We start from the raw sequence: 72089 nt of genomic DNA, 5'->3' as shown, positions 1-72089 counted from the left end.
TCTTTTATCAAGTCAGTTGAGTGTAGCAGATTTTAAAGCCATATTTAGCAGTCTATATAACAAAACTATTCAAATAAATAGGTTTACCTATGACAGAAAAACATTCTCTAACAGTTTTCATTAGATTAGGGTCAAGAGGAACATCCCACAAATAGTTTATAAGGATAACTCTGGACTCTCTATGTAAAAAAATTATAACGAGAATTTGGTATTATGCAAGTTTTCCATTCTCATGAGAAACTACTCCTTGATGTCTTTGCACACACATTATTTACTTTGCATTTCAAAGGACCTCAACCAAGCCCCACTGTTTCAAGACCACAACAAGTTCATCATAAGACATTGTCTCAGAGAATTTACAGTAACCTGATCTGCAGTATCCTACTGCAAACCCAAAACTGCTATTCTGAGATATAACCATAACAATGTATGAAAAGGGGGCTGCTCCAGACTCCCAACTTACATGGACCAGAAGTTTTAACCATAATTCCTGCAGCTGTGAGAATATGTAAATGGCATAGGGGGACATGAGGAAATTTTCCTTTTGTAGAATTCATTTTCTGATTAAGAATGGTGCTGCTGCATAGGTAAAGATGTAAGCACAAATGTCAGCACTGAGCAGCCAATGACTAACCTGTTGTTGCCAAGGAAGATGTACTTTCAGCTTGTACTGTTTTATTCTTGTAATGACCTATTCTAATTAGTTTTTAGCTCAATGCACTAGGAGCCATTTACTAACTGGAATTTTAAATATTAATGCAGGAGTGTTTAAGATGTGTCCATTAAGGCTGGTAAAGTTGTGTTTGATTAACGGGCTTTTCATAAATGCACTGACACAAACTCTGTTTTTTTTTTAATTAATTCAGCCTGTAAATGAACATCATCCATTTTGCTATCATATTTTATCAGTCTGTAAAGTGCATTCTCACTTCAATTTTCAGCCCTGAATGCAAAACACTTTGTGAAAAATGACAGAATTTTAATGAGAAAGTGAACAACATGCCATCAACACCCTTTCGCCAGTAAAAATGGAAAAACATCAAGCTTTAAATCATGTTCCCTCCACACCTTTGGACATCTGCGATTCTGTCTGAGTCCTCAAAATCTGCTATATCTATCACCAGGTGCAGCCTTTAAACGCTGAGGAGCTTTCTGCTTCATTGGTTGGCATGGCAACAGTTGTCAAATCATCCCTTGATAATGCTCTTTAATTGATTGTATAAATTATTTCTGAGATACGTGATTGCAGAGCGATATACTGGAGCTCTTAAGTACGCGGATCAGAGTCCGTGAGTTTAAAAACACGCTGCATTTGCTGACCCTCGCTGAGAACCTGACCCTCTCACCAGCCTGGAGTTCTTTAGATAAGGCATAAACATCAAGCATTGAGGAAAAAGTTCAAAGTGATGGCAAAGGTGTAATGTACTCCAAATGCATGTTAACAATTATACCAGGAAAGGTGACTTACAAAAACATCAGCAGCAATAAAGCTGTTGTTACTAGTTTGCTTCTGCACAGAGAGCTAAATGCTCAGGGACCAGAGAGATGCTTTCTTATCCATTACACTCTGAACCATTTTAGATCACTAACTACTAGTGTAAACTCCAAGGGCAATACTTCTCTGGCCAAAAGGAGACATTTACAGTGGAAATGCCAAGATTTGAGCTGATTGTCTAGACTTTTATGGCCTGCAGAGAGAAAGATACATTTCTAAGACATATTAGTAAATACCTAAAGAAAATCAGAGCAATTGCTGAATTCAAAAGGCCAACCTTCCCTCTATTAGCTATAAAAGGCTCTCTCTTGGTGTGACTAGTTCAGATGAAGGTGCCTGCGTTCCAGATATCAGAAGTTAACTGATGCAATTAATTTTTTTTCCTTCTTTTACATTTTTTTTCCAAATAAGACTATAACTTGTTCCATGATTTGTGATAACTGATAAAATCTTAAGTTCATGCTTAAAGTTATCTATTTTCTGCAACTCTGTTTCCATTATTGTAAAACTTCTGAATATTGAGACAAATATCCCATCTGAATAAAATAGTGATGCCTAGATCAATAAGTATTTACTAAGATGAATACTGAGTTTCCCTTTGTGCTTGCAAAGGATTGTGGAGTTATTTATTTTGTCTGTAAATCCCAATGTCATAAATACTAATAATTAATAGATTTTCATATTGGGGAACTGCAATTGGCCCTTAACATGTTGAACAAGCTTTAAATCCCAACTAGCTTTTCAACACATGGATGAACATAGATAATGGTTTATAAAGATATGCAGGAGAAGGGCTTATCTCAGCTGTAAAGCAAATTTCACTGACCCTCACACAGAAATTTAGCCTCTTTGTGAGGGACACCCTCTATCTTCATGAAACAGGGAAGGAGGTGTCTTTTGGTAAGAAAAGGGTAATTGAAAAAACCTAAAACATTACTAACAGAATTTAAGTATCTTAGGTTTAGATAGAAAGACGGGGTTTTCTTAGGCAATGCAAAATCCCACATCTACTGATACAGAAAAGACCTTGCAGAAAAGAGGTATTTGTGAAGATAAATAGCCACATATCTGTTGCATATTTATTTTTCCAAAATGTAGGTCATAAGACAAGCAGTGTCCCACAGCATCATATGGAGCTGGGTTTTCCTTATACCAATAGTTCTCTCATAGTCTATGCTTATTAACTCTGTCTAAGTCCAGCATAAAGAGATTAAATATGTCCACAGACACATATATTTCTCTTATGTTGGTAATTGGAAAATGGCAGAGAAATGGTTCAGTCATCTGCTATCTAAAAACATACAAAAGGTATTCTGTATTAAATGGGTAAAGCTCCTGGAATGGGTTCAGAGGAGGGTAACCAAGGTGTTTAAGGGATTGGAGCATCTCTCCTACAGGGACAGGCTGAGGGATTTTGGCCTGTTCAGCCTTGAGAAGACATGACTGAGAGGGGATCCCATCAATGTCTATCAACATCTGAAGAGGATGACAAATACTGATATCTGACATCAGATATCTGACATCAAGAGGATGGAGCCAGGCCTCTCTCAGTGGTGCCCACAAGAGGACAAGAGGAAAGGAGAGACACAGATGCACAGGAAGTTCCACCTGAACATGAAGAAGAACTTCCTTACTGTGCAAGTGATGGAGCACAGGAACAGGCTGCCCAGAGAGGTTGTGTAGTCTCTGTCTCTGGAGATATTCAAGAACAGTGTGCGTGCAATTCTGTGCCATGTGCCCTGTGAGGATGAGCAGAGGGGTTGGACCAGGTGACCCACTGTGGTCCCTTCCAACCTGACCCATTCTGTGATTCCATGATTCTGTGAATTTGCATTTATCTCCCCATGTTGCAGTCCATTTGGTGCTTGCAGTGTAGGCACTCTCTGAGAGGTAAAGAGGAATGGAGGATTTTCCCCTCTGTTAAATTATCTATGCAGTAATTATATATTGCTCTCTTTTCTAAAAGTTATAGGTTCTTCTAGCACACAAAAAAGTAAAGAATTAAAGTATAAAATAATCATAAAGTGAAAAAATGAAAGACAAAGAAGCAGCATCTATTTTATGTATCTAGAAGATATAATCTACCCAGATTATAATCTAATGGAGAGAAATACTAATTTATCTGTATTCTGAGATAAATAATATTTATCTGAGATAAATATGGCCAGTAATTTATATATATATATATATATAAAAATATATATATATATATATAACTGGCTTGACTTGCATTTATCCTCTTCAACCTCAGATTGAAAGTCTTCAGGAACTGAACTGTTTCTTGATTTTACTGTCTTTGTAAATTCAGTTTTCATTTCCTAGCTATTTATCAGAAATATTGTAAATTTGTCAAAACTCACACATTGTTCGCCATCTAACCAGAGAACAGATAAATATATTTGTCAGACCTGGTTAGTGAGCTGTCACTGACAGATGCCTGTTTTCCCTCCCTTACATGCTACCAATACCTTATGCAGCTGATGATCAACAACTGCTGCTGCCTAATGAGCCTGAAATATTCAGCACTGCCCCTTCAGATATGCCTGCTGTTGCAACAACTTTGAAAACTTAAAACCCAAACAAACTGGCTGCTTCATACCCAAAGAAAATTATTTTCTGGAAGGAAGGGTCTGTGCTGGAGGAAGGACCTTCTCAGCCTGAGTGCTTCTGCTGAACTCAGCACAGGAATATTTCATGGCTGAGAGAGAAAGGCATTGCAAAGGTGGGAAGTCCCCACTGGGGCTTGCAGCTGAGAGCCAAACATCCTAAACTCCATCTGGCAGGGGCTGGCAGGCTGGGAAGATGCTGTGAGCCCAGGTAGCACGTGCCTGCAACAAGTGACCCACTTAGTCTGCAGCCTGCTGTGCTGGTGCTGTCACGGTGCTGCAGGATGGGGGATGGATGGATGGATGGATGGATGGATGGATGGATGGATGGATGGATGGATGGATGGATGGATGGATGGATGGATGGATGGATGGATGGATGGCCTTACCTAGGCTGCTTGGGCACCTGCTTGTGTCCCTGCAGCAGCTGAGACTGGCTGTCCAGGCAACCCTGTCCTCCTATCCTCAGAATCAGCTGTCCTTCCTCATCAACAACAGCAAGAAATGAGATTGAATTAAATTCAATTATGATAGGAACTAGAACAATTTTTTTAACCCTCTCTGATCTGTTATGTCTAGGGTTGAGTGATGAAGATAGTATTACACTGGAAATCTCCCAAAATGTGTTTGAAAAGGTGGGCACCACTTCAGTATTACCGCTCTTTACCTTTTCAGGTCTCCTTGGCCCCTGATTATAGCAAGTATGGGCCCTTTCCAGTTTTAGACAGGGTCTGTGCAGATTCTTGAAGCATGTATATGCACGTACATGCATATATACACACACTCTTCAGCTGAAAAACTGTAGGTCTCGTCATATAAGGAGGGATTTAACTCAGAAAAAAAACCCCAACTGTGAAGACTGAAACAAGCTGGAAGCAATGTTGTAAGGGAGGCTCTCCCTCCTTCATGTGAGTCCCTTAAAGATTTCTGGTTATTCTGACACTGTATTTCCACTTAAGCATTTTGCCTTGCTTGGAGGCAGCTGTGAAATAGCAGCAGCTGATTAATGCCAGGTGTACATTCAAATCCACACATCTGTATTTGTTGCTGCAAACTTAAGTAAACAATGACCAAATGTGGCTTTTCTAAGCGCAGTTTGAACTGTGTGTGCATACAGAAACTTAATCACTGTCAGCTGCTACGTTGCAGGCTCAGAGGGCCCTAACCACAGAGGAAAGCTCAAAGGAAAGTTCAAAAGGTATTAACTACTTGACATGTCTTGTGTTTTGAGAGATATTTTTGGAAAACTGGAGAGAAATACCAATTTTTAGTCTCAAGTCTGCTTTTCCTTTCTGTGGAAGAAGATAGAAAAGAGGATTTTCTCCTAAAATTATCTCAGTTCATTGATTTTATGGCCTGTATCACCAGTCAAAGTACAGGGAGGGCTGATTCACCTAAGGCTTGTCCTAAGGTTTGTTAATGGGCAACATCAGGGAAATTCCTCTTACCACTTAAGATAGATTCACCTTTTATTGTCCCTCTGACTGGAGGCTCCCTGGTGAATTGTTTTAATACTCTGCTTTGATTAAGAGAACACAAAGAAATAAAAAAAGTTACTTTCAGAAAACCAGGATTCAATGTCGTCCAGCCCGTGACAAAGATGGTGAGGAAAGCCTGTCCTAACCTAAGTCAGTGCTGAAAACTCCAGTGATTTCAATGGGAGCAGAATTTTATCCAGTATTTTCTGTGAATGCAACATCCATCTTATCTTCAGGTCTTAAGACAGCAGTAATAATAATAAATGAAAAGCATCATTTATCTCAAAACTGCTGGCCTTGATATAAAATTTGTTATCAAGCTATAAAAGCTATTTTTGGTGCCTGAACAAGAAAAAGATTAGGGAAAGGACTGAATATGTTGTGAACAAACACATGTGAGAAGGAGAGAGGAGGGAGGGAGTGGAAGTTACTTCTGAAGCTGTGCTGTTGCAGTATGCAGACTTGGCAAAACAAGTCACATATGTATGTCATCAGAAGTCTCTGAGTAACATGAAGTTGGAGCAGATGCTGACTTGAAATCTCATTTGTAGTAGGGTTAAATCATGTGTGGGTAATTATTAAATATTAAAAGCACAAGTCAAAAAGATTACCCAAAGAAGGAAAAAATGGAATATTTCATAAAACTTCTTGATGAGGAGGTGCTGATGAATGAAGACAGGCATAGGGATGGATTTAAGCGCCAGACTGAAACATTATCAATTTTGCATGCCAGGTGTTTTATAAAGGCTACAGAATTCCCACTGTATAACCCTTGTCTCAGGTACAGTCCATTCCCATCCTTGGACTCCATCTTTCCAATCCCTTGTGGGGTAGGAAGAATATGAAAGTAGCACTTGGACTGACAGAGTCTTGCTCCCTTTTAACTGCATTTGTCTGTAATTTGTGGACGGGAAGTAAAAATCTCTTAAGGCTTCTGGTGCTTTGAAAACCCATAAAACTGGGTTCTTAAGGGACAAGCCAGCTCTTAGACTATGATTACAGGAGGACAGTGGCACTGGAAAAATTGTGGGGTTTCTAGAGACTTTGGCAAAGGCCTTGGTGGAGCAGGGTGTGAGACTATCCAGCCCTGCACTGTAGCTGCTTAAATTTGAGCAAAGGCCACTTGCTTCCCCCAGGATGATTTCTGTCTTTCAGGAGTGAGTCTTTATGTGAAGTTAAGAAAAATAGATGATATTTTACTATAAAACTTAGCAAACAAACACCCAAATACCTGAATTTTCACAATTGTACATCCAACCATAAAGACTTCTAGTATTTTTGAAGTATGAAATTAGTCTGTGAAGAGCTAGAGCAGAACTAAATATTATTTCAAGACTTGATATTTATTTTCTTAATCGGCCTTACTTTTATTCCTCATGGACTAGGTGTGAGTAGCAGCGCAAAGAAAGAGAAAAAAATCCAGCTTTAAACCCCTGAACATTCTTCATTTATCAGGCCCATGCCTATAATTCTTATGGTAGTCCCAACATTCCTATTAAAAAGTCTCAATACACCTATAACTTCCAATAACCCTTTTGCTCAGTCTTGGCTTTTCGATTACATCTTCTTGAACTCCAAAGAAAAAACTCAACATGGTTCATAAGTTCACAGGGAAGTTCATATATTATGGATATGCTATTTTTTAAGAGAAGGATTTTGGGATTTAATTTCATTTGTTGAATTACAAGGGGGCTCAAAACTTCAGAGTATTATCCAAGTATCGTACACTTGAGTAATTTTCTGCTTGCAGAAGAACAAATACAGTAGTACCAGCTAGCCAATGATAAATTACATTGTTTATCAAATGTTGGAATTTTATTGTGGCAGCTACCATGCTTCACAATTTACAGACTAGGATTCTCCTAATAGTACAGTAAAGCTGGATTTGAGAACAACAGGAGCTTATAACATCAAAGCTACTGGAGAATATTCTTCAACAAGTGCTCTAATCTAGCTCTTCATGTTTTAACTCTCCACATAGAAATCACTGAAGGTAATACACAAAATGAAAGAGAAGGCAATTCTAGAAGAAAACATACCTTGAGAGTGCTGAGCACAGAGGTGGCAGGAGGGTGCAGGTTGGGGCAATGTTTGTTTGCTCTGCCTGAGAGCTCAGGTGAGCAGGTGTGAAGGCTGCCACTTCCACTGATGTCCGAGCCACTCTTGGCTGTGGGTCTCAGCACCTGGATCCGTGTGCAGCTGCACAACCTTCTTGGCCAAATTCTTGAAAAGACAAAGGTCACATTGTACTCTCTGCTGTAAATACACAGAGGCTGCTGCAGCCACAGGAATGGAAATGAGCGCAGAAGCCAGCCAAAGTTGTGGATATAAAATTGCAAATGGGCATTTGGAAAATAAATTCCCATCAGAAGTTTTTGTGAAGACTTTACTTTGGCTGATAGGTTGCCCAATCTGAGTGTATAACCCCAGGCTTATGTGTTTTCTTGCTACTAGCTGTATATTAGTGTAACTCTGTTAACTTGACTGCACTATTTCCAGATGCCCTTGGAGGAGAGAGAAATCTTTGTTTATCTGATTTATCTGAGAGTAGCAATCTTTCAGCTCAGCCTGACTGAGCAATGCTGGAGGAGGAGACCGGACCTCCCCCTAAGCAGGGCAAACCATCCCTCTGCCTGAGCCACAGTTCACTGCCAAGCTATGCTGAAGAAATGCAGAAAAAAAAAGAACATAAAAACGGGTACATGAGATTCACTAGCAAAAAATGTAATTACTCTTCTCTCTTAAAATGTCTCTAAAGAAATTTGCTAGATAGTATAATCTTTTGACTGAACCAGAAAAACTGTATTAAGAATACATAAATATTTGTAGATATTCAACATAGAGAGAAAATGTCACCCTGGAAGCTCATCTACTCTATTAATCATGAGAAAAATTCTTTCAGAAGCCAACAGGTGCAGTGCTATATCTGAGAGTGGAGGAGTGTTTACTTGCTTTTCTTCTGAACTTTGATTAGAATAGGATCATCCCTCTCACCCCCCTCAGAATCTGGCATAGTGAGCTATTGGAAAATTTTTCAGGTCTTTGTTTCCCCAAACCTTTCTTGCTAGGACTGCTCCTTTAGCAGGCTTATTGCTTGCTTAGTTTCAGGAACTGGGGTGGGACCTAGAAGCAGGTTGCATAATTTTCATTTACAATTGTTCCATTCAGTGCCACGGGTTGTCATTAGTGTTTTATTATCTAGGGAGACCAATGTAGGAGACCACCCTTAAGTCACTTCACATCTTACAAGACCACCCTAAGGCTGCCCAATACATGTGATTCTGGTTTGCCTTTATGAGAAATATACTTTCATTATGATTTTTCTCAGACCCTTGAATAATTCCTCAAGACTGGTTTCATTGTAAAGAGGCTGCTGAAGTATGGGGGGGAAAAAAAGAGACTTCATAGCTGCACTCCCTTTTAGTATATTATTACAGCAATGTCTACAGATGGAGCAAAATTACAAATTTGTTCCTGATGAAAGACCCTAATGTCAGTTTTCATCATTCTTCGTGTTTTCCATTTCACAGACATACATAAAATTATATTTGTTTCCATACATTTCACTATTCCAATTGGAAATTATTGATAGTTGATTTTATTCATGATATTGTTTTAAGTATAGCTTTCTATTTTCTTTATTTGTTGGATATGGGTTTAATAACAGGGTGGGAGCATAAGGAAACTCCTTATGTGCAAACAAGTAATGTTATTCAGCTGGCCTACTGGTTATCAAATGTGAAACTTCCATGTTAAAATGGTAATGTTTGGTGTCTATGTAGATTCAAAAACTACAGCTGGGTATGAAACGTTCACCATTCCCTGTTTATTATGAATCATTCTTTGTTTCCACACAGTCCTTTTTAAAATGTTCCTCATACATGCAAATGCATAATACATTTTTCCTTATTCAGCTGAGCACAGATTCTGTGATCCCCTGTGTACAATCAGCCTGGGAGAGGCTTTGCTGCCTGAACTCATTGCATGCACTGCAGCTCTGTGCTGTTGTGCTCACTGTCCACACCCAGAGGAGAGCTGAAACTTAGCATTTTCTAGTCCTCGTTTCTGATGCACCAAATCCAAATGTTTCCCTTTGGTAATCAAAAAAACTTCAGACCACCCCTCCCCCCCAGCATGTGAATAGCCTAGCAATCTCTAAATAACATTTGGTTTGCCTATAAGAAATGCAGTAACAGCTATTGTGAAATGGAGCAAGAGCGTATTGAGTAGGTGCATCCTCCAGCTTCTTTTGCACAGTGTCATTTTTAAGGATGCATAATTGGTATTCACCATTGTACTTTAAACTTGCAAGTTTTCTGTCATTCAATTAAGTGTAATCACAGTGTTCTGCCCATGTGTCCCCTTTTGTGACAGTGTGACAACATGATTACAAATGGGTGAGGAAAAGAATGGTAATGTGGCCTTTACATGACTATGAAATGAACTGCTGTAACGTAGAGTGTGTAGGTTCATTTATGATAGTCTGGGCAGATTTGCACCTAGGAGACTGTTAAGGAGAAAGTTTGGCACCAGGCCTGAGCATGCCACGGCACAGCCCTTTACTATCAGATAAAAAATCTAACCTCATTCACCAGTGATGGTGATATAAACACCCAGCTCATCTGTGGGGTCCTGGACACCAAGGCTCAGAACAAACTGCAGGTCACTGACAATGCTCATGCCAGCCAATTATGATTCCTCTGCCTCTTTAATTACTTTTCAATTGAGGTGGGACCCATGATACTATCACTCTCTGCTCCTCTGATTCAAGCAGCCAACATAGGGAGCATACATCAGGATCTCAAAAACGTTCAGAAAGGTGACTGAAGAATGCTGCATGAAAGTACAATTTTTGAAAATTTGATATGGTCTTTGTTGGACATTTCCTCTCCTTATCTGCTTGTATTTTCACTTTCAAGTTGATAACACCCAGGCTGAGTTGAAACACAGTGATATTTCTGCCATTCTCTTCTGAGTTCATTGTGACTTTTTATCATCAGCAGAAATAGAGGGAGACTGAATTAAACAGAAGCTGCAGAACTTGGAGCTTGTGATAACAATACAAATGGATTTTCTCTAACAGAGAAAAACAGCTGTCTCCATTATTTGAATGCTTCACCTTTCTCCATTCCATTAATTGGGTCTTTGATCACAAGCTGAGGTGGAGAGGCCCTGATAAGGAATAAGTTATTAGTAAAGTAGCCTAAAGGAATGAATTGGGCCTAGTACTTGCTGCAGAAGATGAGATAAACCCATAATGCCTGTGTATGTGAGTGGTAGAGAGTGATAGGGCCCTCAGACTGCCCTGAACTGCTTGCAAGAAGACTAATACTCTAGTGCTATGATAGCTAATGCAGGATATAAATTTAGCTCCTGGGAATGGAATAGGATAAAAATTCCATAAAGAGTTTTCTGTAAATGGCTTACACTTTTATATCAAACTGTGTCAGAGTATTCACAAAAAAAAAAAAAACCCACACATTTTCTTGATCTTACTGTATGTTGAACACAACTGGAGGCTTTCAGTATAAGAAGAGGGAAAAATTACTGTTACATTTTTTCTCCAAGACATTAATAAGAGCACCCTTTGAAGTGCGGTAAAGCTAAATTGGAGGAATTAAATTTGATTGAATCTAAGCCTGTTTATTTTTTATTTCTGCAGAACAGACGTTGAGTGATTTGTAATACTTCATTGGAAATCTTCAGGAACTTGCTATCATGTAATCCATTTTTTTGCTGAAGAATACGACCGCAGGGGACAAGGCCATATTGGTTTGTTGTTAATGTACTGGAAAGAGGTACTATGGAGAAAACAGTTAATATTAAATTACGAACACAAGGTTATCTTTCTGCTGCACATGCTCCACTGCCCTAGGCAGGGGTAATCTGTTAATAGCATTCAGTCAAAATGACACCATTAAGGAACTGAAGCTACACATCTTTTGCAAGCTGAATGATGTATAAAGCTGGTTTTCTATCATCCTAGATGCAATAAATTATCCATGCTGCTAAAAATTGATACAAGTCAGAAGTTTGATAAAACCGGCACCCCAACACAAATGGAAGTGCTGCTTGTCAGGAAAGGACACAGAGATGCGAGTGCTGCAGGCCTACCTTTTATTTGTGCCTCTCTTTCCTCTTTTCTGATTTTTCACGTTTTAAGTGGCAATCTGGCACATTGCCTACAGTGGCATGTAAATGGTGGGAGATCAAATGTGGAAAGAGAAAGGCAGAAAATGTACAGCCCATAAAGCAGTGTAGATGAGGAAACACTAAAGATGTACATCCCTGGTCTAGCTTGAATGAATCACTGCTTTTTACTATCTGTTCCTCATTGCAGTTGTCTCTATGAATAAAACAGGTTCAAGAGCTTCTGCTTAAGTGCAGCTATCTAAGAGCACTGGTCTAGATTAGTTCAGCACCATCCTGTGATACATGAGCTCTCAATTCCTCACACTGAAACTGTTCCACATTATTATGGCATAATGAAAGCTTTTTATTATGACAGAAAAGCCAAAACAGAGTGTTGAGAGTCCTTTTAACTGTAGGAATACACACGATAGTTTTCCTTTCCAAAAATTAATTTCTTTTAGTGCATGGGTTTACTGTTGGTTTAGACTCTGTCCAGAAGGACCTGGAGCTGGATCCATGAAGGTCACAGTACCACATCATATTTAAACCCCTAAATAGGGTAAAAATGTGGTCCTCAAACTCTTTGTCCAGCTTCTTCTAATTCCTGGGAAGACTAAAGCCTCCATGAAGTCTGTGGTTTGTCAGTGAATTTGTCTGAACTTGTCCCAAAAGAAGTTGCAGCCCTTGACCCTCAGTAGTATTGAGTAGCCACACACCTCACACACCTTCCTCCCTGTTCTGCTTCCACTGGAAGTAGAAATGGGTCATCCTCAAGGGGTTCTCAGCAGATATGGCTCTCAACCACCTCGGTGGAAAGGCTATCCCTTTTCTTCCCATTTGTTCAAGGCTTCAGCTGAGAGCACAGAGGAGAGACTTCAGCCTCAACATGAGCATCACTGATGATGTGCGGTGGTGGATGCCAACACACACCACGTCTCCTAGTTTTCAGGAAGTACAGAAAAGGTCAGTGGCCTGGCAAAAAAAGCAAAAGAAAGAGGTGGGATATTTTTGAGTCTGCTGGATAGGCACTCCCATGAAAGGGAAAAGGACAGAGAAATCAGGGTTTCACTCACTGTGCCAAAAACTAGTGTTTCAGCTTTTTTGTCCTTTGTCCTCTGTCCTCAGTAATGACACCCGGCTTCCTCTAACATAGCACAGCCTGTTTGAAACTCTTCTGTCTGTCCTACAGCAGTTTCTGCTGAAGCAGGAGGTAGTGGTTAGATAACGTGATGGACTGCTCTGATGAGCTGTCTTCATTCTGCTCTCTGAAGGTATGGACCAACCCTGGGGACCCACCCTTTGTAACAGGATCCAGTTGTTATATATAAGTATTTTTTCACTTTTACTAGAGCTTTTTAAGTAGAGGGCTTTTGGAAGCAGAATCTCCATGAGAGCCAAGAAAAAGCAACAATGCTAAGCTTTTGTCACTCCAATTTTTGCATGGTTCAAGGGCACTTGCATCCCAGTACAACACGAAAAAAGGCCCTAAATAGACTTAAATGAGATATATTTGGTTTCAGAGCAGTGCAATATGACTGCACAAAAAAATTCATCCTGTTGAGTTCCACTTATTCTGTGTTTACTGCCTTGTGGCAAGACCCTTTATGGTACCACAGCAACCTACCTCAGCCTAGATATCTCCTCACACAGGAGATATATATGTATATACAAGTTTTCTATTGTTTCATTGCTTGTAAGAGAAGTGCAAGAGAAGTAACAGGAGTAATTATATCAATCCCAACTCATCATCAGAATTACCCCATCCCAACCATATCCCTGTACCATGAAACACACTGGCAAGGATTGCAATAGCCACAACAGGGAAAAGTGTGATTAAAGCACTTAGTAACAGATGGAAAGGATGAGTATTTTTAAAGGCAGCATGAAGGCTCTCAGAAAGTTATTTGATACATACTGATACTTGAAAGACTGAGAGCGGAATTATTCTGGTATATTAAATTGAGATAAAACAGAAAAAAGTGAAGGCCAGATGACTTTGAAAGAGAAAAAAAGATTTGTAAGAGAACAGTCTCTAAAAACTCATTAAGAAGGCCTAGATTCTGAATGATGAGATAAATTGACCTCCTGAGTATACCTATACATACACAAATACATATACATACACATATACATATACAGGCTCATTCAGAGTATACAAGCTTAGTTACATATTTATTGAAATTGTATAGGAGATTTATTTTAATCCCACAAAGCCAAATTTGAAACCAAATATTTTCTTGCTTTGTTTTTCTTTTTGCCTGAGTTTAAAACTGTCTCTTGCTCCAAATCAAGGGAAGATAATTTGATTTGGTTAAATGACATGATTACTGATGTATTTTCTGAATCTCTAGCTAAACTGAAGAGATGATATATGATATATGAATGTAATTTAAGTCAGATCCCTTGAGAGGAACATGCTGTAGTCTCACTGTCATTTACAGCTACAGAAAGTAATTGAAAAAGTGCTATTAGATTAAAATCATGTTCTTTTAATCTGCCTTGGTACAGGTGTACGTAGCTGATGGTCCCTCTAATGAGTTGGTAAGGAAGGACCAATTCTGATTAAAAATAGAACATTTCCCCACAAGAATTTCCATTGCATTTCAGGAAAAGCAATTTTCCCTGTGAAAATCCCTGAGCAGGAGGACAGGCAGAGACACAGAGCACCCTCCCGCAGCGCGGCACAGCAGGCGGCATTTCGGAGCTGGGGCCGCCGCTCCAGCCCAGCCTCAGCCTTCAGCTCCCCTGGGACAAGGACTCACACCTTGGGACATCCAACCACCAATGCAGCACCAGGTCCCTGTGCATCTGGTGCTGCAGAAAGGATGGGGACATTGGACAAGGGTCTTTCCTGAACCACCAGAGCCCGGATGAGTCTCTGCAAACTTCACTGCTAGAGTTTGCTCTCTATTCCTTCAGAAAGAGCAGAGCTATAGGCAAATTTTGCAGCACTTGGCAAATTTAGTGATATGCAAAGGGTTTTTCCCAAAACTAAATGCCTGTTTTGTGACTTTGTGAATTTACAGGCGGAATATATCTGAGTGATCTATTTTATCCATAAATCATCCCACAGCAACAAAGAGAAATGCACATATCAGCAAAAGTCCGTTCCCTCTCTTAGGGCAGGGCTGGTCTTTGAGTGTGCTCCTCAGCCCAGCAGAGCAATCAGGGCTTCTCTGGGTTTAAACAAAGGAGCCCACCCTACAACCCAGTGATTTCTTTTCCACATGAGACTTCTGATCGTGAAAAGAAATTCGCCTCATTTTACAGCTGTAATGAAATGTTCTTTTATCGAATTACTCATTCAAGTTACTACTGATATTATTGAACTATGGGTAAAAGACAGAGTAGTCAGAACTAACAAAAAAGACAACTGGGCCTTAATAAAAGAATATACATTTTGCGCTTTATTGAGCTGCACAGCAAATATTACACTAACTGGTTTCTCTTAAGAAACCTTCTGTGTGCTAAAAATACTGTTAGTGGGATAAACATTACAGGTTATATGTGTTTTCCTGTCATTGATAAAATTTGACATAAGCTCGAGTGTCTGATTTTTCAGTGAAATCAAAATTATAGGATCTAAGGGATTCAGAACTGTCAATGGAAACACTCTTTTTGACCACAGATCTCTAGAAAGGAGAAGGTAGCAGGAACAAGGGCCTGAACAATCATGTCAGTGAAAGGGAAATACTTGGGCAGGAATGAAAGGAACCTATGGATCAGTACCTGGCTGCACTATGGGTGTCACAGCAGGACTTTACCTTGTCTTTCCAACAGACTCTCTTCAAGGGATAAAGATTGAGGGGGAGATATGTGAAAAAGTCAGTCAAGAATTTTTTTGCCAATTATTTTTTTGGAGCCTGACATGCAAACATTTGCAGCAGAATTTGATGCAGGCACTAACATTGTTTCAACACCTTTTCCAGTGCTTTTTAAGATATCAGTCAAGTTTGTGGATGACCTCAAACAGGGCAAGAATTAAAAATACACTGAGGCAGTGGGTGATGGGGAATCCAACTTCAACAAAGCCAAAGGCAAAGCCATCCTCCGAGGATGGAGTATCCCCATGCAGCACTCCACTTTGGCTGATGCAAGGTTAAGCATCGGCTCTGCAGAGAAATATCTGCTGGTCTTGTGGGGCAGCAGGCTGAGTATTAAGCCAGCAATGAGGCCTTGAGACAGGGGCATCCAGGGCTGCATTGGTAGTCCTTTCTGGTGCCAGGGGAATGACCATTCTCCTCTGCTCAACGCTTGCAAGAAGCACTGTGTCAGTTTTGAACTTCCTAATGCAGGAATCATCAGTAAGCTGGAGTGAGTCAAGCAGAGTGTCACTAAGATGTCAGGGGCTGGAGTACATAGTGTATGAAGAGAGAATGAGGATTTGTTTGGTCTAGGGAGGATGAGGAGGAGGATGGATCCAATTATCGTCTTCCACCACCTAATGGGTGTTTACAGAGAAGATGAAGTCCAGTTTTTCTCAGGGGTGCTCAGTGAAACGCAGGAAGCAACAGATGCATTTTTTGGCAAAGAAATTACATTTCAAAAAAAAGTTTTCCATTATAACAGTGGTTAAGCAAAGTAACAGGCTGTCTGGAGAGGTGGTGGAGATGTCCTTGGAGATTTTCAAATTGACTGGAAATTATCCCAAGCAACCTGACCCAACTTTGATGTCAGCCCTGCTTTGAGGAGATGGGACAAAGTGACCTTCAGGGGCCTCTTCCAATCTGAATTGAACTGTGATTCACTACCAATTTTTTAAATGCTTCTCTTTGAAGTCTACAGAAATATCTTCTATGGAGAACAAGCTTTTTCTCTCTAATTTTAACCATCTGAAAAATAGATTGGGGAATTTGAAGAATGTGAAGTTAAATCACAATGCGATCTACAGAGTATGGTGTTTGCTTCTGGTTAAGTCGGTGATAGCCAGAAATCATTAGACAGGTTGGTGTTGCTGTCATTTTGACAGGTGATCAAAGAAGGAAAAGAACAAACTATTACCTTGCTCCCAGTTTGTTTAAAGACACAAAGGAAGGGTGGAGTGACCAGACTGGAATGTATTAAATTTGTTTTCAAAACCACTGGATTTTGGTTATAGGCATTTCAGGACAAAAATTTCAAAACAAGTAATTCCCATTTTAATGAGGAAAATCTGTGTACAAAACCAGCTTTTGGACACAAATCACAGTGCTTGTGCCTCTAAGTAACCAGTTGCTAATGTAAATCAGGTGCTCAGAGGAAGAAGAGTTTTGAGTCATTTATTATGGAGGGCAAATTTTGTGGATTCAAAATGTCTCCCCACAAATCTCTTTGGAAAATGAGTCCTGGCATTCAATGTGACTTCTTATGCTTTGTGGCCTGTGCAATTATATGTCTCCTACTGTGTCAGTAAAGTGACTTTTTTAATTACCCTTATACCACTCCCACTTCCCAAAATGACATTCAAAAATACAGGTCTGCAAAAATCTTTAAGAGGAATAATGTTTGTATTACCCTCAAAATGGCTGCTTTAAGTTTTATTCTCAGTACTTCAATCCACATGAGAATTTTGCAGATGTTAAAAACACATACACTCTATAAATTAATCTATGCCACTTGAGGGAATTGAAGGAAAGAAAGGAAATACATATAATTCAGTGTAATGAATTCAGATATGTGGCTTTACCACCAGCTTCATTTTCGTTTTAAGTGTAGAAACTGGCAATCAAAGTTAGCACAAAAGTGATAGTCTTTTTATAAATGCACATGCTTCACTGTTGGGTGCTTCTTGGCTGATAAGCCTGGCTTCTCAAGAGTATTTTCAGCGAGAAGCAAAAGCAATGCTGAATAGTTCAGATGCAAAAACTGAATAGGAAATGATGCTTCAGGCAAACAAAAGCCTCAGTAATGCTTATTAATTGATTATAAATAATTTTATCTTAGAATAAAAGAAATGATTCTACCAGCAGTTTTAGAAAAGGGAGCCTCAGAGCAAGGGAAGGGGTGGATGAGAATGGAAGGATACATTGAATATAAGCACCTTTATGCCATCTGTGGAAACACAAATCGCAGTAGGTAAGCTGTGCAAAGGAAGATCTTCACAACATAGCATGAGGGGTTTTTTTAAGTGACAAAAGTTATCAAATGCAATTATTCTTGTAGTGATCCCCACAAATCTCTCTTCATCCATGCATGGATTACTGAGGGAGCCTACCAGAAAGGAGACATCTAATAACCTTTAATCTCTACTTGTTCTGGAAGTCTTTAGGTCTCTTCAGCCCTGCAGACAGGGACTGAAACCAGATGTTTAGCTGGGCCCCAAATCATTCCAGCTCAGTCTGAGTTCCCATCATGAGCAAATTCATTAGAACAGCTCAGATTTGCTTCCAGTGGGAGACAAAAACAGTGATTCAGAGCTGTTTTCTGTTCTGGCACTGGATTTCTGCACAACTTCACACTTCTTGGGTTGTGTGGATGGGTCAGTGACTGATCTCTGCAAGAAGACAGGGTGGGGCTCTGCTAATGTGGCACATAGCAGTGCCCCAGCATTGGTAGGATGGTCACAGCTGATCATGGAGGCAGCACTGGGAGCAGCTGTTTACCAGTATTCAAAAGAACAGAAAATCTGTGGCCACCTCTGGAGGTTTCCATGTCCTACTTCCTGCTCACAGTAGTGCTGGCATCATGGCTGCATCTGATTGCCCAGGCCCAGTCATAGCTTAACTTCTTCACTAACAGGGATTTCCCAGACTTCCTGGGCAGCCAGTCCATATTCACCTTCTCTCTAGCCCTGTCTAATTGAAGAATTTCCCAATTCAGAGATGGTAAATGGAGCCTCAGTACCATACAGTCCTGTGGACATAAGGATCTCCTACCTGGACTGAGACACACCAATTCATCCAGGAGTTCAAAAGGTTTTGTTTCAAGGGATGTTTACACCAAGTGCTAGAAACTATTGACGATCCTCTGATTAAGTCATCCCATTTATTCAGCATTATGATGGCTAAATATCTGGATGGCTGGGTCAGGGGTTCAGGACTCTTTTTTCGTAGGCCTTCCAAATTTGAAGTAATGTGTGAAGATTATGTGTGAATGCTGTGGAGTCAGGATAATACAGCATTCTATATGTTCTAATTTTTTCTTCATATTCTATCTGGAAATGTGCCTCAGAAATTGCAGACTGGAGTCTGAAGACTAATTTTGAGCTCCTGGCATGTGTCTGGACATCTGTGGACGCTGTATGTGCACTCATATGTTGACATAGAGATCAGAATTGACCTCAAAATGAAAAGGAACAATCCATGAGAGAAGATGCTTGGAACTGTGAGCACGGTGTCCATAGGCAGGCACACACCTCTATGAAGTTCACAGTTAAGGAAAGTGATCTGAAAAGGGTAATCAAGTGCCTATTATGGACCTGGAGATGTCTGCCCAAAAGCCTCCATAAAAATTTTGAACCCTTGGGTAGAAAAAGAAATTTAGAAGGGTGGTAGATTAAACTGAAGAAACAGAATTTTTTTTCTTTTCTTTTCTGATGGATAGACAGAGTGAAAAGCTGGGCTGAGGCTGGTACTGGAGAGCTCCCAAGCCTCTATCAGTTGAAATGGCAGAAGAGATTAGGAAAAAGAGTATTGCCACTTTGTAAATTTTGGCCTTCATGGCAGCTAACTACTGATCCCCTTCAGGTCATCATCACAAGGAAATTAAAAAAAAATCATGAGAGAAATTAAAAGAAGAGACTCCAATAAACACACTTTGGAGAATTGCTCCCATGACAGTGATTTGTGTTTGCACATCCAGCCTTAGTCCCACATATCATCGAAATCACTTCTAAAGCTCATGAAAATGGGTACTGCCTTGTACAGTAACAAGGAATGCACTGTCCATTATTCACCAGAAAAATGTGTTACCAGACTCTCTCTTGAGAATGAATTTTTCTTGAGGGAACATACCTATTATGAATGTTTGAAAAATCCAAGTGTCTATTTTAGTTAAGTCCAAATAGGTTTTGATTAAAGGAATGCCCCAATTATTAGTACTGGCATCTTAGAACTAACATGGTCACAGGGGTTGCCTCTGGGATATTTCATCTTCATTCTCCTCCTTAGTTCCATCTTTGCTGCATATATGATGCCTTTTCTTTGTATAATAACTTGAGGTACCAGACAGACAACAGAAAAATTGCCTACAGCTTCAGCAGAGAAGGAGAGTGATAAATCCTTCAGGTTATTATAGATGAGCCCAAAGTTGTCATTTTCCTATCCTGCAAGATTTATCAATTTCCATGCTGTTACTTATTCTTCATTAATAGCATAATGTAGACTGGTTTATCTTTGGTCCCACATCCTTTTTTATTTTGTTTCATACTTTGTATCACAGAACTGTGATAAAGAGTCATCAAAATCATTGTTGCACCATATTTATATGCACTATAGTGAGTCAGTCTTCTGTTAACTCATAAATGATGTTTTTCTGTAACTACTTGTATTTTTCCTCATTTTTCATCATGGTTCTGCCATTTGTACTACCTTTTCATTGTCTTCTTGACTTTTTTTTTTCCCCAGAGAATGATATTTCTTGTATCCCATAAATATTTTAAAAAACACTTTCAAAACACTGATAAAAAAATAAAAACATTAGCAAAGTGCTATTTTTGACTTGATGTCTATTTATCACCTCTTGCTTAAATATATACTGTATCATGGTGTTATAACTTTCACTTGAATATTACAAATCACTTCAAAAGCACAATTTGATTCAATCTCAAAATGATTTTGAAGGAAGAAAATAAAAAATATCCCTACTTTTTAAGAAGAGCAAATTGTAAAAGTCACCTTGAAGTGACCTAGCCAGCAACTGTGTGCAGGGAAAGGACCCACAAACCTGGGCTCCCCATTCCCTGCGCTGCAGATAAACAGCAGTAGCTGCTGTTCCTATTTCTGTTCATTGATGTTGTCTCCCTAGGAACACAGTTGTATGTGTCCACAATAAACCATGGGAGCCAGGAGGTACTGGACCCTCCTACTCTGGTTATTGTCTTGTCTTTGAAAGCTCTCTCAAAACCACGCAGAACATCAGAGATCCAAGGCAGAAGCTGCTTTTTATCACAGGGGACCAATCCAATTTTGCTAATGATGGAAAAGTATCTGTTTTCTGGGTGATCTATGGCACCTAGATGGCAGCTATTTGTTCTATCTCCTAGACTCAGTCTGCATCAGTATATTCAATTCTTCACACTCATAAATCAATTTTCTTAGTATTAACTTTGAATTTTACTTTTAATTGGTAATTTAATGAGAGACCAGTACTACTCACAGACCTGTGAGGCTTTCCAACAAGACTCTATGATTGTGAACAAGTTTTTCTTAGCTAAGAAGGCCTGATCACTGTGAGTAAGACCCCAAATCATTACAGTCAAACACTTTATTTTGGGGATAGCCTTAACAAAGATACCTCAAAGAAACTATAAAAAACCACAATACTGATATTAACTCTGGCAAGCAAGGTGTAGTATCTACTCCAAGATGTAAGACTTCTGTTCCAGAGCAACTACATTTTTAGAATAAAACTTCCTTTTGGCAAAACTTTGGCAACAGTTCCTTGAAGCCAAATATACACAAGATAGAAAAATGTTAGCTTTTATTGATTTTGAATTTCATACCTTTAAATATCACTGAGATACCTTTAAATCTCATTGGTCTTGTGCAGAACTCAGGGGAGAGATATGGAAATGTAAAATGAAAGGGAATGTACAGAGTTAACACATGATATTTTTCATAAAATTATCAAAGTTCATAATAAACCTTGTTAGGTTATTTCCCTTTTTCTCCTTCTTCCCTACCCCAGCTAATCCTATCTGAAGATGGATCCAGGATCTCAGGGAACTGAAAACCTGTCCTTGAAATTTCCATATCAGGCCACATATTCAATCTTCTCTATATTTTTAATTAAATCCTATTTTTAATTAATCATAGCTTATCTGTCTTTTATGAACCTCCAGATAGTTCCAGTATCACCACCAGACTATGACAGGGAGTGATATGTCACAGATAAACCGATTCCAAAGTGTAAACAAGTATAGAAGTCACCCATAACCACAGATAAACCGATTCCAAAGTGTAAACAAGTATAGAAGTCACCCATAACCTAACTTTAGGGGGATTTGATAGATATTATTTCCAAACACGTGCACACACACAGAGACACAGACACACACAGGCATTTTTACCTGGATACAAGCTTCTTCTGTATTGGAATATGGGCAATTAAAATGCTTTGTTAAGATGCATGATATCTCAGTTGGCATTTTACCCCAGGGGAGAATTTTTGCCTTTTGTATCATATGTCTTCAGATTCTAGGCTTATGGAACTCAAGTCCACTGAGAATAGTATAGATTTTAAGTGTCAAACCCTGAGTCAGGTTGTGTCATTGATTTTTAAGTAGGGACTCCACATTAAAATCAATTTTTCAGTGGGGAAAAAAAAAAAGAAAACATCAATAATAACATCTCAATTCGCTTCTTAAAGAAGCAAGTCATAAAATTAGCAGGAAGGCCATTAAAGTGTGTTGTAAATGCAGATACATTTCAATACAAGGAGGGGGCTTAACTTTGTCTTTACCTTGAAAATATGCAAAAGTCATTGGAATGAGACTAGATGAAACAGGTAATGTTTTGATATTAAAGCAAAAACTATCAGAAGACTGGAAGACTAAATGTCATAAATCAGGCATAATTTAGATCTGGTTTTTAGCAATTAAGTTGCCATAACCTGTAAAAAGGCTATAGAATAAAACAAAACATTTCTAAGATATTTCTCAGAAATACAGATGTCAGCCATACCAGCACAGAAGGGTATGGCATAACATTAAAAAATGTAAAAAGATATCAGACATTTCAGAATCCCTCTTTCAAAGTTAAAAAAAAAAAAAAGGAAAAAAAAGGGTGCTTAAGACTTATGTAAATTTAACATCTTTATGAAAGAAACTTGCACTGTCATTTTAACAGATTATTTCAGTAAAATGTAGAGTGTTCTAAATATGATGTCATGCACAACCCTGATAAAAAGTTGCTGGAGCCTTGGAGCGATCTAGTGTAGCTCCCATGAATTTAGCAGAATTTGTTAACTGAAGCATTAAGAAATAATTTCAGACACCCAAACCACTAAACACTGCCCCCCTCAAAACATATTAGGAAAGACTTCCATAGAACACCCATGGACATTCTTCAGTGACAGTCCAGAATTAAGGAAATATCATTCTTTCCCATCAAGAAAGCAAAGTTAATAAAAATTATTATGATGCCCCATCTGCTAAGTCATGGGTGGTGTCCATGCTCTCTCTTTGGAGAAAAGTAAAGTTCTATCCATCTTTAGATGGATTTTTGCATTTTAAATTTGTATTTGTGGACAGTAACTCACTCTCTGCTATCTTCACCAAAACAATTGAATCATTTATGTAGCTTTGTTAGATGTGCTAGAATGAGTCTAAGACTTTTTTTCCTGAAAGATCCATTTCATAAAGACATGTCTGAAATAAGAATTTTTAACACACTTACCTGTAATAATAACATGCTTCTCATGTTATCTCACAATTATTAGACCTTTGAAGAGTAATTTGAAAAGTGTAAGCAAATCTTACATGACATCTTAAACATCTATTTCATATCTGAAATTAGAATATATTTTTACTCTGTGAAGAGAAAAGCAATAGTCTCAAGAAAAGTAAAGAAAAACAACAGATATTGATAAACTGGTAAAAAAATAACAAAAATGCAATATTAAACTAGGAGTTTAATAATAGAAATGTAGTAATGTAATAGCAATTCTTCAAAAAATTTTCACAATACAAAGATATTTTAATAATGGTAAAATTGGACATACTTGCATTATTTTAACTTTTTAACTAATGAATGAATGAATGAATGAATGAATGAATGAATGAATGAATGAAATCTTTCTTAAGAACTGATTTTACAAAAAAGTAGCATGTGTTTCAGTATATAAGCACTTGCATGCCTTTCTATATTACATCTCAGAGGAGTAATATTAGATATAGAAGCAATGAATTTGATCTCATATAAATTTTAGTCATTTCATAGCGAGTACAGGGCCTGAATCATAAATTTTAAAGGTTTGTATCTCTCTCAGGGTTGGTTGCATTGAATAAGACTATTTCACTTTCATCTGCAATTGCCTTCAAATGCACATGTAGTTGTAAAATTATAATTACAAATTATTTACCTAATTATTTATGTACTTATATTCTGAAGCTACAACAAATTTATATTTGAAAGGCAGTATCTTTTTCTTCCAGCTCTTCTTTGACCCAAAGCCTTTTTCTTTTTTTAATTTTTTTTCTTCTGTCCTGCTGACAGTAGACAGAATAAAGAGAATTAATCTGTATAACTTCGCACTTGAGAAGCCCATTCTATATTGTATCATCATCCTCCTGAGTCCAAGGATGATCTGAACAAATACATAGCTTCAAGTTGTTCAAAGCCCATTTGGCAATTCCTTGCTTTTGAGATTAAATTTAAACTTGTGCAATTCTAACTGCAGACAGGTTTTGTCTTTTGGTGCTAAATCTGCTCAATCAGATTTTCAAGTATGAATTTAAGGACTTTGCATAGGGAGTTGTTCTCAGTATGTTTCTCTACAAGACTTAAGAAGTAAGAATAACTGCACAGAAAAACAGTATTAGCTGAAATTTAGATGAAAGCCTAAGCCAGGTTAATATTAAGCCCTTCAGTAAACAAGGTGCATTTGACTGAACCATACTGGTGGGCAGAGCCAGGGCCAGCCCTGGCAGCTGTGATTTCCAGTATCCCAGCCCTAAAGGTCATGGGAAAATTAATCATTTCCTATGCCATCAGGCTCAATAAGGAAAATTCAATGCTTGTTCTCAGCCCCTAACAGTTTCCACAAGGTCTTCCAATGCAGTAATCAGATGTACAGGCTGGCCCAGGGCAGTTGGTGAGCTGGGTTGCTCTGGACAATGTGGATTTTCACACAGACTAATGCATCTAGGGCTGCAAAATGAAGCAAAGTGGTTGTGTGTGTCCTGCTGCTGTTAAGCAAAGCTGAATTATGCTCTTCCACTTCTAAGGCATTCTTTGTGATGTGTTTGTCAATTATGCTAGGGGCATTTAGGTCACAGACTTGCTACAACAGAAAGATATAACAGGGATACGAGCTGAACATCTCTATTAAAGGCATGGTTTCTAGTCTGCAGTACACTACAAGAGGTAATAATTACTAGAGAATGCACAACAATAAAAGGCACTATCTTTTTAAGCTGTGAACCAAGGAGAAAAAGTTATAGTTTAATTAATTTTGTTTTCTTTTAACAAACCAAATAAGAGCTCATCCCGCACTCCAGAGCTCTTCACAATAGTTCAGTTTTCATAAAACAATGGAGAGCTCATCATTCTCCAAAAATAAATGCACAAACAAACAACGTAATGAAATAAAGCCCTTTCACAGCAGGAAATAATCTTGAAGTTGGGCTTTCAGCTTAACTCTGTATCTCCTGTTTTCTGAGTGCTGGAGTTCTCTGCTTCCCAATGAATGCATGCAAACTGCTGTGTTAGACAAACAAGAGTGGGGGAGAGTCAACAGCCACCACAACTCCTCCTCTCTGAGAGTTTTGAGAGGGAATGACTCAGGACTGCAGAATCTGCATGAAGGAAATATAATCTTATGGGGGGGGATGAGTCAAACCACCAGAACTTTCTGGAAAATATCTGGTAGTTTTTATGCATTATTAGTGGGTTTCAAGATTTTTCAAAAGAAAAATTTAAGGAAGAAAGTTAGCATTGCAAATTGCCAAAAGGAAGCTCTATTTGATTAATTGCAGCTGTGGGAGGAAGATCCCAATTTTTTCTTCATGGACCATATTGAGAAAGCTAGAGAAATTCTGGTCACATTGATCTCACAGGGGCAAAACTCCATTGTAGTTTTCCACATGTTCAAGTGAAGGAAGAGGGGAAATGCACCTTAATCAATGTAAAGGTGAAACAAAGATGGTAATTATTTCAGGAAAGAAAGTCTTTTCAAAGGGTGGGAAACTTAGAGAGTACTAACTATAACTGAGTTTCCAGAATACAATAGAAATCCATGCTAATATAAAACAAAATTTTAGAGAAAGAGAAAATAGAGCTGAAGATAAAGAGGAAAAAGCAAAGACTAAAAGTATAAATATCACGGAGAATAATTCTGAGATTTGGTCACTTGTGAAAAATACAGACCAAAGAAAAGGCTAAAGATCAGGTGTTGATGTTTCACATGAAAATTTGCCCAAGAAAAACCCTGGCAAGAAGCCATTTATGTGAAGTAGAAAACTTCACAAAAGTCATGTTGTTTCCATACTTTCTTCCATTCCCCAAAAACCTCACTGCTATAGTATATGAGTACCAAATACATGGTTTTCCATACAACTACTTCTGACAGGACAGATATATAAGATAGGCAGGATGAATCACCCTTGGACATGCTTTGTTGTTTTCTCTCATTATAACATGGGGCTAGATAAGTGTGTCAGACTAGATGTTAAAGATAGCTAAGACTGACATATATCCAGACCAGTTGGAAGAGAACAAAAATAATGTTGTCTTATAAGCAACCCTAATATATGTTAAGCAAATTTGTTATGGGGCACATGGTGTCATGTAATGGTAGAATATCTCACATTTGTTGGAATGTAAAACACAAATGAAGTCCATGGTCTGCAACCACACATCTCCTACAGAAATATTTAACAGGGCAACACAAAATCCTGAGGCATATCCTCCTTCCTTCTTCCCACTTCCAAAGCCCTCACCTCTAGTATTTGCTAGTTCTCTTAATGTTATTTTCCAGACTCATCATAGCAATAGACTGACTCAGAATTAGCATTAATCACTATTTAAGAGCAGTACAGTGGGTTTTAACCTGGAGTAAATGGGAAGGTTATGAAGAAGAGTACACACGATCATTTCTTTCTTTTCTTTTCTGCCTTGCTATTAGAAATATGTTTCTTCTCCTCTCCACAAGGTGAAAAGCTGACAAGAGGGTTGCCTCCAGAGAGAAAAGAAAGATATGTGTCAGTGACACAGTCTTCTCAAGTGCAGCTACTGTGGCTTGAGAAGGCAGGAAGAATTTGACCTGAAGCTAGCTATACATCACCTTCTGGTCCAACTGCATCTTTCCATTCCCTGAAGTGAGTTACTAATCAGAGAACTAGATACTCTGAATAAGTTGCAAGTATTACTTTGTAATTCCTTTTCTTCATGCTCTTTACTTGCAAGGAAATAGGGAGTTGCTACCTAGAGCTTCCTCAGGTCACAGATATATAGCATCTTCATCTTTTATCTCTGTTTATCACCAAAGCAGTAGGTGAACATTCACGAGATGTCTGTTTGACATTATTCATTTGGGGGAATCTCCTGTTGAATGTTTTTTAATCCTTACCATTTACTCTTCAGAGAAGATCCTTTCTTTTTCCCTGTTGTTGACAGATACAGTACTTGCATTAATGACCATGCTCTTTCTCCTGTGACTGTAATATTCCTTTGCTGAAATTACTTCAGAAGCTCCTTAGGTTATATAGAGGAGGTGTTTATTTTTCTACTTATGCCTCTGATTTATTTCTTTTTCTTCACAGCTCTGTTCCTTCCTGTTCTTATTTGTTAAGTTGCAAACCCTTCATTCTCTCTTGAGTCCCAGCTGTCTCTAAAAGTCTAATTCATACTTCACAGAATGAAACTCATCCTTACCCCCACTCATGTTCAGGCTCTTCAGAAGAAAGTGAACTTCCTGTGGTATAAGCCACATGGAAAGGGTTAGAGCCAAACAATATTTATGTAAGCATGTTGCTGCTTTGACAGAACCATGGGGTGCAAACTGTTAGGGGCCTTTCTGTTTAAAGACTCACAGGACTTTGTGAAGGGGAACACAGGAATCTGTGGACTCACAATGCTGTGATGCATTCAGAGCCAAAGCTCAAGGGTGGTCTTTGGAAACCTCACAAAAAAAAGAAGATTTTCTCTTTCCCCTCATTCTTTGCCCCATCTGCAGTAAGTTCCTGAGTAGCATGTTTTGATCAAATGGACAACAGCAGGGATAAGATCAGGAGTTCAGGCAGGCACGGGGCTGAGGAGGGCGGATGTGTGCTCACAACACGGGGAGAAAAGGCTGACAGAAAGTTTGGCCAAGAACAAACCTCATCAGAAAGCTAAAGCTGTGAGAACTGTAGACAAAAAAAGAATTTGGAAGGAAGTCAAGAGAAACAAAGTTTAGAAAGTGAATTGGGACTTCAACACCAAAACTCTGACATCTTTGCTGAAAAAGGGAGTTAAAATTATGAAAAAGATAAGGAGGCAGGATGAGATGGGGAAGTCTGCCTTTATGTCTCTAATTTCTGTTGGCTGCTCCACTTATGTCTTCCATATCCAGCTCACTATCCCAGAAGATATTTGCATCAGAGACACTGAAATACTTCTCAGGGAGAAGAATTAAAATTATACTTTTTTGAGAATTGTGGATCACTGTCCCACTTACAAAAGGGTCAGAGTGGTATCTAGACAAGCTTTCATTCTAATATTTATATGGTTAATTTTTTTAAGAGTCATTAAAATTTCCCTTAATTTTCTTCTCGTTTTTTCCAATCAACTCAACAGTTTTTGATCCCCAGTTTATCCCATTATCACTACCCGGCTCTAATTATCTTCCTTACTGCCTAAATTAACATACATGCATTCTTTTCCCCTCCAGGACTTAGCTTCTCATACTTTGATCTGCTAATTGGCTTTTTAATCATCTCACTTTGTTTTCTTTTCTTTTTGATACTTGAAAAGGAATTATTGGCTGTAATGACCTGGAAGGTACCAGTTTGATAACACTGGCTCCTGAGACCTTTGGAGTCAGCCCCAGATATGCTGATTCCAAGGCAGCCAAAAGACAGAGCATCTCTACATCTGGAAGTGTGATTTAGGCTCCATCTCCAAGGTGTTTCTTGTTTTACCCTGGAACCCTTGTAATTCAAATGCCTGTCTGCAGACATTTGGACTGAGACTGTCAGCTCACCAAACCTCTGCATACTTTTTGGTATCTTCTGCCTGGACACACTGACCCAAATAAAACAAGCTGTGGAATCACATATCAATCAAAGAATGCAGTGAAGAAAAAGTCTTTTCTTTCCAAATGTGATTCAGATTCTTTATTCATCTTCAGACCTTTCATTGTGGTCGTGTTTCTCTCCTTTCCTCACTCCTTTCAATTTGGTTTCTTTTCCGTGCCAATGCTTCCTTTCTTGTAATATTTCATGTTAAATTCCACAAAGCTCCAGTTTTCTTGTTTTACTGACCCTTTTCACAGACGCCTGCTTTTCCTTTTTACAGTTATGTCTACACATTGTCAAAGCATGTAGGGCCATACTAGAAGGGATTGTGGGCTAAAGATCAAACAGGTCATTGAGCAGAGAAGTTCATGACTTTTTGGGTAACATACATCCACACATGCCATTCTGCTGTATGGGTATTCCAGACTCTAATAATCTTCACTTGACATTCCTGGATTTGTCTAGTGATGACATTCTCTGTATATTAAGGCTAGTAAATGTCTCTATTGCAAATCACATTTATGATTTTTTTAATGTCTTGAAGACTGTCAGAGGCAGACATCTGAAGGGTGTGATTTCTTGACAGACTGTTTATGTACTAATGTGTAAAATTTCCCTAAAATCTGCTGTGCCATTTCTGTTGCCCGTAGGGTTGAGAAATTCAGTAGTGCCTTATGTTAGTGGTTGTCTAATCATCTTGAATACAAGTTCTTCCCATCACACTAACATCATGCCATAAAATGCTTCATTGAAGTTTCCTAGAAATAGAAAAGGAGTTTAAAAAGTAAAAATCACTGTTGGGTTTCCCTCTGCAAAATAAAGATTAAATTTAACAAATTTCAGTGCTTATGTGTAAAATCAGATCTGCATTTCAGGGATTGTTCTTAAATGGCAGAAAACTTTAAATCAAAGTCTTACAAAAAAATGAAGTCTAAAGTACCATTTTGTGAATATAAAGGTAAAATGCTGCCTTTCCTGCACAGAAGATGGGCTGCTTGGGGAAAGAGAGGAGCAAAGCTTATCTTTGCACTAGGTCAGAGCTTTTTGATAAGGATGGTAGCACAGGGGTGGGTAGATAAACTCATAATGGAACACACACTATTGTTTTGTTTACTATCTCTCTAGCCAAGGGTGCTGGTGCCCTGACCTCTGTGAATCCTGCCAAGCCATCTCTGAGAAGCTAATCAAACAGGGAGGAAGGATGGGGTGAGCAGTTTTAGTTGTACTTTAAATTCCTTGGAATAAATCTGCTCAATATTTCATTGTGTCTAAATGCTGTAGAATTTTGACCAAATCGTGTTTTTGCAGAGAAGCCTTTATTTCTGGCAGGGTTGTCAGGTATCCAGATACTAAGGTATCTGGAGCTACCAGATTTCCCATAACACATTTTTCCCTAATGTGATCTCTCAGGGTCTACAGGTCTAAATAGTCCTACCAAGGGGGTGAAGACTTTCAAACAGGGAAAGGTTCATCTCATGAACTATGATTAGTGAAACAGGATGTCAAAATCTTTCATTAAATGGAATGACCATGCAACTTCCTCTTATTCCTCTCTGCAATATGGAAAACAACTCCTCTTCCCACCACCACACTTCACCTGGAGGACATAAATTGCTATTTAAGCACATTCACAGTACTTCACTTTGGGATTATCCTAACCTTAACAAACCTCTACATTGAAATAGTGGTACAAGAGAGAGGATTCATACACAGAACAAAGATTCACATGAAAACGAATGAACAAACAAAAACCAAAAAAAAATGTGTATAAGGAACAGAGTGGTCACAGAGAGAGTTAGAGGTGAGCTGTCCTGAGAAATGGCTCAATAATTCTGACATATGACACAGCGAGGTCATATGTGCAGTTGTATCTGTCCAAAAGTATATCAAGTCACAGATAAGAAAGGGATAGCATTTGTATGTAAAGGTAATTAAAAAGAAATAATGAAACAAGTAATGAGATACATTGAAGCAGATAAAGTAGCAATCCAAATCTGTAATTGGCACATTAAAAAGGAATTTCAATATTCACAAAGAACTGAATGTTTATTAGATACCGGATATTTTATCACGTTAACAACACAATGATAGAAGCTCAATGCATCTCCATGACAGCAAAGGAATTACAGAAGAAATACATGTTTACTTAGTGTCTCAATGACTTAATATTTTATTAATGCAAATATTTCAATTTCATTGAATATAATGTAATAAGTTCTCTTTTAAGTTAATTTTGGCATCTAAGGTTAGAAAAATCTTTATTTTGAAATACATATTTTCTACCACAAAAGAAAACAATCAAATTAAAACCTGGTTGTATAATTTCACTGCTATAAAGTCAGAAGAGTACTTAAGATAAACACTAAAGATATCATTATCAGTATATATTTATGCAATAAGTGGAGCTGAATAACTATTCCAATTAATCTTAGTTTACTTAATTTTCCACAGGGTGGTAAAGGTCTCTCAAAGTACTAAGTTTTATTATTAATGTAATAGAACAAAAAATTAGGGCTGTATTTTTTATATGCCTGAATATAATTTTTCTTCTTCCACTCTGACTCATAAATGCTGCTAATTAATTGTTTTGTTTTGGCTGAAGAAATAAATCAGCAAAACAAATGTAATTCCACATCCGATGTTAAAAGGATATGTCTGGACCTCTATACCCTAGAATGTGGTCTTATTTTAGAAGCTGAAAGAGATTCAGCAACAGAGTTTGTCTCCAAAGCTGGTTGATTTAAGGAAGACATTTTCAACCAGTATGGCAAAACATACTGTGAAACTGAAAACTGGAAGTTTTTTTCTGAACAATACTACTGTCCTCTGGTTTGAAGAAAAATGGTCTTCAGAGGCAATAGATGGCATGTTCTATCTATCAATCAATCAGCCATTTGCTTGATCAATGTCTTTCACTCCTTGAAGAAATGACAATACACAAGACTTAGCTGAAGTGGAACAAATGTTCACTTGCTCATCTTTAATGTAAATGTACCTTATGGATTGTTGATCTTTCCAGAGACTACTGCTGTGTTGATTAATTGCTAATGAATGCTAATGAAGGAGTGAGGTGAATATACACAGTGATGTATTTAAGTGATGATTGATTGGATTTAACACTAGCTGTCAGGAGAGTACTTACCACATGCACAACAAGTCCATAAATATGCACAGAACTGTTAGTTGTCTTCCTGCATGTCTCTCTGGTCTTTTAAGTCGATTTGTGACAGCAAAAGGACTGCCCCTCTAGACTTTCACTGCTAAAGTAAATTCATTCCTAAGGAAGGACATCACCTCTCCATGACAGGTTTTAATTAAACATTGATGATCGGTGCACAGTTACACGACAAAATGTCACTCGACGAGTTCAGTTTTAAAAGCAGAAGTAAATTTTTAGAAAATTTAAATAATAAAAAAATGCTCAGAAACCCACAAAAATAGAAAAAGACTCTGCTCATGAGACGTCCAAAATACAGAGGGGACATTAGGCTAAACAAAAGAAATGCCATTTCCAATTGAAGAAAAGCAATACTGCATTATTCCTTTATGAGACAAAGAAAAATAAATTGATACAGCAAACTTTCTCTGGCAAGTGATACAAAGCTTGTTAGAAATTTCAGTAGCTAAGAAAAAAACAACTACTGACCAAATAAAGAAAAGTCAAAGAACTGTTTGCTTGGGTCATGTGCAAGGGAGGGGAGAATGGGAGGCAGAGGATGCAACAGAGCAGACCCTGGAGCTGGGACAGGAGATGCTCTGTGGAGATTATTTTCAGCTCAGATAAATGGCCCTACTGGGGAACAGCAGATATTTTTGTCATTTCGATGACAAATTCTCATTGTTCAGCAATCAATACCCAAAATCTCTTGTGCTTGTGTCTTTCAAAACACCTACCATGGATGAAGGGGGATAGGTCCCAAACACTGGTCTCCGGTGAATTCAGCACAGCTATAATGACCATTTAAAATTGAAGTTAAAATTCCTTTCTTGAAATGCAGCTCTTTTTCAATAATACACACAGTCAAGCTAGAGCTAATCCAGTTGTTTATGTTATACAGCCCACAAGAAAGGAACAGATAAAAAACAGTTATTTTCTAATACATTGGAGCACTCACATTTTATCATGGTTATCATTTTCAACTGCCTTTCATTTTCAAGCTCTTAAATATTTTCCAGTAGGTATGCAGACCCTCATGAAGATAATATAAACCTACCAGTAGCTAAGAGCTGGCTGTTGAAGGTGGTTCTATACTTGCAGGAATAAGAATTGAAATTCTAACGTTGGCAAAAGCATATTCAAATATTTCTAATGATTCACAAGACTTAATTGGGAGTTAGCTTTGCTCCTGCTGTTGAAATTTGTATTTACTAAGTTGAGCTGGCCTACAGGTTTAAGAAATTGGCCTGTGTTTCCACATACCAAAGGGAAGTGGAACAATATGATGATGGTGAATTTCCACCTGGGCAGCTCTGGAGGTCACCATATCTACTTGCTGTGGCTGTGCTTCCGGGGAGTTTTGATTCAGCAACAGGTTTTTGGCAGTGAATAGGCAGCTGTAAATGGTAAACCCAAACCTTTTTTTAGCTGAAATGAAGGAGAGCATCAAGTCTTTTTAAAAGCAGAACTTCCTCACTTAGAAAAGGAAAATCCACTTCAGTGGTATTACTATAGGAAAATTTATATAGCAGAGATGTTAAAAAATTGGTTTTAACTTATTTAGGCAAAATGGACAGATGAGGAAGAGAAAGGGTCTGTATGGCAAAACTTGCTTCCCAGTTACTGGCATCTCAAAAGAGTTGAATCAGATCAGATGAAATAAAATAATTTAAACAAAAAATTGCAAAGACAAATTGCAAACTGCTTTTAAAATATTGTCTGATCATAATCTTTCAGTTTTAGGAAAGAATCACACGGGGAAAAAAACTCAAAACCAGCCAACTTGACTTAGAGGGAATGTAAAAACCCCAAACATGAATTGAAGAACAATATAAAATTGTTCAGAAAAAGGAGGATGTTCATAGTGATTAATGTAAACTAGAAGTTATGAATAATAAAAAAGAATAAGGAAGACAAAAGAATAGAAGCAGTTGTCTAGGGTCAGTTGATAAAATGATACAGCAGCATTTTAGATCCATTTGAATTGGAAAAAATGCACAAAAGCTGTTGGAAGTAGGGAAAATCTATTGAAGCACAATTGACGTAATTCTGTCCTGTAGTTACTAAAAGTAGTCATATTATATGCTGACAGTAAAATGACTCATGTGCCAATAAAAATGTGGAAAAAAAAAGAAACTACTAAACAGCAGTTATTAAAGGTAGATTTTTCAACAGTGACAAACACAATCTATTTGCATACTACCATTTAGATGAGTTAGTCTAGGAATCATCTGAATAATTTAGCATGTTTTTCAGTATATTTGAAATACAAGAAAGACCCAAGCAATGGAAGAAAGTTGCTAAGCTGTAAGAAAAAGAGAGAACACAAAGAAGCAAATATGTTTTCTTAATTTGATGTCAGTTCCAAACAAAAATGACATATGTTTGCCTAGGATAGGACTTGGTTAATAAATGATATTACTAGAATAATTCAGCATAGAATAAAAACCCTACAACCATAACTAATTCATCAGCTATTTTAAAATAAGATTATCCAACTGCTCTAAATATATCACATGTATTCACTTATAGTACATTTATCTTTATAGTGTTACTGTACAAATTTTCAGTTAAGAACACAGACAAAACCCCCAGTAGTTGCTACTCTTTTGTTGGATTAAAATTTTCCTGTCTGATATGGCCCAAAATGCAATTGGGAAGAGTAAAGAAGGGCGTTAAGGGTGTTAGAAGAGGTAAAGTTTCTAAAGAAATCATAAAACTTTCTATCTTACTCCTGTGTCAGAAAAAGTTTCTGGCATATTGCTGAAGAAATCCACATTGAGAGAAAGTGATGTTGAATTTCTTGTTTGGTTTTTGAAAAGTTGACCTGGGTTGCCCCTGCTGAATTCCCAAGAACATGTTAGCAGACCTAGCACAGGTTTTTTTCTCAGTCTGGTCTTCTCATTCATTTTGCTCTGTTGCTATGCCGGGTTTCTGTAGGGATTCTTGCTACTGCCTCCTTTATTTCCTTTATTATTCAGGTGAACACACACACAATCCAGCTTCTCCCAAATACTGTGGCTACCCAAATCACCATGTAAAAAAATCTCAGAATTACTGAAGACCATTGTGCCTTGGGAAGAATTAAAACAAGAGATAATTTTTTTTAAAACTTTGTTTATAAATATAATTTCAGTTTTATTCTTTTCAGTGACTAAGCAGAAAGTATCTAAAATAGAGTCTTTTTAATTGGTCACTTTAATTGAAGAGATTTGTCAGAAAGACAATAGACATTTGTCTGGATTTGGAAGGTTCAGGCTATTTCATGACCCAGGATTGGAGATACAGTTTTGAAAAACTGCACACAGCATCTGTGATTGGGGAAGGACTTTCAAGCAATCTTAGCTGTCCACTGTAGCATTTTTGTGAATAGGGAGAGATTTTCAGAGGGGCTGTCTGCAGAGTTTCAAACAGGAGCTGCTTGATATCCCCTTGCTGTGAGGACATTGTTCTAAATCTGAAGCATGAGATTTAATAAATAGGCTGCCATTTTTGGACAGGAGACCACATGAACCTTTGCACTCGTACACACAAAGACTGATTGTAATAGTTCAAGAAAATAATATTTATTACCTTTCCTCTTGTTTTATTAATCTTGTCTCAACCTGCATGATCCCCAGTCATCAGAGACTCTTCAGGGAGCACTGTTCGTGTGTGCTGTCTGAGCCATCCTGTGCAGCAGAGCACTGTTTTATTTTTTACCAACTGTATGAAATCAAAGATTTCTTCTGAGCATAATGTGTTTTGGATTTGTGATAGACCCATGTGTCTCACTGAGAACTGCCAGAAAGTTGCCAGGCTGCTCTGTCTGGGCCCTGTGTCCATGTCTGGATCTACATGCTGTCAAATTCTCTGGTTTTAAACATCCCTGTGACACAGCACTCTTCTTAGCTTCTCTGGCGCATCTCCAGGAGACGTGCACGGTGCTTGAAGGTGGCAGGACACAGTTCTAAATAATCCTTCAAAAGAGTACTCAGGAACAGGAAGAATTAATCCATCTCACCCAGTGTCTTCAGAGGGGACTTTACAGGATGGAAAAAATACATCCAAATGAATATGCTTCCACAAATCAACACAAACAAACCCCCTCCTAAAATACAATTAAACAAAACAACATAAAAAATTTAGGATTAATTACATCAAAATACACTGCAATGAAGCATCAACAGCATAACTTTTTTTACTTATCAGTCAGGTGAGATAGTCAGCATTACCTCAGTGCTGGGGCTTAGCTGGGACTAAAGCACAACCCAAGCCATGATGGGACCTTCTGTGGCTTCAGTGATGCTCTGCTCTGGCAGGGACTGAGTGCAGGTGGTCCAAAGGCAGGATGACCCTGGAGGAGTTGGGTTAGAATCAGCTCAACTATTGCTGTGATGCATGAGAAGAACACTAGCTTTTCAAAGGTTGCCCCAAAGCCTGAGATTTTTTCCTAAATTTTCTAGTTCAGTGGGATATTGGACCATAAGTATGATTTCTGTAATCTTCAGCAATGCAAATTAGAAAAATGCCATTTCTTCCTGTGCAACCCCCATGCATTAGCTCAGCCTGGCACACGTTGGCAGACAGGGCACCCTGGGAGCCCAGCCCTTCCTTTCAAACCTATTCCTGATCCCATGGCTCCGTCCACTTTTATAATTGTGAATGAGGTCTAGAGTCAAACAGTTACCCTGATTTCAAGTGGGTGTGATCTGAAAGGTTTTTGAAGTGGATTTTCAGAATTATTGGTGGATCTGATTGTGTGAGTTCCGAGAAAGTTATGGATGGCAATGTCTCAATCTGGTAAAAATTAACAATATGATTATTATTAATTACAGTCCTTCCATCACTACAGATTACGTTTTCCATGTTTTCTGAAGTAACCCAGTAATCCAGCACAGTTCCCACATTTCCTGCTTCAAAAATGGAAGGTCTTTCTTTAGCAGAAAAAAAATTTTGTAACAATACCATTCTTTTTTTTTATGCCTGTTACAGAGGCCTCCACCTTATTAATATTTAATCTTGGGCTTAAAATAAATGATGATTACTTTCTTTTAATTTACTTCAACTATCCCTGCACCTAAATTGCAGAGGCACAGAAAAGTTTACAGGATTCTTTTTAGACCTAGGAAATGGAGAAATAAATGAAACCAAAGATAAAAAACTGATGCACATTTCCTTTTCTCCCCCTGCAGCTCAAAACCTGAGATTTCTGTCTTGTCTCATTTGTTCCCTAATTTATTTGACATTATTTTAAAAATAAAATGTGGCAGGTGAGTCACAAGTAGATAGCATAATATTCTTCAGCAGCTTATGCACCCCTGATCATGTGAGCCAAGCTTACAATGGAAATATCTGTTAAATGGTGAGAACATTTTGTCTCATCCAGAGAACAGCATGTCTCCTATGAAGGCTCATTATCTGAAATCATGGGGACAAGAGAAGTCACCAACAACAGCACTTGCAAGTGAGTGGGGTTACTGAGACAAAAAATGTCACCAGTTGTTCATGAAAAATAATCTAAAATGTTGATGTAAGCGTGGACAGGCAGTCTTTCATCACTGTGTAAGACTGCATCTTAAAGGTAATATCTGTATTAAATAAAAATAAACTTCCCAAACATTCTACATGGGAATAGCCTGGCTTTTTTGAGGTAGATAGTTTCTGTCATAAATTTTTCCAGCTTGTTAAAGTCAATCTTTCTGTCATACTTCTCACCTACTGTGCCTCTTCTTGTGTTTCAAACCTCATTGACCAGAGCATAAATGGCAAGCTACACTTCTTGTCCTGTAGCTCCACCCCATTTTTCACTCTCAAGGTTTAAAACACATTGGCAAGACAAAGGACATTATCTGGCTTTACAGTTCCCTAAGCTGGTCCAACATGTGACAGTTCAGCCAGGATAGCTGAGTGCGTCCACTGGTACCCTGCCTTTGGATTAATTGACAGCATCCATCACTTTATACAGTTGTATTTCTGTTATACACAGATGGTCTTTCTAGACCATCAAGTAACACTATCAAGTCTGTTACAATAGGGGAAACATAATTTAAACATGCTTTGGATCCCTACCACATGGAATCACTATAAATAATGCTATAGACTTAATAAAAATATCCATCCCACAACTAAAGACATGAAAGATTCAACTTTCTGTTTTAACAGTTACACCTAGCTGTCACAGACATTTCTTTTATGAAAAATCCTCTCTTAGGATTTTCCTGCTGAAGCTGAGAAGTTCAGCAACCAGACATAAACAATAGGTTATCTGCTTCTGTGGAATGCAGCAGGTCAGTTCTGGATTGGCCCAGATTGGGTGTTTGGAAATAATAGCCAATCGAGAACTGAGCTCTCTGGGACACAGTCCGAGAGAGCAAGGTTTGTTATCATTCTTTGCTTTCTATTCTTAGGTAGCTAGCAGCTTCTGGAAACTCTCCCTTTCTTTTTCTTTTTAGTATAGTTATAATAGATGTTTATATCATAACTTAATAAATCAAGCCTTCTGATCATGGAGCCCATCTCGTCTCTTCCTTCACCCCGAAAACCTTGTGGCCAACCGGCGACACCTAGCCTAGATCAGGTATTCAATACATTTCTGTCTCCATTCTTTTGATCTTCATTTACTTAATGAAAGCCAACTGTTTTCTCTAAAGAAGAGCACAAGAAAGAAATATTGGTTTATTAATCTTTCCTGAAACTGATGCATTCTTGAGCTGAGCACTGTCTGAACTCAGAATGATTTACATTCTTATTTATTCCAAAAAGGCTTTATATTTTCTCACCACTTCCCTCCTAGCAGTCCAAAAGATTTTCTAAGTGATAAAACTTTCATCTATTGAGCAGGTGAAGTTAAACATATTCTTATTCTATTTTCAAAATTAGGCTCCCTCTTTTCACAGATTTTCTTTTTTTTTCCCCAATGGATTTGAAAAACAAAGGAAAGAAAACAGAAATAAATGAGCTGCATTACACTTTTTCATTACTTTAATTTTTTCTTTTTTATCTTTGACATTGAACACAAATCCATCCACTAGAAGGTACAGGAACAAAATTTGAGGTCTTTTATCCTCATGCAACATCACTGAATGCAGAAAGCTCATACAATTTAGCAGTTCAGTTCCATAAGGCATCTTGGCTTAAAATCCATACCCAATATGCTTGCATGGCTTTTCTGCAGCCAGCAACTTTTGATGCTTAGCAAACAAATAGCTTAATAGCACAAGATATTGCTTTGTATACTGTAAAATAATTAAGATATAAAAGGCACTTTTGTGTGCTGATGCTTCTGCAGTAGTTAATCTCCTAGTAAGTTTTCCAGGAGCTTGGGACAACCAGTTGCTGGCCAGGCCCTCTGCACCGACTGCTGCTTGATTGTGTTTGTGTGCTTGTGTTGCTGCTGTGTCCCCATGTTGCCCTGGCTCAGCATGAGTTTTGAACTGAGGGTGATGCAGATGAAGTGCAGGGATGGCTCCATCTCTGATGCATCATTTCACCTGTGTCCTCCTCTGAGACCAGCATGAAGTTTTGATGTCTGCAGGACAGGACTGAATTGCTGAGTATGCGGCCACGTGACCAAAATCAGGAGGATGATCAGGGCACTTATGCATATTGAAATCTTACATGGAATTTTAAGTAGTTGAAGAAAGTTAGTTAAATTTAATTAATTGAGAATATCAGCTGCCTCTCTAGGCTTCCTCCTCCTTTCCACAACTGTGCATTTGAAGGAACTTGACAAGCAGCTATATGGCCTTGCCCAGCACAGTGAATAAAGAAAGCTGACTGCCTACAGCTTGCTGCCAGGTCTTCTTCCCTGTCCCCCTTGGGGGAACAAAACAGAGACAGGCAAGAGATCTCTAAATCTGTTGGTGCGATGCTACATTTCTTATTTCTGTTTTCTTTCAGCCCACTGTCCAATTCACAAGGAGCTCATTTTTAAAGAAATCATCTTTAGTTTCCCAATATAAAAAATGGCCTTTGGTCATCTAAATCCAAGTCAGGGCAATACCATCCAGTCACGCAGTGAAGTCTCCCACCTGCACACCCTATCTGGCCCAAATGAAGGCCAACATGTCTCATACTGGTGCAGGAGAGCCACAGTGAATTGAAGGCAACACTTGGTAAACCCCACTGTGCCAGGGAGGGATACTGCAGCAAACATCCAGTGACCTCCCTCCATGCCAGAACAATTACAAAATGTGAAAAAGGCCCAGGAAATCAAGTCCCATCCTCAGCCCCACTCTGGGAGAAGGAAAGATATGTTTTCTGCTTCCTTCAATTCTTTAGGAATATTTCTACCCAAAGCTTGAGGCAAAGTAAAGCAGAGAGAAAGGAAAACCCTCCAGCAAAGTGTGGTCTCTCCCTGTGAAGGAGGCAATGTCTCCATAGCCAGTAAGGCCAACTGAGGTCCCACTCTGATTCAGGTGAGACTTGACTTCTAATGGAAAAACACAACAGTGATGACTTAGAAACTACCCAGCAGTTTAGATTATGGTTTTCAGTATCAAGCACTAAAAAAAAGGGGACGTATACAATTAATAACAACATGAGTGGTGTTTCTATTCACCAGTAGATATTTAAGGTGCAGATTTTTCCTCAGCTCCTGAGAGATTTACAGGTCACAGTGCAGTCTTTCTCCCAAATACCTGATGGATTCATGTCCACTAGCAAATAGCTTGGGAAAAGTCTGGGCTAAATTGTGACAACTTCCAGGACATGAAAAGCTAGGCCTGGCATCGCTGCACATTGCTGGCATGTTTTCTGATTAAATCAAACTTTGGGCAGCTAGAGTTGTGAAACAGGCAATAAACCTTTTATAGCATATCATAAATAAGAATGCTCATGCTGACAGTTTGATTGAAATGAGCACTTCTTCATACCTCACGTTTTGTGATCTATTGGTTCCTGCACTCCTTCCTTTAAAGTTACATCAACTGGATATTTCCCCACACTTGGGGAGGGAGGGAAGCTTACGGAAGGAAGCAACTTTACCAGAAGTAATTAGTATGCAAGCTACCTAAAGTCTGGAGGTTATTATTCTCACAAGTTGCATACACTTCATTTATTATTCTATGCTTGTGACTTTCAGGTGGGTTTGTTACATGGTCTACTAGGAACACAGCAAACGTCATCAAAAACTAGCATGATTCAAAAGCATAAATTTGGTTATTCCTTCCTCATTCTTTCAGTTTGCTTTCTTGAAATAGTCAATGAATTTTTTCATTCATGGGCATGCTCTTAGATCGATGCAGTCACTTACAGGCACATCTGTGCACTCATCACTGGGATTTCAGCAGCCCTGAGATAAAGGCATGCATTCATCCCTGCATTGAGCAAAGAGGGAGATGAGGTACTTTGCTCTTCGTCCCTGATGCCTTGAGAGGGTACCTAGAACAGAGGCTAGACAGTGTTAAAGGAATAAAGTAAGTATTTATTAAAAGGCCTTCAAAAGATACACCTTGGGCAATGTATCAAGACTCCAGCCAAGGCTACACCCAAGATGGACCTAAGTTGGACCCAAGATGGATAACCAGTCCACACAGTTTTGAGTGGAATGATCATCCATGAGTTTTCACACTTTTATAGGTTTTGGTCCATTTACATGTTGGAGTTAGTTGTCCAATTACAGCTTCAGGTTATGAAGTCCCATCCTCCCAGTTTGCTCCCCTCAATCACTGTTGTTTATACTTTTTGGGTCTGAAGCTGCAACAATGTCCTTGGTTCTCAGGCTGGAAAAGGACTTTGTCTAACTAAACTGTTAGGAGAACTTGCTAATACTATATAAAGTTCAGCATTATATACTAATGCAATACAGAATCTGGAAAATATGAAAGCTAAAACTCAAGGCATCACCCCAACCAACCTCTCCATGACAGATGATACTCCAGCAGCCCCAGGCCCTGCACAGTTTGAGATGTGACCATGGAGAGGGACTGGGGGATAGGATTGAGCATGGCTCTAACCCAGGAATGGGAGAAACATGGGGTGTGGATCAGGAAGAGCCAGTTGAGACCAGTGCTCAGGTCAGCTGAAAGCAGGAACATCTCAGCCTGACCCCACGACATGTCTCTACCAGAGCGGTCTCTACCAGATCTCAAAGTGAGCCTAAAGAAGACTGGTTGGGCATCAGAAATGGAAGGGATCCCCCACTCCAGCTCTTGCAGAATAAAGCTGGTGATATTTCTCCTGGTAGTGGTGTGAAAGCTACAAAGCAAAGAGGAGTTTTGTTGTCATCTCTGAAGCGAGGATCAGTTAGGAGAAGAGGACTGTCTTTATGAAACTTCTGGATGAACAATGTGTATTAATTAGGTTACACATTTTCTGTTCCAAACTTGTTCTGATGGGCAGATGCTCATGTGTGTGCACATGAGTATGTATCCAAGTTACTTCAAAAGTACCAAACACATTTTGTATTTCATTGTAAGATTTCCCCTGGCACTGACGACTCGTATGACAATTTGCAGCCTGGAGTGGCATTTAACAGCCACATTTTTAAACTGTTAAACATAAAGATTTCTACTGGAAACATGAAGTGTATTGGGTTTGCATGGCCCAGTTTTGGTAGTTGGGGGCTACAGGGGTGGCTTCTGAGAGAAGCTGCCAGAAGCCTCTTCTGTGTCCAGCAGAGCCGATGCCAGCTGGCTCCAGGATTGATGTGCCATTGGCTAAGGCTGGGCCAGTCAGAAATGGTAGCAACACCTCTGTGCTTAAGAAGAAGAAAAAAATTATTGTGCAGTTGTAATTGAGGCCAGAGAAGAGCAGGGTGAGAATGGGAGAGGAACAACTCTGCAGACACCAAGGTCAGTGAAGAAGGAGGGGGAGGAGATGCTCCAGGCACTGGAGCTGGGATTCCTCTGCAGCATCTGGTGTAGACCATGGTGAAGCTGTGCCCCTGCAGCCTGTGGAGAACTATGGGGATGCACAGATCCACCTGCAACCCAAGGAGAAGACCCACTCCAGAGCAGGTGGATGCCTGAGAGGAGGCTGTGACCCTGTGGGAGGCCTGTGCTGGAGCAGGCTCCTGGCAGCACCTGCAGACCCACAGAGACTGGAACCCACACTGGAACAGATTTCCTGTAGGACTCGTAACCCTATAGGGAACCCACATTGAAGCAGGCCATGCCTGAAGGACTGCACCCTGTAGAAGAGTGATGCACATTGCAGCCATTTGTGGATATCCTGGACTCATGTTGAGGAAGTTCATGGAGAACTGTCTGCCACGGGAGACACCCCACATTAGAGCAGGGGAAGGGCTCCTTTACCTGAGCATTGGCAGAAACAACCATCAGCCCCATTCCCTGACTCCCTGCACTGGCAGAGGGGGAGGAAACAGAACTGGGAAGAAAGGAGAGGTGGGGGAAAAATGTTTTTAAGGTCTTATTTTACTTCTCATTATCCTGCTCTGATTTTGTTAGTAATAAATTCAATTACTATCTCTAATTCCAGCCTGTTTTGCCTGTGCTGGCATTTGGTGAGTGATCTCTTCCAGTCTCCATCTCAGCTCATGAACCTTTTGTTGTATTTTTTTCTCCCCTGTCCAGCTGCTGAGGGGAGTGATAGAGAGGCTTTGGTGGGTGTCTGGAATCCAGCCAGTGTCAACCCACTACACAGACAAGGCCCAAACTCTGGCAGCACTGCCGTAATTAGCACAGCACTGTATAAATCACAACTTTCTGCCTGTCACTACCACTCAGGGCCCCAGTGAGACTCCAGGACAGGTCAATGTGTAGGGATGATCGCAGGGAGAGTGACAGCGCACATCAGCGCTCCTGCGGTTTCAATTGCAGTGATTATTAATGTGAGAAAGCTAGAATGATGGAAAATGGCCCGAGTTCCAGCAGAATTTATAGCCTTTAGTGCGTATGTCCCTCAGCCTTGACCAGCTGTTACACACCTGGAAGTGTTATACTGAAATATTTTCCTCATTTTTTCTTTCTTATTCCTTATGAGACTAATGATGGACAGAGCAATATGTAGAATAATTATAGAGGCCCACTTGCAGACAATGAATTTCATGCAGAAACACTACACTCTGCTAAAAACTCTTTCCAATCTATACAATATCTTAAAGCCACATTAAACCAATAGCAGTGTTTTGCTTCTATAGGAGCAGCATTTTGAGTTTTCTTTTTGGTTCTTTATGTGTACATATTAATATCTATGTATATGTAAAAGATGACAAGCTAATGAAAATGGAAGCAATTCATACTGTAAAAATAATTCCCAGCACAAAAGGGTTAAAGCATGTGTAAGAGGTTACTCAAAACATTTTCTTGAGTGCAGGCACCTCTATGGATCACTTAGCAAGCTCAATTTTCAGGCACTTCTAGGGATCATCCAAAACTAAGGTTCCCAAATTATTACAGATGTGTATATAATTTGATGTGACATAGTATCACAGAATCATAGAATAGTTTGTATTGGAAGGGACCTTTTAATGTAGTACAATCCCTCTTGAAATAAGCAAGGACATCTTCAACTAGATCAGATTGCTCAAAGCCCCATCCAACCTCAACCTTAATATTTCCAGGGATGTGACATCTACCATTTCTTCAGGCAACTTTTGCCAGTTCCTCTTATTATTTTTCCAGAGATCACTGAAGTTTGTTCCTGTTGAGTCAGAAACATGCCTCTCTTTAGGAACATTTTCTTGCTTTGCTACATGTGACAAAACTCTTTGTCCTCTCATTATCATTCATCATATCCATCACCCAGGCTGGATATCTCTATTTCACTGAATCCATGCAATACATTTTGTCCTTGTACCATCTAGAGAATACAAGCCAGAAAAAGGGGGGTTTTAATAGGAAAGAATTTAGAAAGAGATTTAGAGATTTTGTACCATTGAAGCCAAGGAAAATCTTGCGTATTTTTTTCCCTAAGTTCTGGCTACAAGTTTAACTGAGGTGTTTTGAATTTATTTGGGCATGATAGTTATCTATTGGTAACTGATGCTGGGATTGGAAAAAAGGCAAAAGAGAGGATTTCTTTTTATGTTTTAATCTGCTGTGATTATTGTAGGTAGAAATTTCATGAAGTTATGTTGCCTGATCAACATACTGGTCTTTGCTGATGGATTACTACATCATCAGCAAGGGAAGAAATATTGATGTCCTCTACATGGACTTTTACAGGGCTTTTGACATGATCCTCCACAACATCCTCCCTTCTAAACTGGAGAGATATGTGTTTGATGTTTGAACAGTTTGGCAGATGAAGAACTGGTTGGACAGTCACATCCAGATGGAAGTGGTCAAGGACTCAGTGTCCACATGGAGCTCAGTGAGTGGTGTTCCTCACGGGTCTCTGCTGGGACTGGTGGTGTTTGACATTCTCATCACTGACATAGAGAGTGGGATTGAGTGCAGCCTCAGCAAATTTGCAGATGACACCAAGCTGGGAGTCAGGATGCCATCCAGATGGACCTGCACAAGCTTAAGAAGTGGTCCTGTGGCAATCTCATGAGGCTGAACAAGGCCAGGTGCACCTGGGTCAGGACAACCCCCAGTATCCATCACAGGCTCGGGATGCAGAGACTGAGAGCAGTGCTGCCAAGAGGGACTTGGGGATACTGGTGGATGCAAAGCTGGACATTGCCCTGCCTGCGGAGGAGGCTGAAACCAGGTGCTATTTAAGATCGTTTGCAACCCAAACCATTCTATGAAGATATTGTGATGAGGAAATCATGACAGACACAGAACTGTAATCACTCCCCAATACACCTTCACTTGATATATGATGTCCCCATGTAATAAAGTAGTAACCAAACTGCCCATCTTTTTTTCTTGAATAAGAATCATGCTTTCTCTTTCTTCCCTCCTCTCAGATATCGTTTAACATCTCCAAATGTGCTTACAATTACTTATCTATCTTTGATAAAACCAGAGGATTTTAAAATTAACTTAATACAAATGCAGACAAAAGGGGTTTTGTATGTATTTTAAGCCATTGCTAGCTGTTTGTTAAAGCCTCTTCATGCCTTGTTGAGATCTTGAAATAATATGTTTAATAAAATCATAGCAATGACTCACAGCTTCTCTAATAGGGTTGTTTTCATTTATGTTGTATACAGAAACAGCTCTGTTAATAAAAACCATATAATAAATAAAGTAGCTTCAGAAAGGAATGCTGATTTGTATAAGAAAACCCTGGACAATTAGGAACTAATGTCTGTAAAATATTCTGTTGCCACAAGACACACACAAACTGATTGAAGACAGACACTTCTATAAGAATTTTGCTAAGGACAGCTTTATAAATAGATGCTCAATAATAGTAGACCAGATGTTCAAAATGAATTGTCAAGCAAGAGTTCTTATAACCAAGTTGAAGAAGGCCATCAAAGCAATTGTTTCACAACTTCAGATCACATTCTGAGTGTGTTAGCCTACTGTCAAAGGATGTTCTTGGAGATGACAAAGTGCTCTCTTCTGCCAGAAAAGCCAATGCCACTTTTGGAAGAGTGACTGAAATAAAAGATTGGACTGATTTGTTATGCATCTGAATGTAAACAGGCATTTTGTGCTTCCATGGTGCTTGTTTAGAAATTCTTGCTCTTGCAAGAATTACTGGTGAGCTATCATATGGTATTGCATCCACCAGTTCACTCATATGGGCACAGGTTGGGTGGTTGTAACAGCAAGAACTTCTAACAAAAAAAAAAATACATGAGTCTTTTATTCTATTAATGTAGACACCTGAAAGTCAAGTGTCTGGTTTAAACATCATGTTCCTCATGTAGTCACTGCAGAAAAAGTTGCCTCCAAAGGGTCATTTGTCTCTTAAGCTAGGTAGAGTTATTTCCTGATTTTAGCTGTCACTCTCTAATTGCTGTAGGAACAAAATACTTTATTCATCAGGGATGTGACATGATCTCAAAAGCCAAAACTCAGATATCTGCTAATGTATTTTCCTTTAAGAAACTCTACAGAAGACCAAAAGGAATTTGTATCTGAAAAGTGAAGATCTCTTAAGAGTACACATTTTTTAAATAGCAAAAAACCATGTGTGCTGGGTAAAACTGAATTGAAACAAATGGATTTGGAACCAACCGTGTTTGCCCTGTCCTTTGTTCTTTGCATGCCAATTTATTTCCTTCAGAGTTTCCCTTAATCCAGCAATTTTATGTGAGTTTCCATGTCACAAAAAATTCTGGAAAATATTTTATGAGTCCTTTGGCGAAGTCTCTTTCTTTCAATCACCTTTAAAACTGTTTGTGTTTTAGGTCCCAAACTTAACTCAATTAGTCTGTCCCACATTGTCTTTCAAAATTTTCCTGCTTGGGCAATATTTGGTTGCTCTATAGTAGGGGAAAGTCTCTTCTTTGCTCAGGAGATTCCACTTAACCCAGAGTGGAGAAAGGTAAAGCAGTAGCCTTCTTCCCTGTTTTTCTATTTTACAAAAAGTTAGGTGAGAAAACAAGTTTCCTTTGATTTGCATAAACAGAATAATACTACTTAACTTTGGATTTGTATGTGGAACTAAACAGCAAGCTTTCCATGAGAAAACTGTATTGTGGGTGGGTAGCCTGGTATTTTCCTTCCAATATGGTAACAAATTTCACAGATAAATTCTGCAGCATGTAGGGAGAAGTATTTAATTTACTTACTTTAAATCTGCTGCCTGGCAATTTTTTTTGATGCTCTTTGAAAAGAATAAGAATATTTTGGGAAATATTGAATAAACATTCTTCATTCTGCATCACCATATTACTTGTAATTTTATATATGTCAGTCATATCCCTGTTAAGTCATCTCTTTCCTAGAAAAGGTTGTTGTAGCTTGCAAAATCAAACACATGAGAAGAATCACAGAATCAATCAAGATTGGAAGGGACCACTTTGGGTCATATGGTCCAACCACCCTGTTCATGCAGGGTCATCTTAAAGCACATGGCACAGGATTGTGTCCAGATGATTTGTGAATATCCCCAGCGAGGGAGACTTCACACCCTCTCTGGGCAGCCTGTTCTAGTCCATGGTTACCCACACAATAAGTTCTTTCTCATATTCAGGTGGAAATTCCTGTGCATCAGTTTCTGCCCATTGCCTTTTGTCCCATCACTTTGCACCACCGAGAAGAGCCTGGCTCCATCCTTTTGACACCCTCCCTTCAGATACTTCTACAAAATGAGGCCTCACTAGAGCTGAGTAGAGGGGCAGGATCATCTCCCTCGACCTACTGGCAATGGTCTTCCTAATGCACCCCAGGACACTATCGGCCTTCTTGGCCACCCATGCACACTGCTGGATCATGGACAGCTTGCCCACCAGGAACCCCCAGGTCCTTCTCCACAGAGCTGTTTTCCAGCAGGTCGCCCCCAGCCTGTACTGGCGCCTGGGCTCCTCCGCCCCAGGTGCAGGACCCTGCATTCACCTCTGTTGAATTTCAGATTTTTCTTCTCTGCCCATCTCTCCAGCCTGCCAAGTCCTTCTGAAGGGCTGCTCAGCACTCTGGGGTATCAGTCTCTCCTCCCAGCTTTGTGTTGTTGGGGAACTTGCTGAGGAGGCCTCTGCCCCTTCATCCAAGTTATTGGTGAAAAGTTAAACAATACCTGGCCCAACATTGAACCTTGGGGGACAACACCAGTGTGGTGGTGTCCGCCAAGACCATGTGCCTCTGATTACAGCCCTCAGGGATCTGCTGTTCAGGGAGTTCTCAAACCACCTCTCTGTCTACTCACACAGTCCACACTTCCTGAGTTTGCCTGTGAGGATGTTGTGAGAGTGCCAAAAGCCTTGCTGAAGTCAAGGTAGACAATGTCCACTGCTGTCCCCTCATCCCTCCAGGCAGTTGTTTCATCATAGGAGGCAATCAGGCTGGTCAAGCATGATTTACCTTTAGTGAATCCCTGATCACCTTCTTGTCATCCCTGTGGATAGTGATGGCCTCCAGAATGAGGTGCTCCATCACCAGAATGAGGTGCTCCATCACCTTTCCAGGACTGAGGTGAGGCTGACTGACCTCTAGTTCCCTGTGCCTTCCTCTTTCCCCTTTTGAAGACTGGGGTGACATTTGCTTCCTCCCAGTCCTCAGGCGCCTCTCCTGATATCCATGACTTTTCAAAGATGTGCGTGAGTGACCTCACTGCAGTGTTAGCACAAGTGCTGGAATTCCCCTTATTGCTAAAAGGCAATCATGCAGCAAAGCAAAGGCAGAATTATTACCAAATGTTACCCATAGTTATGGAAGTCTGAATATCGCTGGAGGTATTTAAAAGAAGTGTAGATGTGGTTTCGTGGTGGGTTGGCAGTGTTCACTTAATGGCTGGACTTGATGATCACAAAAAGCTTTTCCAACTGAAACAATTTAATGATTATCTGACTTCATGTCTTCTCCAAGTAGCTTGGATCTTAATTTTAAAATCTTTTCCAAGGGAAATCAAGAAAAGTTTTACATACCACTTTTAGCAATAAGTAAAAAAATAAGTGCTATATAGTGCAGTTGATTAAATGCCGCTGTTATTTTTCAGCATTATTTTCCCATATGTTTAGAGTCCCTGGGACTGCAGTGCTGTGAATACCAGCCACACAAGCTATCAATTAACTGCTCCTGAATGCCTCCATATTCTTGCGATACATCACTGTGGCTCCTCTAGCCCTTGCAAGAGGTTTCCTTCAGTCTTTTTGAACAGCATTTGGATGCTATTGGTAATTTGAAGTCTAATAATTACAGTGGCACCATGAGAACAAATTCATGGCCTCAAATCCCATTGTAGAAGGCTTTGCACAGATCCAGGCATGGATACAAAATTGCTCCCAACTGCATATAATTTTAAGACTAAGATAAAATACTTCAAGTCCACAAAAAAGTGGGATTCCTCTCAATAGTTCCAGATAGTGCCACAGCAGATATTGACAGGTGAGCTAGAAATCCTCAATTTGCTTTGCAACTACTGAAGGGAAACAGACACTCTCCATATCAACTCACTGGGTCTGACCTGGCGTTGCTTTGTTCCTTTCTATCTTCCATAGAGCAAAATTAGCTGTTTCACAGATACCTACATCTAGAGATGCCTGCCTCTGATCAGATATAAACCATACACACAGGCATAGTCATCAGCAAGATGGTGATGGCTTCAACATGGTGCTAGCAGAGAAGGCTTTACAAAAAAAAAATATCCCTACCTTAAAGTGGCTCAGTGGGTGCTTCGGGGAGCCATTCATTATCATGAACTCTGAGAAAGGTTAGTGGTCTCATTAAGACATAAAATTATGGGATCTAAATGAGAGCCTTAGATGATGGGGTAGGTAAGAAATGTATCTTAGAGAAGTTAGAAAAGACTTTGCAAGAATGAGTTATGACATGAAGTGGGGAACTATATCTCAGCAGAAAATTGCATCAATTTGAGAGCAGCATAGCAATATTGTGCCATGAAAAGCAGTTGTAGAGTTTAAGGAACAAGTTTACAAGGCAGAGAGGCTAAGAGGTGTGTTTTAGCTGTGTTTGTCTTGGCCTGATTGTTGAATTTTAAGAGACATTAAAAGGTTTTCTTTTGGACATAGGGAAATAGACATGGAATAAAGACATACCTTTTTGTCACAGACACATTGGTTGTTTCACAGATGCCACACAACAGAAAGTGAGAAGAATCAAATCAAAACTATTATAAAAAATAAGGCCTTAGTGAGCACCACTCTGCTCTCCCTCAGTGTGGAGGAGAATAAGAAAATCTTCCAGAAGTTAGGTAGAGAGAAAGAAAATGGAAGAAAAAAAAAAAGAGAGAAGCCATACTTAAACTAAAAAAAAGGATATATTTTTCAGAAGTATGAGCTCATTTTTGTTCAAGTCCAAGGCACCAGACTGTCATGAGGGAGAAGTGAAATACCACACTGCAGCTGGAGCTTGTAGGGGAACAGATTAAAAAAGGGCAAGGGCTGGTGAGGCAGGTTGGTGTGAGCTGGACAAGACTTAACTTGCATGTATTGTTATGGAAAAAAAGGCCGGAGTATTCTGGGAAGCTAAGGAGAAGGATGTGGGATAAGGTGGGAATGCAGGAACAGCTAAGGAGTAAGAAGAAAAGGCAAGGAGGAGCTGCCTGCATTATGAAAGAAAAAGGAAGGTAAGGTCAGGGTATGTTGTGTTTTTTATTTATATATTAAATATATAATTTTTCCTGGGGAGAAATGGAGAACTGTAGTGTAGGCAGAAAGAGATAAAAGCAGGAATGAAGAGGGGGTAGAAAAGTGAGTGACAAGTGGTGAAAAGACAGCTGCTATTACAGGTGTAGGCACAGCGGAAAAAGCAATTTATCTCTGAAAGTGACAAAGACTAGAGATTGTCTGAGATGAGATCTAGAACAAAGTAAGCAACAGTGCTTTACAAGCCATTTTTAAAGGTCGTCTTGTAATTTTTTGCATTGATGCCTTGAGACAGATGAGATGCATTTATAATATAATAATTCAAAAGGACACTAAAAGTGTAACCCTAATTTACAGTTCATTGGAGTACTAAAGGAAACATCAGCAAAGCTGTGTTATTATTTTTCTAAAGTGGCAAAAATATGGTCACAAAACTTCAATTAACTGAGTTTTAGGCTAGACTGGTACTTTGGTCTTTCTGATTATAGTCAGGGCTAACATCTAAACAAGTGCACCACTGTGATTGAAGAAAGTGTATACAGTACTTTTAAAAACACATACTTTAATAGCATAAAATATTTTTTTAAACACTTTTTGCTTGAAGAGTTCTTCCAAAAAAATCTTCAGTTCTTGGTATTCCGTAAATACAGAAATTTCTGTCATTTCAGTTCAGTACGTGTTAAGGAGAGAGCAATACAGGTCTGTTTCATGTATATCTGTAGGTATTTCACTCAATGCAATACTGGTTTAGAGTGGTTAAAGCATACTGTGAATTTTTGGATGCAAATGACTTTTTTCACTAAGAAAGCCAAAGTCAAAACCAAAACTATTTTAAGAGTGCTGGTTTCAGCATAACCATCTTGGGTCCCAGCTGGCAAAAGGCTCTTTGAAAGCAGGTTGAGATACTCATTCTATGAGAAAAGCAGATTTGAGTCCCTCCTCTGTCTGATTTAGAGGGGTAATTCTGGGTGACTAATGGATGCTTTTGGCTGAGTACCCTCCAGCAGTTCCTGAAAGGCTTGGCTGCTTTTATTCAAGCTAGGAACATTTCTTTTCTGAATTTTAAAATGTTCAAAACAGCTTGATAGTAACTAGCAACAAACTGTTAGATCATATAGAAGGCTTATTTATTTTTTCATTTACAGGTCAGATTCTAGGGATTTGGATTTTACCTTCTAAAGATGAAAATCCTGTTGCCTCTTCATACAAAGCTCAAGAGTCACGTAGATTCCCTCAATAGAAAGAAGTTAGAATTGCACATGTAATTACTTCAGATCCATCTGTAAAAACATGAAAAAGAGAAGTACAAATCTCACAATCTAAACAAAATCTTCTTTTTTAAAAAGAAAGTATGATCACATCTTCAATCATGGTCAGCAGCTTTAGGCAGCTGGGGCCCACAGCTAAAAAAAATATATTTCTATAGTTGTATAAATTAGACCAAGAATTATTGCAATTGCCTACATTCACCACCAAGATGTTTCAGTAGGTCTATATTAGAAGATTTTTTAAAGGTTTAGGAAGACAAATAGTTGCAGTTTAAGAAAACAATAATTATAAAGTTTTGGGCGTTGCACAGGAAAAGAGGTTTTTTTAATTATATATATATTTTTTTTAAGTAAAACATGATTTGGCAAGTCAGGCACACAGAAGCTATCAATTATCTCTTGTGGGAAAAAATAATTTAAGAATAATCTCTAAGCAACATCTGCACTGTACATATCTGTAAGTTACCTAAATGGCTAAGAATCTAAAGGTTGACATGATTTATGCTAGTCACTGATGAGTCTTTCGAAATGTTTCTTTCTTACTTAGCATGATTTATTCAGAGGTCTGAGGGTGCTACAAGGAGAATTAAGGGCATAATTATTTCTATTTTACAGCTGAGGAAGAAGAAAGCAGAAACACTGTGACATATCCACCTTCCTGGAAAGGTCTGGGAGAAGGCAGGGTGGAAAAAACCCTGCTCTTGCCTTGTGCAGCTAAGTTCATCCCTAGAACAGTTGGATTTTACTGGAGTTGAATAACTGCTGAGTAGTCCATTCACAACTATGCACAAAAAATGCTAGTTCCTGATTTGAGTCAGCTGCATTCCTGCCCTTTTTTGTTAGTCTTGTTTCAATCTATTTTCTCTGCATATGGATGTTGGTGAAGGCAACTGATATAGAGGGGTACACATATTCATGGAGGAATAGGAGTTGAAAAAGTCTACTCATCTTCTGTTTATTATTCATGATTCACTATTCATCATTCACTTTTTTCTCTATTCATAATGTTTCAGGCATCCAATCAGGAGTGGAGACTGGGATGAATAATGGAAATACACAGTTCACAGATAATACTCAGGCTGTAATTTGTACAGGCAAATGATCTGACGAACATTTATAAATAACTAACAGTACTTTGGTGGCACAAAAGAAAATCTGCCCTCAAGTAAGAAGCAGAGAAATGAATTTGATTATGTCTAAAAGCACTAAGCAAGTAACCAGAACAGATAGCAAACTCCTGTAATATAACCTGACTTTTTCCAGGAAGATAGAAGGTCATTAAGCTATGAAATACACTCTTATGATGATGCAGGATTATCATTTTAATAGTCATCACTGGGGAAAGATGGACCAGTACCCACAACTGGATTGAGAGTAATTAGGTCACAGATCTAACAAACTCAGTGAAAATTTCTGGTGTGCTAAGGGATTCCTGCCAGATTGCCATTCTAGGGGTAGGAGTGTTATATCACTCCCTGCTGTTCTGAAGGAGGGAATTGCTTTCTGTGGTGTGTACTCCACTCCCAGCTGTTCAAGAAAGGGCCACCCCTCAGCTTCTGAGCTGCTGTGATTGCTCTGAGATGTTGAACACTACACCAGTTATTCAAAGGCTCATAACTTCTGGGGAATAGTGGTTACATAAATCTTTTCCTCAAATTCCAGGTTACTGGGCATGGTAGAAAGATTGAGTTGCCCCTCCCCAAAAGACAGAAAAGCACAATGTCCTGAGCTGGTTAAGGCAGGAGCTTGACTCCTTCAATCAAGAGCAAACCACAGTGAGGATGAGGAGTCACTGTCACTGCCAGAAGTCTCTTCTGTAGCGCTGTGGGTGAGGTCCAGCTCTCCAGCCCAGATTGACCCTTTCTTATCATATCCTGCTGTTACCATCCATGACTTTAACTGTTGTACAGCCACTAGCTCTTTCTTGCTCCTGCAGCAGTGTTCAGGTCAGATGCAAACATTTAAGCAAACCCACCAGCTTTCTGACCCACTTTAGGATGTAGGCATCCTGAAATGAGCTACACAGGCATCATGGGGCAGTGCAATTTACAGGCCAAGATATTGGTTTCAACCACAGCTAATTTGATAGTAATTATGCTGGGCTATGTTAAACAACAAAAATCTACTTTCCTAAACCAACTGTTATATCTTTACCCTATCCTTTCCTACAAGACAGCAAATTAGAGCAACAGAGAGATGAAAAGATCCTGGTCAGTGAAAAAACCCTCTACTCATGACAAGCAAGCCATGCCATGTAATTGTCTTCATGAACTGATCAACTCAAACACACTCAAAGCTAAATTGGGAGCAGCATTCAAGCTCTTAAAGAAAAGCCTCAAGTGTGCCCCAGTTTCTCAACACCTTTGCCCTTCTTATGTCCCTGGTAATCTCCCATTTCTATGCCTTGTTATACAGAGAGCAAGCAGAAGAGCAGCCAGCCTGCTTATTATTAAGTAATAGCTTTACTTATTTTTAGGTATTTTACCCCCTTTCCTTTGCGTGAGAGAGAAATGATCCCAAAGTGGCAAGAAGCAAGGAGTGAGGAAGAGTGGAAAAAAAACAGGATAGGGAAAAAGGAGAATCAAACCTCAGCATGAGGTCAGCCAGATGAGCTAGGGAGAAGGAGGCATCCTCCAAGTGTGTCCCACACAGCTGTGCCACAGCTGGTCGTGCTGTGACTGGGGCAGCATGCAGGGAGCCATGGGGTTGCAGCAAGGTGACAGCAGTGACAAACTGCCCTTGAATCAGTGTTGAGACTTGCCCACAGGAGCAGCAAGGAGGAAGAAAGGCAAGCAGAGGAAGAAAAGCAGATGGAGATAGGGGTAGGAGACAGGAGGTTGAAGTTTGGTTTGTGGCTGGTGGAAATGAGATGGCATCAGGAGAAAACATGAGAAGAAAAAGAAGTAAACCCAAGCCCAGTGAGAAAAATGTGGAGGCATTTGTAAGCTTTTAGGATGTGGGAGAAATCAGGGGGTAAAATTGTCGGATAGGACAGAATATACTGGTTTACCACTTTTTGCAAGAAACTTGTGTAGCTTCAGGTATTGGTTTCAGCAGATCTTGGGAAGGGTTTCAAGTCTGTCATGGTTTAATCTCAGCAGGCAGCTAAGCACCATAGATCCACTGGTTCACTCTCCCTCTTGAGAAGAGAAACAGAAGGGTAAAAGTTTAAAAGCAAGAAGAAAACCAATTGCTCACCACCAAATAACAGATGCCCAGTCAATCCCTGAGCAGTGGCAGCCCTGGCCAACCTTCCTTCCCCACACCATTTCAACACTGAGCAAAATACCATATTGGAATGGTGTGGAATGGTCACTTGGGGTCAGCTGTCCCAGCTGTGTCCCATCCCAACTCCTTGTGCACCCCCAGCCTCCTCACTGGTAGGGCAGCATGAGAAGCAGAAAAGTCCTTTGACTATGCAAGCCTTGCTCAGCAATAGCCAGAATATCCCTTTGATATCCACAGTTTTCATCAGGAATGCAACAGAGTAACTCAGGTTGTTGTTTTATATATATGATTTTTTTAGGAGCTTGGTGAATTTAATTTTGGTCTATATTCACAGCTCCTTGTGCTTGGGAGATCTCCATTGTTTCTACCCAAGGAAACCAATAATGACTTAATCACATCAGGAAACTTCCCAGTCAGAAAGTTTGGGGGTGAGGAGGCAACAGTGTCAGAAGCAGATGCAGGAATGAGGTTATTGCACTGCAGCCAGAGCTATTTTTTTACTCTATCTGGCGAAGTTAATTCAAGAATCATGCTCAAAATCACAGCCTGGCTTGGGGTTGGTCAGCAAATTAGCTGGCAACCTTCTCTGAGAGGTTAATTAGAGGAGATGACTCAGGAACACTATCCAGGCACATGCACATGCTGCCTGTTGGGAAGCTAGCAGATGTACAAGAAGCTCAGAAATCTCTATTTTTTTCTAACTGGGGAATCTTCTTCTCCACAGGACCCAAGTTCAGGCAGAGGTCGGATCCTTGTTTCCTCCCAGTAAGGATCAAAGTCTGTTGAAAGTGAGTAATGCTTACAGTGGGAATCAGAGCCTCAGCTTATGGCAATAGAAGCTGAAGAGACTTTGCAGCTCTCCTCAGTGCAATGCTATTGATTTCCAGAGCAAGAAATTTCTGCTCCTATGGTTTAAACTTTATTCTGTTCTCTGATACTTGAAATTGGTTTGTCTTTTAAAAGCTATGCTAACACTTGATGTGTAATAAAAGATGATTTTTTTGTCTTTAGTCAGGAATCTCAGCCAGGAATGTGAATTTGAAGCACAAAAGTTATAGAATTACTTCTCAGTCGTTGCATTTATTTAGACTGTGTTCAGTATGGAAATGGCTTCAAATCCAACGTAGTCATTTGCTGTAAAAGGAGCAGAAAAGAGCTAGGCAGTCTTCTACCTGAAAGTTTGGGTGGGCTTTGGAGCAGGCTCACTCAGGGAACTCCAAACAATAGTGTGAAATGTTATTTACCTGCTCAGTCACAAACTGATAACAGTGAGTAGAGGCCTAAATACACTCAGTTCCTTCTGCTCTCCTTTCTTCTCTCCTTCCATAGTCAGATAATGGCATTAGTATAACAAAACCCCTGTCTTGGGAATAGGAGCGTTGTTCTGACACTCATTCCACCACCTTAGCAGACTCTGCTGACTCCCTAGAGCAAAGCTCATGGGGGTCCTGGTACTAACTTCCCTGTGGTGTTTCTACCAACACAGGAGAGAGGAGGAAAGGAGCAGGCTTCAAGGAACAGGAGGTGTAATGAACTTGCAGTAACAGCAGTGTTAGTTCAGGAAACCACTGAAACCCAGTGCTAGCTCCAGGGAAGTCTGTCTCCTACTTTCTTCTGCCCACTGACAACACCTCAGGCAAGAGGAGGGAAACTTGGACATCCATGCTGAACAGCCAAATCAATCTGCATAACTAAGAAACAAATCATGAGAGAAACTCCTGAGGTAATGAAGGAACCTTCTACACATTTAATTCTGAGAAGATCAAGATTGCATTGATTTATTTACTTCCATTCTCTAGTGACTCAAGTTAATTAAAGGAGATCTCCTGCAAATTCCCCACGAGATACATCAGGGGCTCATGGTACTACATGCTATTTCTACAGGAAATAATAAATTGTAGATGCTGTATTTCATCACAATATACATATTTACTGCAGTCTGTCAGGTTAGCCCCTGATACTCATGGCATTGAAGTCCATTATGATGCTTCTGATTTTTTGGGCTCTATGTAACTCTTTTAATATTTTTGTTTCTTATTAAAAAGAGAATCTAGGTGAAACCTTGACTATATTTAAGGAAGTGTCTTCAAATTTACTTCATCACTTATCCTTTCATCTCTTTGCAGGACCAACTTAAGATAACACAGAATCACACCTGTGCTCAGTTTTGCTTCCACAGCTCCATCAGATTCTCTTGAAGAAAGTGGCTGCAGGCTGCTCTAAGTACCCTCACAAGTGGTCGCTGAGAAGTCTCCTCTTTCCTGTAGAGCCACAAAGTGTCTAATGAGCTTTTGTGGGAGGTAAGGTGACAGTCTCTCAAAGGCTTTGGCTCAGTGAAAGCCTTCATCAAAGCATCCAACTTTCATTCACTGAGATTGAGGAATGAACGGTGCATGGAGGAGTTACTGTTTCTTTTGTAAGTGTCATGCATTTCCTGCAGCAAGCAGAAGCCGCCAACTGGAGTGATGATACCATATAACTGAATATTGAGTATCTATGACACTAGCACCCACAAACTGTTGTAAAATCCCACCCCATGAAAGCTCTCAAATGGATGAAAAAGAGAAATAAGAGATGATTAATTTATTTACCCAGGTTATAACCATACTGGTTATAATGCTCATCTGAGAACAGACTTTGTGATCTCTGGAGTGGATGCAAACTGAGAGCAAGTGGAAGCATAAGGACAGATTGGGGAGGCAGATAATGTGGGTTCAGGCTCCTTCCATCAGAGAGATCATTTCAAAACGATTTTCCCTTGTGCCAGGTGAATGCACAAACCCCAGGGTCTTGAGTGAAAGATGTGGAGTGGGATGAGTCCTCTGGCTGCTCTGTGAGCAGACATAGTGCTTACCCTGCTCACAGGTTCTTCTTTATCTCCTGCAGCTATTTATCTGAAAGAACTGTGCAGTGTAATTTTATTCCACCTCAACCAGTGCTAGGCTCATCAGTTTAAGATATTTGGTAAAAAACCACATACTTCAAATTTATAAATAGAATTTTTCAAAATATCTTCTAAGGAAGCTTCTAGAATCATGTTGTATTTTTTCTATCCTTCTTGATTCCTAATTAATGTTACCTTGTGATTGTTCCCTTTTTCAGCTGGTGCACGCTAGCAGTGTGTTTCATGATAGCCATACTGGGCTGGCTAGTGAATCACTAAAAAACCATGAAGTCAGCATAAACATATTCCTCTCTTTTACCCTTTCTTTCTGACTTCACCCTAACTTCCTAGATTAGTGTTTTTGGGTGCATGTTGTTGTCTCAGGCCACCAAAAATAATTATAAATGACAAATAAAGTCAGGAAGATATTTGTTTCCTCTGTTGCTCACAAGAGGTGTTAAAAAAGGGCCTTTGTGTAGAAAGATCCTGCTAAATCTGATGTAATATCTGAATTTTGTAAAGAAACCTAAAACCAGGCAAATGTTACTAATCTCTGCCAATATTTTATCACAGTTTATGCTATAAAATTGCTGCACACAATTTTTCCCCTGCTATACCCCCTTTATATAGCTCTATTTTGCAAAGTACAAAGCCTCCAGTGTACCGTATCACAGCCACCTTCACTTGGGTGTGCTACTTTATAAAGGTAGTTTTGCTACTAGTGGACAACAAAAGCCTGCACATTTAGAGTTGCTCTCAGACTGGCGGGATTACTCTATATTCATTCAAAAAACAGTCTTTTGTGTCATAATTTTAGCAGTCCCAAATGGTATTGCAAGTTATAAAAATTTGGGTGCTATCTAGTTCTTTGACCTGGGCTGTTATAACTTTTTCTTGCTGTGATAAGAGACTCCAGTAGTGAGAGTAAAGACTGATCCCTGCTGGGCTGCTGGATGAACATTAACACATAACCAATATTGAGGGAAAAGAAACCATGAAAAGTGTAAATAAAGGATGGTGGAAAAGCCCATCTCACTCATTTTTTCTGCTCTATATCTGTGGCTACATTATTTCCCCTGGGACCAAGACAGTGAAGGAATGCAAGGTTCATCATTTCTCTGCTATCCAGGGAGACCAAATGAGAATGAGAAGAGCAGATGACCATCCTTGTAAGTCAGAAATAAGACCTGTGGTATTCAAGGGGGAGTAGGAAAGAAAAGGAACAGGAAGAAAAATGACAAATGGATTCTTTGAAAAGGTCTTTTAGACAAAAGAGACAAAATATTTCAAATGCTGAGTTTTACTTAAAAGTAGTTCCCCTTAGTTTACATGGCAACCAGTAAATGTAGAAGAAAAGGAGATACATAAGCTCTCTATTTTGCCTTACATTATTCCTCTGAGATCTGAAATGGGATTTATAAATTACTTTTACTTTCTGCCTTCAGAAACTCTGTTGTTTGGCACATAGAGATGAAGGAGTTCTGCACTTTTGCACAAAACATGTTGAGAAATATCAGTCACCTGGACCTGTACAAAGACATTCAGGGCCATGCAGGGAACATGCACATTGCAAGGCTGAGACATAACTTCAACTTCCCAAATAGGTCTCAGGAAAGTAGGAGTCGACTCCTCTTATTCTGGGAAAGTAAGGAAATGTAATCTTTCCTTTTAAGCCCATAAGGTGTACCTCATCACATTGATTCTCCTCTAACCAATTTCTAGCAGAAAGCTGCATATTAAACAGCAAGGTTGAACTTGGATTCTCTGAAGCAAAGAAAGAATGTGAACATGAAGAAAGAAAATGACACTTCACCTTCCATACTCCCTGTGAAGGAACCACTTACTGGGCTTTGACATGACCATTAATCTGCCCTCAGTCACCCACCTCCAAAGAAAACAGAAGCTATACTTTGTTTTGTGAAGAATCCAGTAAGACTGGTGCACACAGGTGCATTTGTGTGTGTGCACGTGCACATGTGTCACACTGAGAAATACTACTGGATCCAGTCCTTCTGAGAGATCTATCATAAGGAATTCATTTAAAAACAGATACTTTTAGCCTCAGGCAGAGTGGTGGTATCAGCATATGGTAGAAACATGATTCACAGTACAGTACACTTCAAAATTATTAGATTCTGGTAATATCATAAAACTGTGATGCCAGTGCCCACTCTGTGCTGTGCTGTATGGGCTGCCTGCCCCAGTCTGCTCTTGTTGGCCCCAGTGTGCATCCTTGTCCCCATGATCCCCAGGGAGCTGTCTTGTCCCTTACACCAACCAGGGTCAAAAAACGTTTCAGCTGCTCCTGCACCCATTTTCTCCTCCAGCACTTGTACTGAGATACAGGGAGACATTCTGTAGAGAGGAGTCTGTGAGGGTCACCACAGAAGAGTCTTATTTTGGGACTTATTTTGGGAGTTCACATGCACTCCAGGAAATGGAGCCTCCTCATGTCAGGTCTGATCATCTGTATCACAAGAAATTAGCAAGGAGAGGTAGATCTTTCCTTCCAGCCAAAATGGATCCTGCTAAACCCTTCAGTGTAAAAATCAGATTTCTCAGTATCTTTGGTATTACAAAAGATTCAGCTGTTTGTGTCTGCTTCCATGCAGACAGGAGCCAGGTCCTGAGCTGTGCTACTTCCTGAACCACTCAGGTTAAGCACAGAGCAGATCTTCAGCTTTGCTGAGGTTTATACAGCCCCAGTGTCATGTGCAATGAGTTCTCAGGATCTCAGCACCAGAGTTTGCTGTCTGAATTGCACCAATGTCCTAATCTAGATCAGAAATCTGTTTTGATTTTGGTCTTAAGGGAAGTCACATGTTTTAGTCTCTTGCTTGACTTTTCATTTCTAGTAGCTCTCATTTGGTGTAGACTTTCTATTTGGGATCCAAGTACTTTGAATACAACAACAAAATAATTTTTCTCCCCACCCCTCTATATCAAAGTCAGGTAAGGGGTCTATTTTTATCACAGTTCTTTTCTTCCATCACTTCTCTTATCTAAGCTGTGCAATGTATATTTTTACTTTGTATGTATGTCTCACTAGACACAAGCTAAATTCTGGTCAAGGCATATCTTTAATTTCTTCTGCCTTCATCCTTTCCTCTCCAGAGTTGTGGGTTTGGGTTTGTTTGTTTGTTTGTTTGTTGGAGGGGTTTTTGTGTGTTTTTTTTTTCTTTTGGATTGGTTGGTTGGTTTTTTGTTATGTGGGTTTTTGGTTTGGTTTTTGGTTTGCGTGGGGGGCACTTAAAATATCAAAGAGCCCCTCAAATAACTCAACCTGTATCCCTCAGAATCAGAAAGAGATTTGATGTCCAAAGAGATTAACTGATGTGCTCAGGGCCCATAAGAAAAGTCTGTGGTAGAAACAGTTGTCAGATCCCCTGTAAAGCTGAGCAAGCAGGGGCTTAAAAACAAAACCATCCTCTCTCACAGGGTACGAGATTTATCTTCCCTAAGAGCTCTTTATTCATTCACTCTCCCTTGTTCAGAATCCCAGATAATAATGTCTGGCAGAAGTTCAGTGTGTGCTATCCTACTGTCACTTGTAATTTTCTGGTTACAGCATAATCTTCCCTAGTTCCACAGCTGCCCATTCTGCAGTTTCTTAAATCTTCCCTTGAAACCAGCTGATGTTAGGAATAGACTATTGGACTACCTTTTCTGGTAGAGTATGAAAATTCTACCCCCCTTTTAACAGCATAGCCACTTCCTGATGGTCTCTCCAAAGAGATTTGGATTCATGTAGAGTCCAGAATTCCTAACATTTGGCAACTGGAGTGATCTAGTAAGCTGGATTTTGCAAAAGTAGTCTGAGTCTGACACTAGCTAACCAGTATTTTTGATAAAGAATTAAATGGTGACATGAGGAGTTCTTATACAAAAGTCTGCAAACTCCAAATGGCTTTGATAAATTAAAAAAAATTAGAATAAACAGGATGCAGTTTAACAGGGTGAGTGAAATAGGAATAATGTAGGAATAATGAGATATGTGCTCACAAAAAATGTGAGCTGGACTGCAGGTCTACAGAAAAAGAATGTAAATCCCAACCAGAGCAAATGCAAACACACAAAAAGGTATTTTTGTGTGTAAAGTAACTGTAAAGTAAATTTTCATCATTCTTCCTAGTTTTGATGACTCACCTTCAGTATTGTGTCGTGTTCTTCATGCTGCATCTTAGGAAAGGTATGGACTACCTAAAGAGAGCCTTCAGGAAACCAACCTGAATGCTCAGTAACTGGGAGAACACAACCTGTGTGAGAAAAATGAGCATACCTGGGTGTGTTTAAGAGGAGTCAATATTCCCAAGGTCCACCAAACCAGTCCTTCCTCTAACTCTGACTGTTTTACTCTCCGTAGTTAACAGCCGAGGACACTCAGGCTTAAACATTGACTCCAAGATATTCCTCCCTGAATTTAATGCCTTTATCCAGGTTAAGGGGAAACCTTGGGTATCTTCTCTGGAAAGCATTTCAGAATCCTTGGAACATTAAATTAACAGGAGGAAAGACTTCAATTTTCTTTTCAAAATTATGTTCATCTCAATCCCCTTTCCTAGCAAATTTCAAGCCTCTTGCAGGAGTGAAACTTCTCTTCTGGCATTTGTCCACCTCTAGTCATCAAAATGGCCTTCAACTAATTTAATTAACAAATAATGACACAGAATAGCTTTCACTTGTTTGCCCTCAGTAAATTTTCTTTTTATTTCTGGAAATTTTATGGTATTAATTTTTGATTTCCAAATGTAATAAATCCAGGGATATGAGCATTAGCATAAGTTTATGAGGCCTAACGTTTTATTACTCACACAAAGCTTTTCTGGATGAGACTTGTAAAACAAATCCTGTTTTCCACTAAGTTAAAGGGCTGGTAGCACACTCAGTGAGGCTGGAGATACCTGAGATATTGCTTCAATTTCTATAGCCTTGGAAACACTTCCTCCCCCAGCCCCTATGGAAAAGTGTGATTTAAAAGAGACTTTGGCTGAGCTCAAAACAATCTCTGAAAACCTATAAATCTTTATTAAATTCTGTGCTAAAACTCAGCTGAGGAGGAGTGGAGACACACTTTGTTCTGGGGACGCTTTTGCTGGAAATACGCAGGGGCCTATAATAAGCACGGAGCTCATCTGCAGCTAATGATTTGGAGGAAGGACTCTCCCACACTGTGGGGTGGTATTAAGGGCACTGTGCTACAGCAGTAGCATTATACTTCATCTGTGACTTAGCCAAGGCTTGACATTTGATATGTGTGTAAAACACCACTTGCATATGGTGCTGTAGCTGAGGGCTCCTGGGCTGCATGGAGCCCACGGGACGCATCCATCTGGCCTGCAGCCCCGGCACTGAGGAATCACATCCATGTGGCAGCAGCAGCCGCGGCTGAAGAAAAGCTACAAGGCACTCTTGGAGGGTCAGACACTGAAGACCTTGGGAAACTGCTGCCACCTTCATCTGCCCCATGGCTAGGGTCCAGCCTGAAGTGCCCCACCAGCTGTTAGACGGCAGGGTCTAGCCTGTGCTTGGTGGTGGAGGAGATGGAGAAGGTGGCTGGGGAAGGGCACTGTGGACCTCTCCCTCCCTCTAGTGGTTTCCTTACGGATAGGTACTGCTCTACATCTGCTACCTCTGTGCTAAGACACTTGACCAGCAGGTTCAAGTATTTCCAGGTTCAATTCTGCATTTTTAAAATATAGGTCTAGGCTTAAATGCTCACAGAGAAATCTTCACAGTGTGGAGCTGTGCAACTGCGACCCTCGAGGGACATGGGATGTCCTGGACAGCCTTAGTGTGAATCCCATACTAATACAGCGTCTTCCTAATCCTCCCTATTGACAAAAGAGCACTACAGACTGCCAGTGGTTAGAGCTTCTTGGGCTTTTGGTTGCTGTGCCTGGTTTTATAAGATCAATGGATCCGTGCCATAAATCCTCGCTGACATACAACAGGATTGTTAAAAATATGACCAAAATCCATAAATCACACTATTTCTGTGATATATTTATTATAGAGACTAGAGTAGTTATGCTCTCAAGAGTTTCAGTCTTCACAAAAGAATGATGCTATGAAGGAAAAATAATAGTGGGTAGAAACCCAAAGGGAGAGAGACAGAGGGCTTCTTATGTGAGATGTTACAGGTTTGATTGACTTCACAGCTTGGTTTGTACCCTGTATCTGTGAAAGTATTTGCACTTGGCAAGTGAATTGTTCTTTCCTAGGGTTTTTTTGTTTGTTTGTTTTTGTTTTCAGTCAATGAATTCCTGATTTGGAAATATTAGAGAGAGAAGAAAGAATGTGAAGAGTTAAAAAAAAAGGAGATGGAAAAGATGGGAAAGGATGGAAATAAGCTGAAATAGCAGTTTCAAAAATTTTCAAACATTACATCTCTATTCCTTTTCACCTGAGTGAGCCTGGTGAGTGTGGGCACGTACAGGAGAGAGCCAGAGGCAGTACTCAGAGTTGTCACATGAACAACAGGGTGGTAGCACAGAAGAGCAGGCACCTGCAGGACCTCCTCTTCCCACTAACAGGTGAATGTTGTATTTTTGAGGATGAAATTCTCCTGCAGCAGAAGTCAACAAGACCTTGCTGAGTATTTTAGTGTACCATATATGCATCCTGCTATTTAAACTCATGTTGTGCTGCTCTGATAAATAAGTGTTCCCTCTCCCAAATCACGCGGCTGTGGGAGAAGAGGCCTGCCCAAGGAGGCTCTGGCTGCTCTCGTGCCCCCAGCCACCTCCACCTGTGATGCTTTCTGAAAGCAAAACTGGAATCTGCCACCTCCTAGTCTACCAGCTTCTTTTCAGCAGGATCCATTTATTCATTACAAAGCAACATATATAAAAATATGGCCAGTGCTTTACAATAGTGACTGCAATGCTTCACCTGAATTGTTAGCATGCTGTGGGGAAAATGTGACAGATTCCATGAGTCAGGCCCTCTAGACAAACACTAAAAGTACCACTTTAAAAGTTATGTTCAATTCTAAATCTCTTTGAACACAAAAGGAACCAATGAAGAAATGTAGCACTACAAAGAAAACAAAGTGCTGCAGTGTTTCAAGTACAGGAAAGTAAAAGCAGACAAACAGCTTGATTAAACCTGATAGACACCATTACTTTTGTTCCAGCAGCAAAAAGTACATTTCAGATGGTGCTTTCATCTCTCTTTTACCTCCAAGCAAAGGTCCAAAAATAACCCCAAAGAGTGAGAAGCACAATGTGTTTTTTCTTCCTGCTTGGCTGGCTAGGCTGGATCACAGACCCACAGGACTGTCTTCCTTTGAGATGGAGAGTGATACTATTAGCCTTGCAGTACAGAAGGGAAATTGAGGCACACAGGAGGCCACACGAGTGCTCCAACATTGCCCCAAAAGCCTGGGGTGAAGCTCAAAATCTGAATCTTCTTTGTTCTAGGCTCATACCTCAGCCACTTCCAGCTTGACTGAATTATACGTGCTGCTGCCCGTGCATCACAGACATTTTCAGGAAGCAAATATTTGTTTATTCTACCCAAAGCATGAAACATGCTCATTGTTATCATATATTAACTAACAGTCAGATGTGAATGGAAATTCAAGTTCCAACATAGACAACTTCTTTGTTTGCTATATTTTAGGAACACATTTCCCACTTCAAGTTAGATGAAAGGATCTTAACCCTGATTTTTCACTGTAAGCAGCAGCTGCTGTCAGATAGTTGGAGAATATAAGGAAAACATAGAGACTGATCCTTTCTTGATTTATTCTCCCATTATTCAGCATAAACACTTATTAATTTTAAAAATTCCTTGGTAAAATAAAAACATAGCACTTTCATGATATCAAAATGGATATCAGGTCAATATTTTTGCACTTGTGTTTATTTTAATGTACTAATTGGCTGACAATAGACATCTGATTGTTTTCTCCATCTGTAAAATGTCACATTACATTAAAGAGCAATATTTGGTAATCATTGGAAATATTTCACAGTTAGTACTTGCATGCTGCTTTTTTTTTGCCCATCATTTCCCTTTATAATGTAGAATTTAAAGATGTTTTGTACTTCAATATAAATTCAAGAATGCAGGGTTCATTCTAAAGCCAAAATGCTCACAGAAATGTCATGGATCAAAAAAGCTGATGTTTCCTGTCATATTCAGGTACTTAAATTCTTTACTGTTCTGTTTCTGGAAGCATTAAAGCCTTGTACTTATCCATAGGTCAGGCAGCTGCAAATCTGAACTGTGCCCATACTTAAATGTCTCTTTTTAAAGTAGAAGCTGATTCAGACTAATTTGTTCTTGGCCTCTTATGAGCTCAGACTACCACTTGAGTCCAATTATATGCTATGTCTTTGTGCTACTGACCTAAAATCTACAGGGAGCTGAACTGAGGGCATCTTGTCTGCCTCCCAAAAGGATTTTGGGATAATGATTTTGAATGTTTAGTGCGACATGAAGCCAGTGATTTAATCTTTGGTATATTTGATTTAAGAGCAATATTAGGCAGGAATGGAAAGAGAATTCTGTTGTAAAGGTATTTTTAAGTATGAGGGTTTTAAGCCTTTAGCAGTGATTAGCATGTGCATCACAAAGTAGGTAGTGTGTGCATCTAGTGTTGTCCATGCAGTTCAATATCTCTTTTGGCTGGGAGTTTAATTATTCAACTTATGTATATAGGATTTCTTAATGGGGATTATTATGCTTCAATAACCAAAGATGCAATATAAACATTCATGTAAGTTTAGAAGATTTCAAAGCAGGGTGCCTTTTAACGCAGAAACCTTAGCAACAGACATGAAACTGCGCAAAAGGAAAAGAAAACATGGGCAAAGTGGAAAAGATGTGCTCTGCTCAATGAATCAGGCTTTTTATGGAGTCTTCTCCACAGATAGTCATGAACTCCTTGGCCACACGCAGGAGAAGGAACTTCCATAGGTGGCATGATCAGAGCCTTTTCTTTGACTTCCTTCTGTGGGGCTGTTGCAATTTGTGTAGTATTTCCCAGAGTAGAGAGATGAGAACAGCAAGCAGGAACAGCCCAGGTCACACAATTTTTTGCCAGTTCCAGCAGACAGCATAGCCTCAGGGCAGGCAGGGAATGCACCTTGGCCTGTTACAGACCTCCCTCAGCAGACTTGATTGTAATCAATTTTCTTGCTGTTAAGTCTCCCTCCTGGTGGTCTAGTCCCAGCTTCCTAAAATCTGTTTTGGCAATTTTACAAATCCTGCAGGCATGCAAAGTCACACTGTTACCAATGTCAACCTGAAGTGACTCAACATTTTGACGGTTTTTAAAAATGAAATAAAGTATTTCCTCTTTGTGTTGCTCAGCTTTCATATGTGATATGGATGTCTGGAAAGGGAATGAAACATAAATGGTGCAAATATAGATTTCATTAATAAGCTCATGAAAATGTTGAGCATCTGCTAGTTCAATAGCTTATTTAAGTTTATTTGAAACAGTTCATCTTAGAATACTCTCTGAGTGGAAAAAAAAAAGGGGAAAATTGCTCCTCTTTACTCTTCTTCAAGATTAGTTGATAAGGTGAAGTGCACACGATATGAAACAATCAATGCCGCAGCACCGTCACAATTATTAATGGGAAATAAATATGGATTACAGATGTGCTGTCTCGTTGCAAAAGCAAGTGGGTGATTTATAAATTGCCAGTTATCACTTTGAAATACCAGTCCTCACAGAGCATCTGAACTGGATTTATTTTGAAGGAATGATCTGGAGCAGAAGGTTTTACAGCTTGCTATTGTTCTCCTTGAAAGCGCCGAGACAAAACAGTGTATGCAATAAATTACATGCTGTATACCAAATATTGTTTACATGTTTTCAAGTGAGTTGCTAAACTAGTACAAAGGAGACTAAATTCCCATTGGTTCTTGATAGAGATCCTTCAGGAATTATATTCCAGTTTCTCTTAGGGGAGTACATTCATAAAGCAATTTGTGGTTTAATCCCTACAGAGAATGTACTTCTTCTAAAAACCTTGCCTAAGTCTTTGTGTTTGAAGACAAATGTAATTGATTTTACAAGACTGATCTTTTCATCAGATTAGTTTATTGGATTAGGCTTTTATCATCACCAGGATTTGTTTTCCATGCTGTATTTATTTAGAAATTTTATCAAGGGTTTTTGCACACTGTTTGACTGTCTCTTAAAAGATTCGAACTGCCAATCAGTTTTTTGGAAGGAAAATTTGCCGACATCATATGAAAAGTTGGTTAAGGTTCACTGAGAGTCAAATTCCATCATGCCTCTCATGAGAGGACTGGAAGGGAGCAGTCTGTTTGAACTTCCAAGGAAAAACCTGTATGGGAAGCCTGACATCAATGGCAATACCGAGTACTCTGGAAAGGTGATTTAGAGCTGGTGGCTTCACCCAGGATGCTCCTCTCCAATAGCCGCAAGATGACATTGCAGGCACAGTGGAGGCCAAAATCAAAGATGAGGTCTGCACTGAGGCACTTTTAGCACCTCAGCTGGCTATAGTAAGAAATAACCTTAATTTCAACTTCATGTATACAGATTGTGTGCTTTCTTCTTTTCTTCTGGCCATAACTTGCCTAAACCTTTGTACTTACAGTCAGCCTTGGATGTTGAGAATTTATACTTTTCATTTGGCTTTTACCTTAGCCTGATTTGTAGTAAGGGTGGTTTGAAGGTAACTGGCTTTCATAAAAGCATTTTTCTTTGAAAGATTGGCAACTCAGAAGAGTAGGGAACTAACATGAGCTGTATCCCCACCCTGTTCTGTTGTGCCTTGGCAGGCATACAGACTGTTTAAGAGTTGGTGTTTTAGGGGTTGTAAAGGGAAGCAACTTTTGGCGACCAGCAACAACAAGGAGGACTATTCGGCATGCAGCAAGTAAGTGGGAAGCTCCCAGAGGCCCTCTCCGGGCTTTGTAGCAATTCTGTAAGTCATTCCCACTGCTGCTCATGTGGCTATCTGTATGAAGAGAGCTGGCAGCAATTAGCAGCACTACAGATCAGGGTACCCAGTGAGGTGCTTAGCACAACAGATACCCGCTGACACATGCTCTGGAAAAATTCAGTATGAGGTCCTGGCTGACTTTCTAGATGCATGTTGGCTTGCTGCACAGAGCTTTTAACTATTGTTCAAGGAACTGGATGTTACAAGAGTCTGGCCCAGTGCACGTGGTAACAATGCAGCATCCATTTCAGGATTTTCTTGACACACTGTCTACTTGCACATCAAGGGTTATGCTAGCCACTACTCCTTGAGTTATATTACTAAATCAAATAGTTGACAATGAAACTCAATATATGTGAAATCCCCATTTAGAAACAAGAGTGGCTAACTCCATGGTGACGAAAAAATATTACATTTATCTTTGTTTTCTGTTTAAATGCATATGAATCAGTAGTAATGATATAGAAAACCTTTACCCCTTCCACTTCTTAGGCAATTGAAAGAGTCACTAAGTAATTAGCTTTTATGAAACCAGAACATGAAAATTATTTCCATTTTGGAAACAAAAATATTTTTATTGGTATCATCTAAATTATCCCCCATCATTTGCAACCAACCCCATGAGATACAGACCACATCCTCTGCTCATAACATCATTTCTTGGTTTGACATGCCATTTGGGCAACTTCAGGGAGTCTAAACAAAAATATATCCTTTGGTTTACAAACACTGGATGCTGACCTTGTATCGAGGTTGTTCTCTTTTCCAACAGCTGTGTTCTAGGAAACTTCAGAAGTGGAAGGAGTCCCAGAAATAGAACTTTTCCTGATGTTTAACCTAAACCTCCCCTGACTCAGCTTCATGGTGTTTCTTTGAGTCCTGCCTTTGGTCATGAGAGTGAAGAGATCAGTACCTATCCCTGCACTTCCCCCTATGAGGATGTTGAGGGCTGCAATGAAGTCTCCCCTCAGTCTCCTCCAGGCTGAACAAATCCCCTCCTGTGCCTGATGCCCCCCAGGACAGGGTTGGCCCTCCTGGCTGCCAGGGCACTGCTGACTCATATTCAGCCTTCCACTGACCAGGACCCCCAGGTCCCTTTCTGTGGCGCTGCTCTCCAGCCTCTCGTTGCCCAGGCTGTCCGTACATCCAGGATTGTCCCATCCCAGGTGCAGAACCCTGCACTTGCCCTTCTTAAGCTTCATACAGCTGGTAATTGACCATCTATCTAATTTGTTAAGGTCTTGCTGTAGAGCCTCTGCCCTCAAAGGCATAGACAGGGTTTAATAGATTTTGACACCAGAAAAGACCATTTTGGTCAAGAACTCTGATTTTGTACACAGGAATTATATGAAGTAACTCTGTGTTTCCCACATTAGGTTTCTGCTTCCTGGCTGGTCCAGAGCATGCCTTCTAAAATTGTAATTTTAAGACCTGAAATGATGGATAAGTAGGTGGTTGAAGTTATATTAGCATCTATACAAGATGAAATATGAAAATAAAGATCCTCACACTGAAAATGTCCATAAAACCAGAACCTGTTACCTATGGGTACAACGAACTGAGATTTTCCTCCAAGTCATCCAACAGAAATTATCGTGATTCAAAGGGAAAAAAAGGATGGTTCAGAAGGAATAAAACCACCAGTGTCTAGCCTAGTGTGGATCATGAAGCTGCTTGTGTTCATACTTAACTACAGTCTCATAGACCATATAGCATCTGAATATATAGTCTCTGTAGACTATACTCTAATATATAGTCTCTGTATATTATGTACATATACAGACTATATATATAGATTATTCATATACACTATAGTAAAAATATATATAGTCTATAGACTATATAGTCTCTGAATAGTCTCAAGGAAAATAAAACAGCGGCAGCAAAGAAAGTAGAAAACTCTTCAGGCAGGCTCCAAGCACCAACATGTTTATACAGTTACTTGTATCAAGAGAAACCACCTTGTACTCAGAAATTTCTTCATGAAAACATTTCTCAACTAAACAGTTTTTTAGGAGGAACAAAACCCCAAAACCTCAAATGTTACAATATTCCTTTTGCTACTCTTTAAAGAAAAACATGCATTTTTTGCTATGTTTAAGTGTAAATGTATTGCTAAACATGATAAATTATTTGAAGCTAGTCTAACAACTCAGGCTATTTTTATTTTGTTTTTCCTCACTATTGTTGTTAGGCAAGTATTTTCATTTATACAATAGAGTTGCTAAGTTCACCTTTGATTTAGAGAATCAAAAATATCTTAGAATACAAGAGGCTGATTAGGTGGGATCAGTTGGGATGTAGACAGATAAACCTTCATCTTTCAAAGGTGGAATTGTTTTTTCAGCTATCAGCACCTATCAGAGAATGTATAACCATTCTTTCTCCAACCTAATTGCTGCTTTGCTAGAAGACTTTTTCCTAACAGTCATCAGATAGATGTTTCTCTCAGTAATTTGGGAAATATAAAGCAGAAATCAAACAACTGAAAGTTCAAAGAATTTTTACAAGTAGAAAAAAGTGACACATTGATTAATTCTTTCTTTAACATTCCCCTTATTTAATTTACATTTGAAACTAAAAATTGGAGAAAAATATAAATGAAAGAAAAAAGAAATCTATAAACTCTTTGTTTTTCCTGAAACATACATCACTTTCAAATGTTTCACATGCCACGTTTGAAGCAGGTTGCAAGCATCAAATCATGTTAAGCTCGATTTACTCTAATGCAACATGAAAGATACAGCCTGAAGTAATGCATTACAACGTGACTTGTCAC

This window comes from Camarhynchus parvulus, chromosome 2 (assembly GCF_901933205.1).
Source record: "Camarhynchus parvulus chromosome 2, STF_HiC, whole genome shotgun sequence".
In the NCBI taxonomy this organism is placed as follows: domain Eukaryota; kingdom Metazoa; phylum Chordata; class Aves; order Passeriformes; family Thraupidae; genus Camarhynchus; species Camarhynchus parvulus.
Note: the sequence above shows the minus strand (reverse complement) of the source record.